This window comes from Cryptomeria japonica, chromosome 3 (genome assembly GCF_030272615.1).
Source record: "Cryptomeria japonica chromosome 3, Sugi_1.0, whole genome shotgun sequence".
NCBI lineage: Eukaryota > Viridiplantae > Streptophyta > Pinopsida > Cupressales > Cupressaceae > Cryptomeria > Cryptomeria japonica.
Window position 1 is genome coordinate 375,665,099 of NC_081407.1, and position 72,089 is coordinate 375,737,187.

The window sequence follows — 72,089 nt, forward strand, 5'->3', positions numbered from 1 at the left end:
TAGAAAAAACGATGTTAAGAAAAATGGAGGGGAATCTCATCTTAGTTTTCCCATATATTGGCAATTCTCCCATACATTAGCAAGGTCTAAAGCAACAATAAGAAAATCTCATCCATCATTACTATTATCCTTTTGAGTTTCTTCAATAATCACACGAGTAAGAGAAATTTAGCAACTATAAACCAAGAAAACTTGTTGATTTAAATGTGGAAGATTATACGTTTACCATCTCAACAATATGATTGACAAGAAATTTGAGGCACGAAGTGAAAGTTATCCACTCGTTTACCCTATTTAGATTATCTTAGTGTGATATTAGTTTGAATAGCTTATGGGGGGAGACCCATATAATATCACTATAAATGGCTAGTTTTGGCAATATGACAACACTTGAGTTACATAATTATTCAATTTTCATATCTATATTAAAAACTAGTATTATTTATCTTTTTAAAATTATTATTTCTGATTAATAAAAACTGGGATAGGACCAAACCTTTCAATAACCGCTAAAAAGAACCACCTAGGCCTCATAACGAATGCACACCTAGCCAAAGACAAAAAGCACCAAAAACAATGAGGAACCACCCAACAACCAGACCAAGACCAATGACAAAACCCAAAAGCTAATCAGCCACCTACGAAAGATGCAAATGGATGGTCTACTAGGCAGAGGTGTTACCCTCTTGCCAATCTTTACATAGATCTATGTCTTTATTAGAGAAATAAATTTTCTTGTTAGCGTCCTTAAAAAAGGTGAAACTAACAGAATCTAGAGTTTCTTTGACCACATAGTTAGGGGGCTCCATTGTAGAAAAGGGAGACATACCATGCCTCTTACACTCTTCTTTTCTGCAATGAATTTCCTCTTGAATAGCCTTCAAGGAAGTTGGATTCTTCAAGGCCATCTCTTCGATCAGCTTAGATATATCCTTAATTTCTACCTTTACGATCTCCTAGCTTTCCTTTAGCTCCATCACTATCTTACTCTCATTTCTATGAGACACCTTTTTGATAAGGTCATTCAACATCCCCTCTGCTTTATACTATTTCTCCAATTTTTCAGCCATATTACTTGTTCGTTGTTTTCCTCCATCAGCCCTAGATCCAACCTCTGCTATTGTCTCCATCATGTTATAGAAACATAACAACTATGAGAAGAGCCATTTAATAACCAAATCCTAATGCCTAATACTTTCTTCCAACCTCGACACCTTAACATCCAAAGTAGGAAGGCTAGGATTGGGGTTGGATGCATCTTAGTCTTGAGGAAAGGGTTGGATGAATCTTTCGTAATGATTTACATCCGAACATTACAGTTAAAGGTATACACCCTTTCTAGGGAATTTATAGTCAAAAGTTTCTTCCATATAGTACTTCAAATAGTATTATTTAAACCATAGTTATATATTAAATTCAAAAGTTCTTGAAATAGATTTAATATTGATCACAAACTATGATCCAAAATGCTTATGTAAAAAGTAACACAATCTAGTCCATAAATGGTTCTAAAAATGGATGTTACCAGGGCATATGATAGCGTTAATTGAATATTTTTTTATATGTCTGCAATGAATCATTTTGGTTCTCACTTTGATTGACTAACATGAATTTTGTATTGTATCTCAAATATTTGCCATTTGATTTTAGTTAATAGAAGCTCATGCGGCTTCATTGAGCCTTTGCATACAACTTCACGAGGGAGATCCACTGTCACAATTTTTTTTTTTATCACATGGAAGAGTCTAGGCAGGGAATCAAATATTGAAATATAGAATAGGGCATGAGCCATGAAGTGCCAAATTCATATGGAAATTATTCAAGGATGCATATGACAAATTGTGTCAATTGTTGAGGACAAAATACATAGATGAGAATTTGTATCAACCCAAATTGTACATGATTCAATTTATCTCAAATTCCAACATATGGACTATCATGCAAAGCTATAGAGGCCTCATAATAGAGCATCTAATCTAGGTGGTCAATAATGGAGGTAGTGCCTAGTTTTGGATGGACTTTGTGATGCTTTTCCAACATTGGCTAATATTACCATCATTTCTTCTATCTAAAAAATGATCTCAAGGACAAAAATACATAAATGTTATGGATTAATTATCTCCTTATGATAAGAGATAGAATTGGAATAAAATTTAAGACCATTCAATCACTCTTAATGCTTGTAAAAAATTAGTAGAATTACTTTTTAAAAGGAAGATACTCATAAATTAGAAGGATGGTAAAATTATATGGACATAATACAAATTAAAATTCTACACAGTCAAAATGGGATATAAATTACAAAACGCCTTGGAGGAATGAATTGAATGGCTCATGGAGTTGTGTTTTAGAAATGATATGGGTGATCTCGCAAGGATCACCTATAGAAGGCCTTGTGTAAATGAGAGAACTTAATGGAAATTGATATAAAAAGAAATTCACATGTGTGCATTAATTCTATTAAAAGTAGAAAGGTTTCAAACTCGAAGTTGAAGTACATCATAAATTTAATTTGTCAATGATGGAAGGTATGAGTACATCAATTGATCATATCTACATTGAAAAAATTGAATGAAAGATTATAGAGAAAATTTTACTTGTGATCAATTTTAAGATTATATTAATTGTAATGATTTTTCCAAGTGGAATAAAAATAAATAGTTATTGCTATCTCAAACTTGCCATGAGTTTGGATTGTTAGAACCATTATCATAGGCTAATCCTATTATGTATTTGTCATTTTATGTGGTTTAAATTCTTCATCTAACTCAAAATTTTGATTCTATCTCTTTTATTCATATTCCTTGTGAGTAGAATGTTGTTTCTTATTATTTGGTAAATGGGATTTTGATGTTGATCATAGCCAAAATGTTATGGATTGGGGATCTATTTCTTCATCTCATAGATCACAACTTCTTTCATTCATTTGTCATGATTCAAGACTGTAGTTTTCTCCCTTTTTCTAGCTATCATTTTGTTTCCTTATTCTCCTTTCAGGATTCCTAGGGTGGTTCTATATCAAACCTTCATGGATTTTTATTTTGTGGGATTTAATGATAGCTATTTCTATTTGGAAAATGGAAATACATATACAAATATTTAAGTTTTCAATTTAGTATAGTATGAAATTTGAGATAGCAATAGAGTGAGTTGAGGTTGATGGGAAAAGCTAGTGAGAGAAGGTGATCACTAATTTGTTACCCACAATGATTGTACATACTTATTTATATTATGTAGTATTTAGTAATTTTATGAAACACGATAAAATATCATGCTAGGCAATGTGATGATAATTGTAATAAGACTTGGTGGTGGTTTGGCACATCCTCAAGAGGTGCAATAGATTTGTGTTTTCTCATACTAGATACATCTCTTTTTTTCGTTTCGCCATATTTTTATACCACAAACATTGCTAATTGTTAATTATGCAATAATTTTATTTCATTTGAACAATGCTTCAATAAATATATCTAAAATGTTAATGTGAAATTCTCAAAAGTACTCTTAACGTTGCTAATTTCTTATTGTAGGTCCAAATTTCAAGATAGATCTTTATTTACTAGTGCAAAAGAGTCACCCTTGAGTTTTACTAAAGAAGAATCATTGTAGCCTAGCAAACTTATCAAAGGTCCTTTTGTCATTGCTAGTTTGTTATTGGAGGTCTAAATTTAAGGTGAATCTTTGTTTTATAATGCAAAAAAGTCACAATTAATAAGTTTAGATTTACAAATGAGATTGAAATTTATCCACCATATTCATTCACAACCACCTAAAACAATTATTTAACCATAGAAATTACCCAAAAAATCAAAGTTAATTTTTATTTATTCAAATATCTAATAACCCAATTAATCCTATGTTTTCTAATAATATTAAGCAAACAATAACATTGACACTATAATTTAATCTTAAATCTTATACTATATACCATTATTTTATTTTAAACTTTGAAACATATATTAACACATTTATAATTCCTCTTTCGAACTCCGAATAATTTTTTTTTATAAGTTTTTATTCTATATTCCATCTATACATTATCTCAAAAAATTTCCCCAGTCGTATAAATTATCAAGGGTAGATATATGAATACAAAAGTGGCCTCTAAACTTTGAAAATTTAACTTAAAATTAATTATTTGTTGAACTCCACTTTTTAGTCATTATGAACCTACCGAAGTGTGAATATTATTTACTTATGTGGTAAGATGTTTTGATTAGATAAAACCAAGATAGGCCTAAACCTTTCCATAACATTCTTTAAGCTAAGAGCAAGGGTCTCGCAAGGAGTGAGAGAACCCAACAACTAGACAAGTTGACAAAAAAGAACTAGACCCAGCTGACAAGTAGAACCAAAAAAGAAATACTAAATCAAAAAATAAACTATACTAAAACCTAAAGGACACCAAGAACCTATAATTGCCCAGGAAAGACATGAACAAATGGTCTACCAAGTGGGCTTTTTTTCAGCTTGCCAGTTCGAACAAAGCATTTTCATATTCTAAAAAAAACAATATTTTATTTGATCCTTTACATAATGAGATAGCACTGTAGTATGGAGTATCCTTCACCATGAAAGAAATAGGTTTTGAAGCATTAGCAAGATCATATCCAGGCAACGCTTCCTCTTTGCATGTCTCCTATTAATCTCTTCCTATATTTCTTACAAAGAGGCTAGATTTTTCCTCACTTTTTCATTGTTGAGAGTCACCATCCCATCTAGTTTCCTCTTGAAGGTCTCCTAGTTTTCCTAAAGGTCCATGATAACCATGTTTGTCTCCTTTCTGTCCTCTCTCTAGTCCACTTTTTCATTCACAACCTTAATTTCTTCCTCCAGATTTTCCCATTTCTCAAGCATATGTGATAGATCATTAGCCACCATCCAAATCCTTTCATTCTTGTCTTCCATTTCCCAATTGGAAGCTCTAGCATCAGCCTCTACCAACGCTTTTGTCATGTTGTTTTTCTTCTTATTAGTATTAATTTGGTTGAGAAGTTGGTGAATGATGGTATTCTATTTGTTGTAGGCACCACAAAGCTCATTAACCTTCTCTATAATATCTCATAAATCCCATTTCTAGGGGGAATTGATAGGAGAGGGAGGAGGGGAAACCAAATAAGGAAAAGAAGGGGTAAAAAATTCATATTGGGGTTCCCCAGGGTCTATTTAGAGTCTGTAGACCAAGAAGAAGATGACTCATCAGAAGCAGATTCCTCCTCATCTTTCTCTTTGATAGTAACTTCCTAAGAAGGAGAGGTAGGGGCGTTCTTCTTTTTGTCAAAATAGTTGGGATTGACATGGGTAGGTATCCCTTTGAACTTAAGTGTAGACATCATGTTAAGGCTACTCTGGAAAACATGGACTCCAGATAGTTGCATGACCAAGGTGGGGTTAGGGAGTGGACCTAAGGGGTTAATGGAGGGCCAACTAGTAGGGGTCAAAGTTAGAAGGAAATCATAAATCCTTAGGATTGACCCCTAATGCAAGGGGAGAAATTTCTCAGATTTAGCCACAACTATGGACTGGGAAATATAAGAGAAAATCTAGTAGGGGAAATATAATTGGTAGATAGAGCAGATAGGCCACACATAATTTTGATGTACAATTTGAAGAGTAGATTTATCACAATTCTCTCTCTGACTTCCCCTTTATAATATTTTTGATTTCCCCTTTGTTTGACAGTTTAGTTTAATGCATATATTGCATACAATTTTGCAATTTGAACACCAGTAAAATTTGTATTCACAAAATTCGAAAAAACAAATATTTAAGAAGTTAGAATAGGAGAGAAATTAGAGGAAATTTTAAGCCCTCATGGACTAGAGAGAACTAGGGGCTAAAAGACCAAATGACCAAGGGCTAAAGTTCAAAAGTATGAACCGATTTTCAAAATTTAAAAATCGACGACGCACTCGCCTGTGTCAAGGTCGAGGCGTGGGGGCGACTGGGGTCATGCTTCTTGTGGGCGTGTGGGCCACTGCTTCTCCCCGTGCTGGGCATGGCATGTGGGAGGCCCTTGCTGCTCTGCCTGCGCACTGTCGTGCACCACCTCCTTTGCGTTGCCTCTGTTGTGTTGAACACTACTGTAAAGGTTGATGTGGGCTGTTAAAGATCATAATTGTAGGAGTTAGCTCCTTTATTAATTCATACTTAATATTCTTATATTTCCCTAAGGTAGGGGTTCTATGGAGGTTTCATGGAGGGGGCTTTATATTTTTAATGAAGAGGTGGTCTCATGAAGAAATTATTTTTCTGCTATCAGATTATTTAGAATCTTTTCCCAAATAATAGGAGCCCCTACTTTTAGGCATGCAATTTTAAGCAAGTGAAATACCAGCTTAAGAATACTTTATGCCACTTGTCAATCATCTAAATTTTAGAGAGAAAACTAAATATATTTACAACCAGTTTGCTTAATTTTAAGAGTTTAAACTTAAGATGACACTGACAACATCCTTAAATTTAGCAGATAAAAAGAAACTTTTAATACTAATGTGATCATTCTCTTTTAAAATAGAAAAGTAAGGTAGAAAGATTTCATTTATTTTGTTGGTTGAATAAATAAATAAACTAGTATATTTCTAATTTAACTTTAATAATTTTGATATTCAATATAAAATTTGAAAGAAAAAAAGTAGATGTGTTATTTTAGCATCTATTACAAATTGGAACAAATGCAAACACCAACAATCTTTGTGATGGTGTCTAACTCAATAGCTATGAGATTCATAGTCATGAAGTTGAAATATGAACTATAGATGAATTCAATAACTATAAGATTCATAGCCATGAAGTTAAAATATGAACTATAAATATGAACTATAGAGGAATTCAATAACTATGAGATTCATAACCATGAAGTTAAAATATGAACTATAGATGAATTCATTGTCTAGCCAAATAGGTTTCATCATTTGTTCCAATAATCTGAATGAACTTTTATTATCTATGTTCTAACTCTTTGAAGTGTATCAAGGACAGTTTTGTCAACTGAATTGATGCTAGCAGAAACAATATAAAAATAATAATAATTAAAAAGTAAATAAGAGAGCAAAGACTATAGAGCATAAATCTAGCTCTGCACATACTCAAGGGTACGACAAGCCTATTGTATTTGAATGCCACATGTTTAGCTAAACACAAATTCCATATGGCCAGAGCCGTGACGAAATCTAGCGCTATGTTGTGCATCTTAAAAGCCAGAGAAAGGTTTCGTCTGCTATGGCTCGCGTCAAAAAATGCTTCTGTTGAGCGTTGAGAATGCTTTCCTGCAGGAATTTGAGAAACACTTTTGTTCCGTTGACCAAGTTTCTGTCACATGCATTGTTTAAGCTCAAAAGTTAAGTTGGTGGATTCTTGGTTATGCTTTACGAAATTTTGATTTGTAGAAATGTTTGTTGCTAGCAAGACATGAAATGGCTCTAGTTGAATTATTTGTAAGCTAAAATTGAATTACAAGATATGTTTGATAATTTAAAATCGAATTGAATCTTAATCACAATTTAATGGTGGTTAATCTAGACATACTATACTTGTTCTATAGTGATAATTTGAATCTAATTCAAATGTTCTTAAGCTAAGATTGAAATATTGAGTTTTACCTCAACCAAAGCAAGGGAAGTTGTCATAGTAAATGTAGTCATGTGCACGTCCATATTTCAAAACTTATCATTTTTCTATTATTGTGTAAATTTTATTAAAAAAAATTAAACACACAACATATATTTTTATGTAGTTTCATATATATAAAATCACATCATTTTTTATTTATTGTAGAAATTTAATAAAAATTAAATAAATAAAATATGTTTCTATGTACTCTTTGTTTTATATGAATTTTATTTGACTCTTTTTCTTAATATCTCAAATCACATTACATTAGTTTGTTTTATTGTAAATATTTTTATTACATTATATATGTATACAATCAGACCACATTCTTGTAACCTATTAAATAGCTTAGAAATTGAAAGAGGCAGTTTTTCAACATGTGCTATACTGGACCGTGATCTCTCCACCTTCTCAACTCCCATCGATGCTGGGATAGCTCAGTTGGGAGAGCGTCAGACTGAAGATCTGAAGGTCGCGTGTTCGATCCACGCTCACCGCATTAAAGCCGCTACCGCTGAAATATGCCCTTACTTTCAACTTTATGCCCAAAAGTATGCCCTTCTAAAAATAAAAAGGGATGTTTTTACTCTGGTAGGTGATGAAAAATGGTATTAGAAACTAAGTATATGTACCACTTTCTTTTCATGCAGTTGGATTGTTAGAGCATGAATATTAATGGATGCCACAGGAAGGAACTAAAACATTTTATCTCCAACTATACTGGTGATATCTATGTCGCCCGAGCTTCCTCCATTTCCATTATTAAAGGTGTTGCTGTAAATCGCCAAAAAAACAGCTTTGAATGGTAAATATGGAGTTTTGAAAAAAAAAATCATGAAAACCGTGAGCACAATTTGACAGTGAGAATCGAGAGCTTCTTTGCCATCTTATATTCTTTCCTCAGAAGCATCCTTGGCACCAGGCCTGAAATTTGACAGTGAGAATTGAGAGCTTCTTTGCCATCTTATATTCTTTCCTGAGAAGCATCCTTGGCACCGGGCCTGAAATTTGGTGGTCAAAATGGTCTTATCTATTTCTAATACAGCATACATTCATATTCTCTATTTCATCCACTCATTATCTCAATTCATTTCTATAGTAAAAAATTGACCAAATTTAGATTTATGTGTGGAAAGGGAACCTGTATGACACTAAACTTTAAAAATCCTAATTTAAAATTTATGTTTCGTTGAATTTGTCCTATTAGTTTAATGAACTGACCACAATCTCATTTATCAGTTCCTGCCGATAGGCAGGATACTAATGCATCGGTTAGATGCATTTCCTATTTTTAACTGACCAATCATTTTTGAGTATTTTTAAAATTTATATTCACTTTTATAGTTTGTATATTTATATATATTTAAATAATTGAAACTAAATTATTTATTCCTTCTCCTATTGTCTAGTACGAGTAACAGTCATTGCAAAAAATAATTTTCTTCCCTTTTTTGAACTTTAGACATAGTGAATCGTTTTAATTTGAAGTACTTCATTTATTAGGGGTAGATGGCGTAAATGAAATCTGTTGAACCAGAAGTACAAGACCCCAATCCGATGCCAGCATCTGTTTTACCAACATCTACAAAAATCTTTAGCCATTGAATGCGTAGTGAATAGTTTTGGTTGGTAGATATCAGGACAAAGACTTCCTTCAGCGGATACCTGTTTAACACTATTAGAGATCTAAATTTATTTCCAGATTGAAAAATTTGCCATTTGGGGCTCGTGAGGTTTCAGGGATTGGTAAGAGCATATATTGTGAGGAAGCAAACCAGCGCTACATCACGGTGCATGCAACCTCTTGTAAGAGTTCAGGACACAACATTGGGAGAGGCGACAATAGGAAGCCATTGAAAGAAATGGGATTCAGAGAGTGCAAGAAGTTTCTTTTTTCTGAAGCAGACATTCTTTTCTTTTCTATTGTACACTCCATGGATTTTTGGGGTCATTTCAAATTGTTTATTTCATTTGAATGTTTACATTTGCTGGAATGCAGTCTCATTACAGATATCATACACAAGAAGATTGGGATGACCGTGTCCATACTGTGGATGAAACTAGAGAAAAGACACACAAGAAGTAGTAAGCTACTGCTAAGTGTGAGAGAGCCTTGGCATATGCATTTTCTCATCAAGTATGCCATTACCTGCGAAGATTGCAGAATGGTGAATAGTTTTGGTTGCTTTCATTTTTTACCTCGATCTCCTAATTCCAGATCCACTGAATGTATGTTTATTCTCTATCATTCTCCTCCTTGACAGAGAACACTAGGATTTCCTCAAGTCTTTCATGAACACTAGGATTCATGAAAGTCTTTCTCGAATACTAGAGCATTAGTGGCGAAGACTGATCATGACAACATTTTGAGCTCGGTTAGCTAATCATTTTTTGTCTAAAGTAAAAAAAACCATGGTTAGTTTAAGCAAAGATCAATGGTTAGTTTAAGCAAATATCAAATTTTTTGGTCTTGTTTTGGTCAAGGTTCTAACCCTAGGTTGCATGGTCATTGCCAATATTCAAAATAATATTTTCTACATAAAGTTTTTCGCATCTATTTGGATCATTTGATGATAGTAGCAGCCTCTACAAAAGAAAAAAAGAAAACAAATAAAAAATATCCACAATTTAACCACCTGACAATTTTGATGATATACTATAATGTTGTTTTTCTTTGGTGAGAAGAAGATTAAAATATATAAATTTGGTAAAATATTCAGGAAAACATTTATTTTAAAACATACGAATTCTTTGGGATAAAGAATTTCTGCGTTTCTAATTGTGTTTTCTAGAAGAGATTTGGACAAATATATTAATTTTTCAGAGGCAAAAATTTAGAATTTTGATTCGTGAAATCTAGTTCAAACATGTTCAAGTCCAACAAAAAATGTGTAAATCGGATTAAAACAAGACGAAAATATCGTAGTGCAAAGTGTAGAGGCATAAACTGACCAGTTGTAAGAGTAACAAACATATTTATAGTTTAAAACCTACAGTTAACTAGCTTGTGTATTCAGATAAAATGTTGGTAAAGTATGTGGCTAGTTTGAAATGCAGATTCAATTGTTGTTTTCCACTTTCAGTACAAGTTGTCTTGGATATTGATTGTTTACAATGCAACTAACTTGCTATAATTTGATCTCATTAATCCTGTTACTCTATTACCTTTGCGTTTGAAACTGCAAACAAATTACATGAGACAAACTTCATATTCAATATATGAATTAAGGATCCAACTTCACATATTATAGTTGCTCAAAAATCAAATTCACGTTTACATGATTGATTTCTATTTATAATAAGTAGAACCTAGCGGTTCAATGGAGTTTATTTCTTTGGCATGTGTGTGATTGTGGTACTTCTAGTTCACTTTAGTATAATCGAATCTGCAACAACAAGGAAGATGTCAAAGTGTGAACCATTAACTCAAGATGATCAAATTTCTTGCCATCCTTGATATTTAGCTGTTGATGAACAAATCTCTCAAATGATAGAAGCCTATGAATTCACGTACAGTTTAGGAAAAGAATTACTATAGTTACTATCTGAATATTGAAAAATTATTTTATTGAGAGGGCTCAGAAGAAAGAAAAATTATTTTATTGAGAGGGCTTAGAAGCAAGAAAAATTCAAAGACGAGTTAGATATGAAGAAAAAGCTCCCAAAAAGCAATCAGAATTTAGCTAGCATTTGTTACTCTATCCTAAAGCAAGATGTTTCTAAAAGGAAGTAAAGTGGGCTAGAACATAACTCCGATTAAGCTATCAAGATAGCTTGGCAATATTAATGTCTAATGCTCTGTACTCTATTTTCATAGTCTCAGATTAGCATAGTGCAAGGATTGCTATAAGCCCTCGAATCATGTAAGTTGTTGTGAGTCTTTCTCTCTTTATTGGGCATGTCATTTGTAGAATAGAAAAATTTGAAGGAGATTAGAATTCATTAATTTCAAAACAAGTAAAAGCACAGGGTGAATTCACAAAGTTGGTTCCCACTTTTTCCAATGAAGGAATTTGATGAAAGTGGGAATTTCGATTTTCTAGGTGTTTGAGCAAAATAGTGGTATTCGCTTGAATTACCCCTGGGAGTTCGAGCGAACAACGTTGCAAACCTGGGTTCGCTCGAACTGCGGGTGACTTTGTACGGGCCGAAATCAAGCCTATTGGTTCGAGCGAATGGGGGTTCGCTCAAACCATAATGGATTCGAGCGAACCCCATTTGCTCGAACCAATAGGCTTGATTTCGGCCCGTACAAAGTCACCCGCGGTTCGAGCGAACCCCCCCATTTGCTCGAAGTACTATTCATTTGAACCCTCTAATTTGAGGTTTCTCCCAAAAAATTTCAGAATTCTGAAGAATTAATGACTTCGGAGCTCTGGTTCAAAGCACGAATGAAATAATCTTGATAACTCAAAAATATTAGATTGTAGTACTTAGAGCAAGCTTTCCAACGAGTATAATTTTGTTATATTTTGAATTTATTATGTTCTTGTTTTTTTAATTTTATGGAAAATTGGTTTTTCATCGAACATGAACTTCTCTGTTCAACGCATTGGGAAAAATAAGAAACTAATTCAAAAAAATTCTGAAAAATATCTATGCCCCTGGTATTGATGTCTTCTTTCTAACAAAAAAAATAAAATTGAATTTTGATTTATATAGAACAAGTTATGTGTTCAAACGTAAACCTATGTCTAAATTATAACTAGTCGGACTTCAAAACTTTATAAAATGAAAAATATTGAGCATATCACTATAAAACCAAATGAAAGCCCTAGATATTGATGTTACAAACCAAAATTCAAAAGAATTGAGTTTTTATCATTTATAGAAAAAAAGTTATACATTTCGGGAGGCACCTCACTCTTTAAAAATGTAGTTTGTTGTAAAAATCTACTTTTTGAGGGAGATGGAAAATTTTTAAAAAAATCCATCAAAAAAATTTGAAAAAAATGTATATAGAATCTACAAACAAAATGCTAGAAATCACTAATTTACATCATCTTCAAATTTTTAATAGTTTAAAAGTTATAGTTCTCAAAAATTGAAGATTATTTTAAAAATGTACATTTCAGTGTCAAAAGTGGCAAAAAAGTGGGAACCATTATTGTGAGTTCACCCCACATATACATTACAAAACATAGTCTCCTCTATTTTAAGGCAAAAATCCATAAATGCTACCTTACAACCATAAATTAGGAAACAAACATTTATGTGGCAAATAGGAAATTAAACTTACAAAGAAAAGTTTCCTCAAAAGTTCATCAACAGATCAACACCAACGTCCCCATAGTTGCTACTTAATGTTTTGTTCACAATAAACAAAAAAGCAAAAAAATATTAGAGTTTTCTAGCAACTAGATTCGTGAGCTGTTAAGCATGTATGCAAAATGTGCTACCAGATATAAGGCACGTGAATCACTTTGCACGATGCCTACCATGAGCAAGGAAACGTCTAGTGTGAACAAACTAAATTTTTTGCTTCCCTGCATTTTCGATTTTTTGCGTTACAGAACATAGAATAAAATAGTTGCACATAGTACGAGAAATAGATTAATTGCTAAAAGCATGGTGAAAACATTAGTCTCCGCCTAGATGGGCGGGGACTAAAAATGACAAGCAAAGACGTGAGAAACACTCCATCTAACACCTAAAAGAATAGTTAAATCAATAGATATTTGTCGATATTAAAATTAAATGCTATGATAGGTTTTGTTTGATTATTTTATTGATAGCTAATTACATTTTATTGCAGGATCATAGAAGATTAAGAAAGGGTTAAAGCGATATTTGCATATCTAACCATACTGTAAATTAAGAATATCAAGGTACTTTCAGACAACTAGGACAGAGTTGAGTTTTACCATTTCTGGTGAAGTATTGCACATATGATATGCTTCTCAAATATTCTCTGCTTTGTATGATTAGAATGGCTGGAAAAAGATGATAGTTGTGAAATAAATTATAGAGTTGAATTTGTACTTTGAATCTGAGTGATGGGATTACAGTCGCTAGAATTGCTCTATTAATTTTTTATAAAATTGCTTTTATTTGAATTAATGAGTCAAAGGTAATTAGAATTAATATTTGTGTTATTTAATTCATCATTTTAATTAATATTTTATTTATTTAATGAAAGTCATAAATTTTTATTATCGATTTTATAGATTAATGTTTAGATTCATAGTTTTTAGATTATAGTGATGTATTTGTATTATTGAGGTTATTTAGGCTATGAATTTAGGTTGACAATTATTTGTTTTTTAATTTTATTTTAATATATTTATTAATAAGTTTTGTTTATTTTCTCTTGTTTATGTAATTCTAGTCAATTGGTGCAGTAGATTGCATCTATAGCATTTCTATATAGAAAGTGTATTATTTTACTCCACTCCCTTTGTTTTCAAGAAAGGAAAGAAATTATATCAATGTCAAGGATACTGGATACAAAAATAAAATGATGAAGTATTTAATTACAATTAGCTTTGATTTGATTTCTGTCAGTTCTCTTTCATAGTTGTGGATGTCTTTTGGCACTTAAAAAAACTAATATACTTTATTTTCTCAAGAGTTTTGCTTGACGTTCTCTAGGCTTATAGGTTTGGATGATTGTATCACATAATCAAGTACATTCTCAGCATAAATATCTCAATCTGGTTGTTTAATCATGAATGTTGTATTAAAATTTTTAGTGACATCTTGCATGTGTTATTGTTATGACCCATTAAACGGATAAAACTGGGGACCATATACTTAAGATTAATTCTTAAATGTAGCACACAATCATCATACTATTATAAAGAATAGATTTAAAATCTAAGTATTGAGTTATGTTTGCATATACCATAGGACTAGTATACTATATTGTCACTACATGTCAGATAGAGCTATAGATTGCCTTTTTAGTTCCAAGCATTCAAATTCTAAATATGGGTGACATTTTAATGTAATGCATAACTTTTACTTACCATTATCTTAACTACATGTATGCTAGAGTAATTATTGTAGTGAAGGGTTCTTGAAGAACAATATGATACAATAATACTAACCTTTCAAGCATTCAGATGTTCATTTGGGTTCTTGAAGAACAATATGATACAATAATACTAACCTTTCAAGCATTTTGATGTTCATTTCTTAAACAATCTAGTTTTATGGGTGCCTTTATTTTGTCAATCTCAATTAACTTATTTAACCCATGCTTTTATACGTTTGTTCAAAAATTCAATTGTTACAAATGCCCAACTTGTCCAACACTTAGAATGTAGCTCATTTATGATATCTATATTTCATTTTTTTTTCCTCTGTTTATGCATTTACCAATATGTGAAAGCTTTGGATAATAGCCCTTACAAATATTGAAAAGGAAATATAAATACATCTTGGCATTTATAACAATCAACTTTAAAGAATTTTTCTTGAATGCTTGTTGAACTACTCACTATGCAAGTTACATCTTTCAGCCATGTATATACTACTTAATTATTTTTAATTATTGAATGATGTTGAATTGGTATCACAATGTGTTCATTTTTTAATTCTCTTTCTTATAGAACTTTGAGAATTCTTGACATGGTTTATTACGAAACGTGTTTCCCTACTGATCTACAGTGTTTCTTGACAACATTAATGTTAATTTTATTATTTATTTATAATTAAACAACTAACATGTATACATGATACTATGATATTGTTTTGTGCATTTATCTATCACCCCTGTGAATCAACATTGTTATTATAAATATTTATTTTACAAATCAAACATTTTATAAAATCTCTTAAACTTCTTCATAAAAATTTAATTTCGTAAAGTACATCAATAGCTTGGAAAGTTAAAGGTTGATTCTGCAAATTATAAAGCAATATTAGTTCATACAAAATAGTAAATTTTATATCAAATTCAAAGTTTTGCTCCAATAATAGTCTTAGCACAAAAGATTACCAATTGTGTATTCCTCTAGAACATCTCGACAGGAACTTGACGCTTTGCATCTCTTATTTATTTATGTGGTAGGATGCTATATTAATGACCAAATTCTCATTTTTATTTACTTGTACTATCAACCAGTATTGGGAGTTGGAAGTTACAATTATAAATTAAACAAAAGAAAACACATATTTTTGTTTGGAAATTATGTAGTTTATATTATGTGAAAATGCATCATGAATTATTATAAATATATCTCATAAATTTATTTCCAACACCATTTTTGAAAATTACTATAGTTTACTCTTAGTATAACTACAGTTGATTCTTGATTAGTTGTTTATTTTGTCATAAACTCAATTTTTTTAATCATCTCTTGGTCATGTGTGTGTTTAGGGGATTCATCCATCTTTACAAAGGTATTTTTATGACCTTTCATATTAGTATTACAACTTGTATAAAAAATTAAAGCATTTTTTGATATTTATTGCATAAAATCGCATAGTAAAAATCATTCATATTTTTTTTTATTAAATGTATCCTATTTCCACAAGGGCTTCACTAGCTAGGGAATATTATATCATGTGCAATCATTTTGGGGGGTTTAATATCCCAAAACAATAGAATAATATATTTCTTATTTGGTGAAAATAGGGGGTTTTAAATTAGGGCTATGAAAAAACACAAAATCTAGTGAAAATAGTGAGGTTTTCAATTCAAGTTGGGTATTGGGATGGGGTGATGAAAAATGAGTTTAGGGAAAAAAAAAAAATTTAAATAGGGGGATTCCTTAATATGCCATGAATGTGAGTGATATAACCTAGGTTCATTAAGTGAGGCCTTTGTGCCTACTTCTTATGCATTTTCAAACAATCACATTGATAATTAATTTTTTTTTAACAATAATGATACTATATTTGTAAATTATAATGGTTTTGATTACCCATTTCATTATTGCTATAAAAAGTGCCTTCATCTTGTAAAGGTCTTGATTATCTATTTCATTGTTGCCATAAAATTTTACTTTGTTATTGTAATCCTTTCTTTGTCTATTTCTATTTTCTCTACTTTGATAGTCTCTTCCTGTAAATTTTCATATTCATAATAAGACGACTCATCGAATCTTTATCCCTTAAAATTATAATATTAAGCTTTGATTAAAAATCTTGCTTGGTAAAATTTTTAATCGATCAAGTCATCCTTTTCTCATGATTTTGAAGAGATCCCATAAAAAAAATGTAAATACAAAAGTTATCTTTCCAATAGCTATTAACATAAAGGAAAACATCTATAAAAAATTTCAATATTTTTTTTGTCTATTATGTTTTTTATTATATAATCAGGGTTTTGCAAGTTCCCTGAAACCTTTTATAGTGAAATATAAGTTGTTGAACATGCGGAATACTGAGAGGGGAGGGTTGAATTAGTATTCCCTTGAATTTATTAAAACTTTTCAACAACCATCCACATAACATAACTAGAAGATTTTCTAGTGTGCTAGAGCTGGTACTAGCTTCCACCTTTTCAATGGTGTTAGCGGATGAGGCACATTCTTTAGATGAAGTCTTTTCTTTTGTTTTCTTTTCTTCCATTTTATCCTCTTTCTCCTTTGAAATATCTGAGGGGACATCAACAACATTAGGTGCATTTTTTAGAGGGATTTCTTCCATTTCAGTGACATCAAGAGTAGTATTATCAAATACAATATCTTCAGAAATATTATTTCATTGACAATGCTATCAACAATAGCTTCAGTAGACACAGTTTTTGAGCCTTCAATAACTGGTAAAAGCCCAAGTTTCCCTATTATGCCCTCAACATATTCTACAGTTTCTACTTTCATTGCATCTATATCTTGCAATCCTTCCATAAGGGTATCTAACCTTTTCTTGGTCCTGAGATATATTTTGCACTTGTATAAGCATAACCTTATCTTTCTTGGAAAGGGTATTTCCAACAACTTCTAGAGAATATTGTTGGATTTCTTTATCTTCTTCTATAGTCTTACTTCTAATTTCATTTAGAATTTTCCAAAGGTCTTAGAGGATATCTTTCTTAAACTCTTTAACAATAGTATTTAGTCTAATATAGTATTTTATGAAAGATTTTACTATTGTTTCCTTATCCTCTTAATCAGCTTCAACATGCATGCCACCTACTTGTTTTAGATCTCCTTCTATAGTTATCATATTAAGCATAGATTCTAGTTCAAGGGGATCCATCACTATATGTTTACCTTTGCCCTTTTCGGACTTGAATCTATATTTATTATTATTTAGATCCTTCAGATCCTCATGCTCAGATTTGACATCAATGATTTTCCTCTTGACCTCACTTGGAGTTCCTCGCTTAGACAAAGAAGATGTGGGGATCTCCTTCTTCCTCTTAGCTGGTTTATGCTTTAGTTCAATCAGAGATGCCTAAATTCCTTAACAGGGGTGCCAAAAGAGGCAACGATCTTGTTGGATATTTTTGTTAGGCCCAATATGGAAAGCTAATGTACTAAGAGGGGAGGGGTGAATCGGTACTTCAAAAAATTTCTTCAACAATAACTTTACTATTATGCATAAACCGAATAGTGCAGTAACATAATATAAAGCTAAAACAAATAGATAACAATCATACATGATTCACTCCATAACACATATATTTTGGTTACGCAGAAACTCTTGGTTAGAGAGAAAAACTGTGGTGGGGATGGCACCCACAACTTCACTACTGCAATAATAAAGGTTGCTCGATTAGAGCTACATGTTTACCTATTTCTGATAGCTTATCCTGTTAGGAGTATCAAGCTCTGTTAGATCTACCTTGCTAAAGGATTTTACAACACTAAAACTAAATGTTGCACCTGGTTAGAGGCTTTACAATTTATAGACTTAATCAAAGCCTTTTACCCTGTTAAAGGTTTCTCTTACAACTTCAAAATATTACAATAAAATCATTACAAATATCTGCAACTTTACATCTAGAATGATATAGAAGATTCCATGTGCTCAGAATAAGATTACCTTGCTTATAGCATATCTCGGTAACCCATATAGTAACTCGGTAAACCCTTTTGTTTACTCTGTTCTTTGACCGTTCTCTGAAATCCTTCTCGGTGACCTCTGTGTCTCTGTAACAGTCATAAAACTTAGTTCTTTTACATGTCTTGCTTCATATATTTCTATACCTTCATTTCTGTCATGCTTCATGTATATCTATGCCTTCCTTTCTGTAATGCTTCATATATATTTATGATCTTAATCCATGTTGTATAAATAGATCTCTTATGTCGGTGATCCATTCATTTCTTCGAACTTACAAACATGTTTTATCAAATGAATAACCATGCAAAATATTTCATTGGTTAGATGACCTCAAAATCATACACAAATTTCAAGTGCAATTTCCAATGTGATAACATTTAGATGTTCCTTGATCTTGTAACACGTTTCCATATGTATGTCCAGGTTCGATGAATCTGGTAACACATTTCACTCGGTGTGTCATCTTTGTTGCTTGGTAGACATGGGATGATACTCGGTAGACAGTTAGGTGCATGCTGAGCTCTTGACTACTTTCTTCAATAACCGACTGGACTGTGCATATCGACTGAATATTTCGGTAGAGATAACCGACTAGAGTATATAGAATAAATTTGAACATAAAACTAATGGCAACTTGATAAGTAGTAACAATCTCCCCTTTTGACATTAGTTGAGATGTTTGACCAAAAAAAAAAACTACTTTCAAAGTTATAATTCAATAATCTATATACTTGAAAAATTTGACTATACTGACAGTATATAAAATAGTCAATAAAATAATATATCCAGATATACTCCCCTTATAAATATACTATACAAAACTCTAATTTTGTATGCTTGATGATTAATGTTCTATGTGCTACACTTGTTTTGTTCACTGCACTTGGATACTCTGCTCACTCTGCTTGGTATACTCCCCCTGTATACTACACTCCTTTTGTTTGATATTATACTTTGATGCTTTGAATACTATATCACTCCCCCTTTTTGACAAACATCAAGACTTAGTTACCATTTGGTGGAGGCAACTAGTCAAAAATGGATTTATATTTTGTCCTTGCTTCGGTGAGAGTGACAGATAGGGCATCCTTTACACTATCAATTAAAGAATTTTGTGCTTGAATATTAGCTACTAGTGGTATTAAGCCATCTAGAGTGCTTCCCTCTTGTGTAGTAGACAAGTATGTGGCTCAGTTGATCTATTCTTGGACAGATGAAAGATGAGGAAGGAATAATGTCTGAAGTGTCATTATGTCCATCCTGATCTTGTGTTCTTCATTTCTTAGGTCCAATTGTTGAGCCATGAGTTGTTGTAACTTTGTATAAAAATTTTGAACTGAATTGGGCTTTGTGGTCAACTTATTTGAGAGATCGGTGATCTCTTTCTCAATTGCTTCTATTTTATTTTTGATGTCTTTGATGAATAAAGAAAATGTACAGAGTTTCTGAAATAAATAAAGAATATGCTTGAGTTGAGTGGTCAACTCAACAATAAATTTGACAAGTTTGACTTTGCCAATAGCTATAGCTTTTTGTACCTCTTCTATCATTTTTGCAGTGAGCTCCTTGTCTTTTAGCTTGCTCAAATATTTGGATGCATCTACTCCAGATGTCTCTATTTTGGTTAGGAGTTCATCCATTTGAATGTGGATGGCTGCATCTTTGGTTATTGTAGCTTCAGGTGGCATATCTGTTAAGAGTGCTTTTACCTTCTGAAGTACTTTATTTTTCTTGTGAATGGTCATTTGCTTCTCTTCTTTGGCCTTTGCTTTGCATAGTTCACCGAAATCAATGAGTGCTTGCCCCTTTAATCTGGATATATCAACATTGGGCAACACTATTGGTTTTGACAAATCTACTTTGAAACTATGCTTTTTCATCTTCTTTTCTTTTCCTTTCACCAATTGAACTAAGACAAGGGCTTGTGAGGCTTGATGACCCTCAATAGGTTCCTCGGTAGAGGCAAGAATTTGGTCGGTTTCTTTAGCCTCTGTAGAGTCCTTTGGTGTCTTGGTACTCAATGTCTTAGTTGCAACATTTTTAGTGCTAGAAGGATCCTGAGACGTCTGTTCATGAGTAGTTTCTTTTCCTGCTGTAGACTTGTGACCTTTGGTGCTTGTATCCGTATCCTGAGGGGTTTTGGTTGAGATAGGTTGATTGACCGGTGGATAAGGTTGAACTTGTTCCAAGACTGATTCACTGGATACAAGTTTTGCATATGCATTGCCTTCTATTATTTCCTGTCCCGATGCATCTGTATCCATGATATCTTCATCTATTTGAATGGTGTCAGCAGGATCTTGCTCGATGACATCAACTATTTCAACTTCAACTTGCTCACTGACATCCTTGTTTCTAAAGATTTCCTGCCATTTCTCTTTTGTCTCATTTTCCACTTCAATATACAACCCATTCATTAGTTTCAAGGATTTTTGTTTGATCAGGAATTTTGTGTGGTAGGTTGCCAGATGTTCTTTTATTTCAGCTACTGACATGTCAGGAAAGAGATGTACCAAATATCTCTCTCTGATCTGTTTCTCCGAGTCTAGGGCATATTGCCACCTATTATCAATATGTGCATATAATTCTTTTGGGAGAGAATTAGAGACTTCTAATGGGACTAATCGAAACTTCAAAAGTGTGTAGATGACAGCTTCTTCAATTTGTCTCTTTTCATCTTCATTTCTAGATTCATACTTAACATATCTAAATCCACCAAATCCACCATATTCTTTTAGATTAGCACAGAAATTTTCAACACTATGTACATTTACCTTCTTGCTCTTGACAATCTGAAATTTGCTTGCATCCTCAGATTCAGTGTCACTAGACTCTTTTGCCAAAATGAGTCTCTGAGTAGATTTCTTGTAAGTTTTTGTTACCTTAGGAATAGTAACACTCTTTATTTTCTTACTTGGTGAAGCTGCAGATGCTTTAGTGTTAGGTCGCTTTGCTGGAGGAGTTGGTGAGGCCTTTGATGAATCCTATTTCTTTCTTTTCAACACTTTTCCCTTAGGTAATTCAGTGCTTAGTGTTATAGCTACCTCTTGGGCTTCAGATTCCTCTTCGATAATGGCTATAGTGCCTTTGACGGGAGTAGAGGAAGAATCTTGTCCGAATTTCTCTGATAATGCCTTTATTATCTTTGTTTCCTTTCTTGTAGCTTTGGGTACTACAATGCTCATTTTTACCTTTTCCTTCACTTCTTCATAGCTTCCATACCTCAGTTCAGTAGCATGCCTTGGTAATGTGAGAAATGCATCAATTTTCTATTGTGTGATGTCAAAATCAATCTTGTAACCCATAGGTGACAAAGATTGAGTTCTCGGTTCCATAGCATTCACATAACAGTAATCAGTGTCTACTTCAAAACATATGTCATCTTTGTATTTCTCCACTAGCTTGGGTGGAATCCGGTACCTATTATGCATTTTCTCTTGAAATTTACTGAAGTAATCGTCCATAATATCATTGAAATTATCTCCTAGCTTCTTAATGAAGTCATTGATCTGATGGGTGATTTGTCGGTGTAGTTCCCAAACAACTTTATCGACTGATGGAAAGAATTTTTTAAAATAGAAAAACATGCATACAAGTAGTGATCCAAATTTTAGTGTATTAGACAAGTTGTTCTTCTTTGGCTTTCTGACGGTGTTCAGATTCTCAAACAGGTTTTTCAGAAACACCTCACATAGATCAATTTTCATTCCCTTTTTCACAATTTTGTATGCTAGGTCTACTACTACACAGGGTACACTATTTTCCCTTGGCGATTAGAAGAAACAGTAACCTATTACTCTAATGGCAAATTTTAGTTTTGCATCTGTAACATTATTCAGTTTCAATCCTCTGCAATCTGATTCCACTCCGATTAAACTGATCAGTTCCTTCTGTGATATCATCTTTTGAGCTCAGGCATGATCATAAATAGGGTAACCAGTAATCAGATGAATGATTTCCATGGTAATCTTAAATGGTTGCTCTTCTAGCCACATGAAATCATCGTGAACTCTGCTAAGAACAAACTTGACCCACTGGGGTTTGAACACATGGGGATAGGTTAGGGCTTCAGTTAATCCCTTGATTTTAATGTGCTCATACTTTCTATTCAATCTACCATCGGTGCACATTTCATCATAGGTGTCTTTGATTTCAACATGACCGATTTCTTCAACATGACATTTGGTGAAGAATCTCACATCCTCGACTAATAACACTCTATCCGGGATGAGTGAAAATGTTGTTTTGTCATCCAATTCAAATGCAACTTTGGGAGTTAAAGAGTATTTTAGTGAGGGATTTTCTACATTCTTAACAACAATGGGATCTTGGATCTTAGGTGCCATTTGAAGATTTCAGATAAAAAACTAACAAAAGATCCTTAGGGTTTGAGGATTTTCAAATGGCAGACGCTTCACAATTAGCAGATAATAATAACTTGATAAGATCGGTAAACCAGCTTAACAATGCATTGAGATTGATGTAAATACCTTGAATTTTTCTTTGTAGGAGGTTTGATCGCCTTAGATTCGCTATGCTCTGCTCTCTCAAAAATTTGGTAAGTGAAAATGACCGTGTAAATGCTTTAAGTACACAATATACCTTATCGGGCTCCATGCGGGTTAGGTCAAAAACATTAAATGCACTCGATTCCACTAAACTTTCTTTCCTTTTTGCACTTTAACCGAGTAACCAAACTTCCTTTATTTACTGACTTGACAGGTTTCCTGTATTCACTGACTTGACAGGTTTCCTGTATAGTGCTCCAAAAGACTTGATATAATTTCAAACTTACTACTACATCTTAACTATGCAGATTTTGAATTAAGTACATAATAGAATAGGAACTATTAAGATTTAACCTTGAGAGAATGCAGTCCCTTCATACCTTTACCGATTAATTTGGAATAGGTGCACCTAACTCGGTAAGTAAGGTGCTTTCTTCATTTGACACAATTTCTTTCTTTCTCCAAATCATCTTTATTTTTTCTTTTATTTCCTCAGTGTCTTTTCTAGGTTGATCTCTACAATCTCTAGCTAAGTGTCCAACTTTGTGACAATGAAAACATGCCATACTAGGATTTCTCCATGATCTTCGGTTGTTCATTCCAAACCTTATAAAATAGTTGGCACTTATATGTCCATATCTTCCACAACATTCACACCATATCCTTGTATTGTAATCCCATGGTACTACAAAATACTGTCAGTAAGGATCTGTGTGAGCTCGGTGACCTCTAGCATTTGCTCGGTGTGCAGACCACATATAGTTCTTTTGCTTAAGCCAACACTTCTCGGTACTGTGTCCATATCTATTGCAGTTTTTACAAAACCCTTTGAATTTTGCCTTCTGATAATTGTTAACTGACTTTGTCCTACATTGATTAGATGTGTGACCATATTTATTGCAATTGTAACAATAACCTTTGGACTTAGTGACATTCAGTCACTTACCTTTTGTGATTTGGCACATGTTGGCAGTGCGACCTTGATTTCCATAGTAGTTGCAAATAGGCTTCTTTCTTTTGATGTTCTTCTTGATTCCAACTTGCTTTGATGATTCTCCTCTCTCGGTAGTATGGATTCCCTTCTCGGTATAGTCTTTTCCTTTGTAACCGAGTCCTGCATCTTTATTGGGTCTTCTTGCATTTAGTTGCTCATCCAACATCTTTGATCCTTCATAACTCTTCTTTAGTGTTTCTTTGGATTTCATCTTGGTTTCAAGTTCATTGGTCAACCTTGATACTTCAAGTCTCAATGCTCGATTCTCACCATCTTTCAGATTTGCTTCATGATGTGCATAACCTAGTTGTTTTGACAGGTTTTGTTGAATTCCAGTCATCCTTATGATTTCATCATTCTTATTAGATACTAAGACTTCAAGTTGTTGTTTCTCTCTTTCTAGATCTCTTACTTTATCCTCGGCTGTCCTCAATGCATCAAGATTTTCAGTCATCTGTGTGCTGAAATTTTCATGTTCTCTTTTCATTACTTTTAGTTGATCAGCCAGTGCTTTGTTCTTTTCTTTCAATACTCCAATCATTTCTTCAGTCTCTTCAGATATACTGTTCTCAGATGATGTCTCAATTTGTTCCACTAACTCTTGAGAGTCTTGCAAATCATTAGATAATCTTCTTCTCACTTTCAGAGATTTTTGCATTTGCCTTTGCATGTCTGCAATCACTTGATTAGCATGATCCAACTCTTCTTGCAGATACACAATCCTCTAAGATTGTTTATAGCCTTCCATTGATAAGATCTTTCTCTACAGGCAGTTAAACCCTTTTCCAAGATTGAAGCTCTGATACCAATTGTTAGGCCCAATATGGAAAGCTAATGTACTGAGAGGGGAGGGGCGAATCAGTACTTCAAAACTTTTCTTCAATAATAACTTTACTGTTATGCATAAACCGAATATTGCAATAACTAATATAAAGATAAAACAAATAGATAACAATCATACATGATTCACTCCATAACACATATATTTTGGTTATGCAGAAACTCTTGGTTAGAGAGAAAACTGCAGTGGGGATGGCACCCACAACTTCACTACTGCAATAATAAAGGTTGCTTGGTTAGAGCTAAATGTTTAGCTATTTCTGATAGCTTACCATGTTAGGAGTATCAAGATCCGTTATATCTACCTTGCTAAAGGATTTTACAACACTTAAACTAAATACTACACCTGGTTAGAGGCTTTACAATTTATAGATGTGATTACAGTCTTTTACCCTGTTAAAGGTTTCTCTTACAACTTCAAAATATTACAATAAAATCATTACAAATATTTGGAACTTTACATCTGAAATGTTATAGCAGATTCTATGTGCTCAGAATAAGATTGCCTTGCTTATAACATACCTCAGTAACCCATATAGTAACTCGGTAAACCCTTATGTTTACTCTGTTCTTTGACTGTTCTCTGAAATTCTTCTCGGTGACCTCTGTGTCTCTGTAACAGTCATAACACTTAGTGCTTTCACATGTCTTGCTTCATATATTTCTATACCTTCCTTTCTATCATGCTTCATGTATATCTATACCTTCCTTTCTATCATGCTTCATGTATATTTCTGATCTTAATCCATGTTGTATAAATAGATCTCTTATGCCGGTGATCCATTCATTGCTTTGGTCTTACAGACATGTTTTATTGAATGAATAACCATGCAAAATATTTCATTGGTTAGATGACCTCAAAATCATACATAATTTTTAAGTGCAATTTCCAATGTAATAATGGTTAGATATTCCTTGATCTTGTAACACGTTTCCATATGTATGTCCAGGTTCAATGAATTAGGTAACACGTTTCACTTAGTGTATATCAACTCGGTGTGTCATCTTTGCTGCTTGGTAGACATGGGATGATACTTGGTAGACAGCTCGGTGCATACTGAGCTCTTGACTACTTTCTTCTATAACTAACTGGACTGCGCATACCGACTGAATATTTCGGTAGAGATAACCGACTAGAGTATATAGAATAACTTTGAACATAAAACTAATGGCAACTTGATAAGTAGTAACAATTTTGACCTATTCAATTTCTTCTTCTGTAATTATGCCAGACTGCTTCATAGATTCTTTAACAAATTTTTGCACATTTCTCTTTCTTTCCTTCTAGGTTTGCTCCACATGGATTTTCATCGATTTCTCCTAAGTTGTCTTGTACCTTTCTTATGGCTCATTAATAGGGCTCTCGAATAAGACTTTTGCAAGTCCTTCTAGCATTTCCCCAAAGAACTCTTCGGGCAAAGACGAAAACCACTTTGTTCTTAGAACAATGGCTTCCATAATGTATTTATCAGTTGAAATTATGAATATGATGTCATCCTTGTATTTCTTTACAATGGATTTAGGAATTCTTTGCATGTTGTGCATCATTAATTGCAAAAAGAGAAATATACAATAAATGTCTCGTCCTGTGTAGTATATTTAGAAAACCTCTTCAAACGTTTTGCAATCTAATGTGCTACTAGAATGACTTGTAGCCAAAATACTTTCCTAATTTTAGGAACTCCTATAGAAAATGGAAAAGAATGCACAGTGCTAGGGTTCCATATTTAAATTTCTTCTTCTCCTTGCATTGTTTTAGATTATCAAGAACCCGTTGTCTCAAAATCTCGCACAAATCATAATTAACATTCTTTTCCACCATTTCATAGGCCATATTGACCACAATGGGTAAAATAGAATTTTCTTGGTTTGTGTAGTAGACCTTGTTCTTGATCATCATTGATGCATATCGCATGGTAGGGTTTGTTATGCTACTAACCTTCAGACAATGAAGGGTCAACTTTACAATCTCTTTGTTCCTCGTTGACTTTGGTACCGAAATACCTACTGAGTCACACATTCTAGTTACCACCTTCATTACATTCTTGGAGATTTGAAAACATTTTTTGAGCCATATGAATTCATCATGGAAATGACTCATCAACATGCTAACCCATTTTTCATCTAGACAGAAATTGGGGAAATGATTCCATGCATTTAACTTTTTGTGAACAAGGGTTTGATATTTTGGTTTGATTTCAAAAGTGTCCCCAATCAGATTATTAGACCACAATTATTGCAACTTTCCATGGTCTTGTTCTTCCAATTTCACATGGATATATGTCATAATATCCTCAGTTAACTAAACTCCAAAAGGAATGCTTGAAGGCACACTTGTTAGATCATTTTTAAGTGACTTGTTTAGGTATTTCTTAAAGCTTGGATGTTCTTGGGTATTAACATAAAAAATGATGGGAGTAGCCATGGATGAAAACTACTAAAAATAACAAATTTGTAGTGAAAATACCTTTTGCCGATTCATCGAGAAACCCTAACCCTTGATTCCCTCTATTTTTGCTTGAATTCTCTTTAGCTTTGAGTGATAAATTACTAAGTAATTTATCCTTTTATCCTTTTTTGATCCACTTGCATGCAATAAATGCAATAAGAAGTAAAGTGTAGCTTTAATGAATATTCATTTTGTTTGAGTCTATTGAGACCTTCTAGACTTTCGTATTTTGTCATAGTGAAATGTTCTTCATCGGATTTTTCATCAACACACATCTCTCAACATGTCGTTACTATAGCCTTGTTCTCTTTGGCAAGGGAAAGATATTTCTTGACTTCCTCCCCCTTGGCCAAAGCCTCTAACTCTCAATTGCTGAAGCACATGTCTGTGTTGGAGCTAGGTGTAACTTCAACTTCTTTCTTTCTCCAAGTCTTCTTCACCTCTACCTTCACATCTTCCTTATTGATGTTTTTTACTAGTCTATTTGACTTAGCTTCTCATCTTCTGCAATGCCTCACAATATGTCTAGGTTTGTTGCAATTGTAACATTTGTCATATCCTTGACCTTGTCTTGATTTGCACTTGTTAGCCTTATGTCCAAACATGTTGCATGTACAACATCAACCTATAAATTGACTATTTCTATTTTGTTCTATTATACCATGATTTTTGCATTGACTAGCTTTATGACAATAATTGTTAGAAGTATAATGCCTACCAGAGAATGATCTAACATTCTAATTTATCCTATTTTTATAAACAAACATTTTGTGACCTAATTTATTTTAATTAAAACAATAACCATTAAGAGAACTATTTCTTTTACTTACCTATTGCTCGACTGATGATTTACCTTTGTCATATTTCACTAAATTATCGGATTCAATTTCCTTTGCTAAAGATGATCCTTCTTTTCTTTCTAACTTTCTTTGTGATCTTTCACTTAAGTCTCAAATCCTAGACCACTTTTGTTTTTGTAGAGACCTTTACACAACTAACATCTAATCAAGCTTACCTGAACTTACCTTAGGTTTGTCTTGTCATTTCTTTGACTTTTTTAGATCCAATTTCAATGTTGTGACTTCTTGTTCAAGCTTATTCCATTCTTCTATTTTGCATTCACCATTTTATTCAAGTACTACTTAGTTATTTCATCTTCTTCACTCTTGGATTTTAGATCTATAATTGTGATATTTGCATGCTTGAGTTCTTCATTAACTTCCTTGTGCCTTTCAATAAATTTTCTAATTTTCTCTCTTAGCTTTTTGATACACTCATTCCAGCTAATTGAACATTTTCTCTCAGATCTCTTCTTTTATTCTCAATATTCTTATGATCTTCAAGAGAAGTCATAAGTTCTCCATCTGCATCTAGATATCTATCCCGATCTAGAGTACACTTAGGTGACATGTGTTCAACTTTGTAGATCTCCTTTGAGTTATTAGACTCTTCTAAAGGACCTTATTTTGATACCAATTGTTGAACATCCAAAATATTGAGAGGGGAGGGGTGAATCAGTATTCCCTTGAATTTATTAAAACTTTTATACAACCATCCACATAACATAACTAGATCACATAAATGAAAAGAATAATAACCAAAAACATAATACACCACTTGACACTAGTATTTTCTACGTGGAAAATGGGAAAAACCACGAAGAGGGTTCTAGCTCTCAATATTATGTAACCAATTACAAAGTACAATAGGTGGCTCACCATTAGATGGAATTATTGTCCAATTTTTTAATTTAGAAACATAAAATTCTTTTTGATCTTTCCAAATTGAAAATTAAGATTCTTTCATTCTTTTTTTTTTTTTAAATATTGATTCTATTTTCAGCATTAATCTTTCTATAGCAAAATTCATCTACAATAATATTTTATTAATTAATAACATGTTGGAGAAGAAAATAACCAACTCCATGTAGGAAATTAAGCAACTTATGATAATATTGCTTAAGCTTTTTTTACTTTGCTATTGAGGTATAACAACCCATAATATTTCATTAAAAATCTAACCAATAGAGAAACATGAGAGAAATGTGTTTTCACAGCATATTATACACACAAAAAATAAATTGTATGATTAAGTACATTACAGTTAAATAATAATTATTCATGTTAGTTTTAGTTGATTGAATTTTAGAACAATTATGTTTTTAATATTCAATTAATTTATTAGTTGAAGTGAGTCAAGTGTAAGGGATAAAATAGGATAATCATTAGAATAACTTGAAACAAAATAATTTTGATTTTAATAAAAGAATATATTAAATTTGTAACACTTTTTGTTTAAGTAGTAAATAATTCTATGCTTCATAACAACCAAGTCTTAAATTAAAAATAGCAGTTACGTAAATTTAACAAATATGTGAAATGTATTTATTAACATACAAATTCTTGCTCCTCCTAAATGCATGCAAACCTTTGTTGTCCTAATTTATGCAGCCTCATATATTGAACAGAAAATCCAAAACTTGTTCTCTATACTTATATATGTTGTAGTAACCTACTTGTAAATTCATCAATATAAATATTATTTTTCTTTAGACAATTCACATAAATACCACAACATATGATATTTGATACGTTTTAAGAGGTTCCAAGCATTTTTTCCACACATTTTTATAAATTAAATCTTAAAAATACATTACATAATTGACACAACATAGAAAAACCACCGCTACTTGACCATAACCAGATCTATAATTTATGAAACATCTTATGCATATTAACACGTTTTTCCATGAATGAAATGGTTAAATCTCTCGTGCGATTTCCATATCAAAGATTCCAATAACAAATTTTATTAAACCTAATCTTTATAACCCTCGTTGAGGACAAGATATTTGCCTGCGATACTTTACTGGCTAGAAACCATGAGACGTGTACAATAGTTAAGAAGGTATTGCACGTGGAAAGCAAGCAATCCCACATCCGTCAATCATAGTAAAAATTAGTTTGCTTTTGAGTCTTAGCTTTGATCATGGGAATATTCTAAATCCATCAGTTCAAAATACTTAACTGAACATAGAGAAGACCAAATTTAAGATCACACATAAATAGAAACTCTCTATCTTGGATTAAATCTAGAAATCCTTTTTTCCAGTAACTAATTTGGATTAAAATAGATAAAACACAGACATCCATTAATAAATTTGTAGAGACCAGAATAAGTTTTATATTGCAATCAAATAGCCAATACATTCTATCTAATAAATTCCCAAATTTTACATCGCTTTCCATTAGACTGCTACAAATATCTCAACAAATTTCAAACACATACGAGAGCAGATTCTTCCATTGCGCAGGGGAGAACATAATAAACAAAGCCAATTTAGTGATGCGCTCATACAACAAAGCTATTTAAATGAATGATCTCATTAAATGCTTCTTCCCAGCCAACTTCTCATACCATCCATGATTCATAAAAAAATGAATTTACTTCCCAAAACAATTTAAAAAGAAAATTTCATAGAAGCAACAACACATACCTAGATGAGTAGCTTGAAAGATACTATCTAAAGATTCACAACTATCAAAAGCAGTCACCTATATTTACATGTAGAGCAAGAAGTAAATGCTTAATATGAAGCTTAAGTCGAAGCTTATGGTTAACAAAAAAACAATGAAATTTATGGAAGTGAGTTTGATGTCATGTATCGCTGGCAAACATTTCCTGTTATTTTAAAGAAGCCAATGGGTTGAACAAATCCCAACTAAAGCTAGAAGGCTGGGGAGGAGGCGAAACTATCTTCTGAGATGAGGAAGGGCAAGGAGTAGCAATTGTCTATTCGAAACTGAGGGACAGATCAAACGAACCTCTTTCCCCAGATGTGGCCTCTCCTCAATTGTCATCGGCTGCTTCCAAAAACCCGTTCCTCTCTGAAATTATTGCATATTCTGAAATTATTGCAGTCCATGAGATGACATCTCTTTGTGGCATTCTGTCAAACAGTTCACCTGACACTTTGCATTTTCTTGAAATTTTCTAAGTACGAGGTTTCACGTCCCTTAAAATAGGAAGCATCCCTTTCTCGTCGACATTCAAGACAAACACCTACTATAGTAGAGTTTTGGGCGAGCAAGTGCCAGTAAATCTTAGTCGCCCTTTCAAATAGTAGGGGTTTGCCTATTCAACCGATAGCTGTAGGAAGAAGAAAGGAAAGTAGCTCCAGCCCTCTAACCCGGCCCTGACCAATTGAATTCTCACCATATTATAGCCGAATGAGATAGTCCTCCTAGCCGCCGCTTGTCCATAATGTCATGGCTATCATTGCAAGCTATAATCTTAGGCATAGAAAATGAATCCAAGATTTGAAAAGGCCTTGGAAAATTGAACTATTCTTCTTTCCACTGTGTGGTGTGGCCTGCTAAATGTAATTCACATGCCTCTAGTATGCTTCCACACTTTGTATACGAGTTCATGTGGCTTGTCTATGTTTGCACAGTTTTTATTTATTTTTTAATCGCATTCAAATGTTCAAGTGCAGTTCCAAAAGAAATCAATGTTGAGAAATATATTGAGTTTTTTAAAAACTGGATTGTTTTCTAACTGTTTTTAATGTCAAATGTGAATCTTAATGTTATAAATTTACTACAAATGCCTGCCAAAGCATAATTTACAATTAATTAAAAATAAATAATACTGATAAATAAACTTTCAGATAATTTTTAACATTTTAACTGTAATCGATATGAATGTCAATTGTAAGAGTTCGAAAAACCAAAAGAAAAAAATGTTTATTTATAATTATATTAATTGAACTAAGGTAGTGCTTTTCACAGCGAACGTTAGTGCTAATTTACGAAAGAGGAATTCATATATGATCTACATTCACCTTGCTTTACTCAAGCAAACGAATGTGAAACTAATAAATAACTTACAAACTGAAAAGGGCATTCTTCAACAAGTGCTTTAACTGACGCTGATTTTTGAACCTCCTCAAATTCTATCCATGCGGGGATAGCTCAGTTGGGAGAGCGTCAGACTGAAGATCTGAAGGTCGCTTGTTCGATCCACGCTCACCGCATCAAAGCTGTCGTCTTTAAATTTATTACCTTACTTTCAACTTTATACCCTTTGTAGAGGTTTTCAAAAATAAAATGGCATGTTTTTACGTCCTTTGTAGAGTTTTTTAAAAATAAAATGGCATGTTTTTACGCCCTTTGTAGAGGTTTTTAAAAATAAAATGGCATGTTTTTATGCTCGACTGATTATCGTTACAACATTATGAGATTAACAGTAAACTGCAGAAACTATTACTCCAGGTGATGAATAATGTTATTGGAAACTATTATTAACACAAAACTGTGACTATGATGTTGATGATAATAGTACTTTATAAGCAGCTAAGTGCATCTGTTTATTTTGTATGAATGACAACCTTTGTGAATTATGTAACTTTCATGTATTTCTTTTGATGCTGCCAGATCTGACAACAACGCCAACAACTTTCATGCGCATGGTTAGAGCATGAAGATTAACGGATGCCACAAGAAGTAACAAACACATTAATTGTATATTTAGATTTTCTTAGTGTGATATTAGTTTCAATAGTCTATGGGAGGAGAGTTAGAGACCCATATAATATCATTCTAAATTTCTGGCAACACTTTAATTGTATAATTATTCAATTTACACATCTATATTAAAAACAAGTAAGTATTTATCTTATTAAATTATTAGTTATAATTGATGCACGAGCTTGCTCAAATTCCTTCATTTCTTTTTCCCAAATTCTTTCATTTATTTTTCCCAAATTCATTTTTTATAGCTTTCTTAAGGAAGTCAATTAATAAATCACCTATGAATATCAAATCATCAACATACAAACATACAATTAGAATATGACCTTGTTCATTCATCTATGTACATAATGTAGATTCACTGCTACACCTGTTGAAGCCATTCTATAAGAGATAAGAATCAATTCTATTATACCATGCTCTACGAGCTTGCCCGAGTCCATAGAGTGCCCTTTTTATTTTATAGACCTTATTTTCATTACCTAAAGCCTCATATCCTAGTAGCTCCTCCACATATACTTCTAAAAAACCATTCAAAAATGCAAATTTTGACATCCATTTGATATACTGACCACTTTTTTTGAGCTGCAATTGCCAAGATTGTTTGCACTGTGTCTAGACAAGCTACTAGAGAAAATGTTTTATTGTATTCAACTCCAAGTTGTTGTTAATAATCTTTTTATCACAAGACTTGCCTTATGCTTCTACACATCTCCTTTTGCATTTATCTTAGTCATATAAGTTCCCACTTTACTCTTATTACATCTTTCTTTGTGGAAGATTCACTAAGTCTTATGTATCATTATTTTCTATAGCTTCAATTTCTTCATCCCTAGTATATTTCCATTTTTCATCATTATTGTATCTTCAAACTAAATTAGATCATCTAGACTTGTGAAAATAATGCAAAAAGAGAAATTAGATCAGCATTGTTCTCACCATCATTTTGATCATATATGTCCCTTAAACTTCTTTTTATTAGTCTCCTTAAGCTTCTTGGTGTTTCACTTGAAGTAGATCTTGAACAATGTGGATGCGATGTTCCTTCACCAAGAAGTCCTATTGCATATGGTGTTCATTATTCATTTGAGGGAATAATAGTATGAATTCATGAAGCTGTTCTTTTACTTGGTGATGTCACTTATGGACTAATTTGTTGATCTTGAGTGGGTATGGAAGGAGTTAACATAGGAGGACTCATTGGAATGAATGCTTCACTATCCTCTTGTGAAAAAATCCCTATAATATTTACTTTTTTCTCAAAGCTTCCATCTCATGATTCTTCTTCTAGGAACTATACATCACTACTAATTATCACCTTTTTAGTAATTGGATTATGCAACTTTTAGGCTTTTGTGTCCTCACTATAACCCACAAATATGCATTTTTCACCCTTGCTATCCAACTTATTTCACAATTCATATCCAGGACATGTGCATACGCCACATGTCCAAATACTCTCATATGAGTGATACTAAACTTGCTTCCACTCCATGATTCCTCTGAAATTATATTCCTAACACTTTTTGTTGGACATCTATCATTATGTAAACTATGCATGCTATAACTTCCACCCAATACTCATTTGAAAAATTCTTGGCCTTCAACATGTCTTGGCCAAACCCATAATAATTCCATTCTTTCTTTTTGCCACACCATTCTGTTGCAGAGTGTATTTGGTAGTAAATCACTTGTGTATTGCATGATCCCTACAAAATTTCAAAAATGCATTTGAGATGTATTCACCACCTTTGTCAGTTCTTAAAAATTTGATATAATGTCCACTTTGTTTCTTAATTAAATATTTGTATTGACAAAATATCTCCAAAACCACAAATCTATGCTTCAAGAAATATACCCATCTTTTTGGAGTAGTCATCACTAAATATTAAAAAATAAACATTTCCACCAATTGAAGGTGTTTGTAATATCACAGAATAATCAATCGGATCCAAATAAGACCACCAAATCAGCATACCAGCGAATGCAAAGCCACCAAACAATTAAAAAATGATGAAGAACACCTTCAGCATGTTACAAACCATTTCCATAAGCAAGACCAAAATCTCTTAACCAAATCATCAAGTATCGCCAATCGGTAAAGATAACTGGTGCCAAGAAATATCAATCGAGAACATAAGCGATAGCTTTCAGAGCACCAAATCATGAATCAATAGAATATGACAAGCATATAACCATCCTAAATAACCATCCAAAATTGAATCCAAGGATCTGATCATACCTGATTAGAATCACAGCCAAAACCAAGACAAACACCAAGTCTAACTAGGATAGGTCCATCCGGGATAGCAGAACCATATCCAACTATGATACAGTGTTTACCTCAATGACAACACTTAACCAAATCCAACATATTGCCAACAATCTCCCCCTTTGGCATTGATGGCAACACTGAATGCGAAAATCATCTGAGTGCCAAGGAATGCCAACAATCTCCCAAAGACTGATCTGAAATATATGTCCCCCTTTGATTAACTGATTTTAACATGAACACCATCTCCCCCTTTGACATCAATGACAAATGATGGGTACCACCAAACAAAAATACTGAACTGAATGGTTGACTACTCCCCTTAAGCAGCAACATCATCTCATCAACCCGGATAAGAAAATATGTTTGATAGGCTTACCGGAGTGATGCATCCTTGCATCTCTAAGTCTCTTCCGATGGGGTGGTGATCCCTAGCTGATCTCTGAGATATTCAAAAGTATCTTTAGGAAATGGTTTTGTTAGAATATCTGCAATCTGTTCCTTAGTAGGTACATAAACCAATCTGACTTCCTTTGCTTCAACCTTTTCTTTCAAGAAATTATACCTTATAGAAATGTGTTTTGATTTGGAATGAGATATCACATTCTTTGACATATGAATAACATCAATATTATCATAGTAAATAACAATAGGCTCATCATAACTTACCCTTATATCCTTCAACATTTGTTTCATCCATAAAATCTGAGTACAGTTAGTTGCAGCAACGACATATTCAGCTTCAACAATAGACAATGAAGTGCATGATTGTTTCTTGCTAACCCATGAAACTAATTTCTTCCCAAGAAATAATACACCACCTGTAGTGCTCTTCCGGTCATCCACATCTCCTACCCAATCAGAATCTATATAGGCACATAGTCTGAAATCATCATCCTTTGGATACCATAACCCATAATCTGTTGTAGCTGCCAAATATCTGAATATCCTTTTAAGAACAATATCATGAGTTCCTCTAGGATCTAACTGAAATATAGAAGCAATACAAACAACATTCATTATATCAAGTCTAGTCTGAGTTAAGTATAGTAATCCACAAATCATTGATTTGTATCTACTTGGATTTATTCTAGGAGATTCATCATCCTTTGATAATTTACAACTGGTTATCATAGGAGTATCGATAGGTTTAGAATTTTTAAGTTCGAATTTATTAAGCAATTCCTTCACATACTTAGTTTGACAAATGAAAATTCCTTTATCTATCTGAGTAATCTATAAACCTAAGAAAAAATTCATCTCTCTAATCATAGACATTTCAAATTCATTTTTCATATCATCAACAAATTTCATGCATAGATTTTCTTCTCCTCCAAAAATGATATCATCAACAAAGACTTCAATGATCAGTATGTCATCATGTTCAATCTTATAATATAAGTTACTATCAGCATTACCTTTGTTAAAACTGAGCTTATAAAGATATTTATCTAATCTAGCATACCATGCTCAAGGGGCTTGTTTCAATCCATATAAAGCTTTTTTCAATCTAGAAACTATGTCTTTGTCTTTTGATAAATAAAATCCATCAAGCTACTCAATGTAGACTTCTTCTTCAAGATCTCCATTCAAAAATGCACATTTGACATCCATCTAATATACCTTGTAGTTCTTGGGTGCAACATAGGCAAGAAATAGTCTTACTGCTTCAATTCTTGCAACCGAAGCATAAGTCTCATCATAATCAACTCCTTCTTCTTGTGAGTAACCTTTGCAAACCAGTCTAGCTTTATTTCTCACAACTTAATCTTTCTCATTTAATTTATTCCTGAAAACCCATTTAGTTCCAATAACATTCTTATCTTTAGGCCTAGGAACCAATTCCCAAGTCTTATTCTTTTCTAGCTGATCTAGTTCCCCTTCCATTGCTTTCATCCAATTCTCATCTTTACTTTCTTCAATAAAAGATTCCAGTTTAATTTGAGAAATTAAACATACCTCTTCAGCATCTAACCTTCTTCTTGTCATCACACCTTTCCTTTAATCTCCAATGATCAAATCTTCAAAATGATTCAACTTCACATACCTAGGGGGCTTAGGATTGTCTTGACTTTCTGATTCTTTCTTCTCTTCAACAGTCACTGTGTAATTTTTTGATGTTACCAGAGTAACTAGATCAAAGTTCTAAACTGATTCTTGCACTAGTTCTGATCTAACAAATTCATCTTCTAGTCCATAGTCATACAATCTAATCTGATTATTAGCTTGCTCATCCATCTTGACATTTATGCTTTCCATAATCCTATTCAATCTTTTGTTATAACATTTGTATGCTTTGATCTTAGTAGAATAACCCAAAAATATTCCTTCATCATTTCTAGGATCAAATTTTCCTAATGCATCATCTCTTCTAATATAGCATTTACTTGCGAAAATTCTGAAATATTTGATAGTAGGAGTATGACTAAACCATAATTTACAAGGAGTCTTACCGGTATCACTATTTATGTGTATTCTATTGAAATTTTATACCGTAGTATTGACAACTTTTCTCCAATAGATATTAGGTAACTTGGCTTCAATCATCATTTTCCCTGTAACATCCAAGATAGTTATGTTTTTTCTTTCCACTATTCCATTCTGCTGTGGGGTTCTAGGTGTAGAAAATTGTCTTTTGATCCCATTCTTTTCACAACAGTTGTTGAACTCACCAGATGTAAACTCATTGCCTTGATTTGATCTTAAACATTTTATCTTCAATCATGTTTTTGTTTCAACCATAGCTTTGAATTTTTTTGAATTTCTCAAGAGATTATGATTTTTCTCTACAAAATGCAACCCATATCATTCTAGAATAGTCATCAATAAGAAACATAAAGTATCTATCACCTTGAAAAATTTTAGTCCTTTCCAATCCACACATATCAGTATGAATAAGATCAATAATTTCATTAAATCTATCATGTATGCTTCTAAAAGAAGTTCTAACTTGCTTACCCATTTGACATTCTCTACATACCAAATTATGAGGTTTAACAATCTTGGGCAAATCTCTAACAACTTGTGTAGAACTGATCTTCACTATGCAATCAAAATTTACATGACACATCCTCTTATGCCATAACCAGCTCTCATCAATATGAGCAATCAAGCAAGCCTTCTCAGCAAAGTTCAAATGAAACATATTTCCTTTGGTCTAAGTTCCAGATGCAACCTCCAATCCAAATCTATTGATAATCTTGCATTTTCCTTCTTTAAATTGCAAATGAGATCCTCTATCCACCATCTGACCTACACTTAAAATATTATGCTTCAATCCATCAACATAATAAATGTTATTAGTATTAGTCTTACCATCCAAGGATATTGTTCATTTTCCTTTGATCCTGATTGCCTTGTTGTCTCCAAATCTGACTAGTCCACCATCAAATTCTTTCACAATTAACAATTTCTTCTTGTCACCAGTCATATGTGAGCAACCATTGACTATAACCCATTCATCCTTCTTTTTAATTTAAGTAGCTAAATCCTTCTCCTCAGTATGAGTTGTATCAATGACAAGTTCCAGAGAATCATCCTTGATAGCAATAAAGACCTAATCTTTACCAAAGCTTCCATTACCAGATCCACTTACATGTTCATCATCATCATCATCATAACTAATACCAAAATAATAATCACCAACATAGTAACATGATTCATCCTTATTCCTTCTAAATCTAGGTTTTCTCTGATATTCTGGATTAGGCTTATAATTCCTCATAAATATTTTATGATTCCTAGCAGCTCTTTCAGGACATCTAGAAGCAAAATGACCAATCCTATTACATGAAAAACATTTAAAAGGTACTTTTCCTTCATACTTACTTCCAATCGGTCTTTTAGGTATTCTTCTAGCAATTAGGGATTTCAACTCTTCAAGTTATTTGTCTTCTTTGTCAATGTCTTCCAAATATTTGGCATATAAATCTTTCCAATCTATCTTCTTCTTATAGGAGGCAGATGCTTTAAATGCAGTTTCTGTCTTAGTAGCACTCTGATCTCCACATTCCTCAAGCTCAAAAGAAGTCAATTTCCCAAGTAGTGTATCTCTGGTAACAGGGTTACTTAAAATTTTCCAAATTTCATTAATTGTAGCAGCCTTCATCTTGTAAGCTGGAGGCAAAACTCTTAGAATCTTTGACACAACCTCATCCTCATTAAGTGATCCATTGTAGCATTTGATTCCCATGACAATAGAATTCAATCTATCCATGAAAGAACTTATCTTCTCATATTTTTCCATCTGCAAAGTTTCATATCTCACTTAGAAACCTTCAAGTTTTTCAATCTTTACTACTTGGTCACCTTCATAAAGAGTTTCAAGCTTAAGCTAGATCTGCTTTGCATTCTCCAACTTTATGACATTCAATAGCCTCTCATCAGATAGGGCACTTAACAATGCTTCTTTTTCTCTGACATCATTTCAGCTCTCTTTTGTTCATCAGCAGGTGCCAGTGTTCCAGAATTAGGATCATGAGGTATATACCCTTTCTCCACTATCTCCCAAACTTCACCTCTAAGACATCTCAGATGAATTTTCATTCGCTCCTTCCATATTTTTTAATTTGTACCATCAAATGTGGGACTCTGCTTCCAACAAGGATTAAATGTAGAGCTTGATGTTGATGCCATAGGATCTCCTCAAGCGGTTAAGCTTCTAGAGAGAGGTCCAAGATTTGATACCAATTGTTAGACAGTTTTGATACCGGGAGAAAACCAAGAGGGGGGGGTGAATTATTTTTCTCACAAGTATAATAGTTAATGTAGATTATAAACTTTATACCAGAGCAAAAAGAAACCAACACAATAAAAGATAAAGCATGAAAGCACAGTACACACAACATTATTATTTTGACATGGAAAACCTAGTAAGGGGAAAACCCATGGTGGGAAACCTTACCCACAATCAGATAATACTTCTGCTGCAGTATGCAAAATAATTACAATGGGTATTGCACTTGCAATCAGACCAACCGCCTAGAGCGCACTTCTCATCACAAAAGGAAGTCTCACTGATTTACAAACACATCTGACTACAATCTAGAAAGAATGAACCGTGGAAGAAGCATCTCTTAATGATTGATATAGTTCTCATTAAACATAGATGTTTGCCCTGTAACACCAAATCTTTCACAACCTTCCGCTGAATGATATATCATTGTTTGCACATAAACCTTTCTCTGATAATGTAGACATAACCATCGACACTGAGATTACATGAATAAGTCACCTATAAATACATATCATCAACCTTAATGATAAGTTTGGATAAACCCTAAACCCATAAACCCATAATTATAAAAATTACATCACATGATATCACTGGACCAATATTATGATTTATATTACATAGCATGGACCTAATTCAAATTCCCAAACAATTACATTCATCAAAAATCACACAAAGACCAATCTCCAACACGTTTCACTAACTAGTAGAAACCCTTAGTGCAATATCATAGAATAATCAATCGGATCCAAATAAGACTACCAAATGAGCACACTAGCCAATACAAAGCCACAAAACAATTAGAACATGATCAATAACACCTTCAGCATGTTAGAAACCATTTCTATAAACCGGACCAAAATCTCTTAACCAAATCATCAAGTATCACTAATCGATAAAGCTAACCAGTACAAAGAAATATCAACCGAGAACATAAGTGATAGCTTCCAGAGCACCAAATCATGAATCAATGGAATATGAAAAATATATAATAATCCTAAATAACCATCCAGAACCAAATCCAAGGATCTGATCATACCGGACCAGAATCACAACCAAAACCAAGACAAACACCAAGTCTAACCAGGATAGGTCCAACCGGGATAGCAAGACCATATCCAACTGGGATAGAATATTGACATCAATGACAACACTTAACCAAATCTAGCATATTGCCAATAATCTCCCGATCGCACAAGATGTGACCTACTTTAGATATAGTTTTTGGAAGCAAAATTGTTGATTGGACTAAGATATTTTATTTTAAGGCTGTGAATAGTTGGAGGAGTGTTTTGATGATAGATAATTCATCAAAATCAATGAGTTTCAATGTTGTTCAATCATCATCAACCACCTCCCACCAGTTGAGTTTGTGTAGTTTAAGTGCTTTATTCAAGCTTAATAAGCTATTTTTCTTCTAAATGTCCATTCACTTGGTAAAATTGTAATGCCCAAATTTTACATACTTAATGGACATTACACAACCTATTATTCCCACTCAATCTTTTTTTTTTTCAATAATTTTTTTTAAATCATAACCAAATGCATTTGTAAAACTAAAAGTTTTAGTATCAATCAACATGTAACCTTTCCAACCAAAACTAAATGTTAAAACAATAACATAATGTTTCTTTTACTTTACATCACAACGTACCTCTTTCTTATCCAATTTTTGCTCACATTCCATCATGATGTAACTGCAACCTCCCTCATACATGCATCGGCTAGATGTGTACATGTCTAGAAGCTCAACACAAACTCAAAGGATATTTAGATACGTGATCATCATTGATATATTGTAACCTTACCTTATCTAGATATATCATACAGTAATAACATACTAAATCTACATAGATGACCAAGGTATCCATAAGATTCAAGAAGGAGAGGCACATTTAATCAAAAAATCAAGAGGAAAAGACCTAAGGACCAAACCTAGTGTCTCGGGGGCTCATCATAGATGGCCTTGCCTACGTGAAATTATAGAGACTTCTTAGTTCATAAAATAATTTATAACCATCTCTTGTGAAGTTACAAAAGTTATGCAACCCTTTCTAGGGCTCAATTCCCCAGACAGTTTTCTCTTTAGCTGCCACCCACTTAGGTGAAACAGGGATGAAGACTATATTTAGGATATACTATACAATTCAACTCTTACTATATTCCTTCTATTCTTAAAAGATAAATAAATATTCCACATAAATTATAACATGTTAACAAGGTCTATCATATTCATTAAAAAATAAGAACCTATAACTTTTGAAATGATGAATGAAATCTCATAGCTACACACAATAATAAGCATAGTAATCACATGAAAAGTGATCAATTTAACTCGTAATTGAATCTTTAATACAATAATTTTAAGGAATTGAACATAAAATTATATAACTTAGCATTCTACTTAAAAAAAATCCACATATATTCAATAGTATCTAGCATCATGTTTATATTCATGAATCCTTCATATTTGTTCCCTTTATAACTCATTATGTAGTTAAGAGAAGTCTATAAAATTCTATATACAACTAGCTTGATATCAAGGGAAGATTTTTTTTTAAGATAAATCTTATCGCTAATCTCAACTAATTGTACTAGATATAGATTCTAAATTTGATGCATTTGGCAATTAATGTCATGTAGTAAATCTTAAATTAAACATCTCGCAAATGCAAGGAAAACGAGTAAGTGATATTATAATTTATTGGTTACCCTGATACCTCATAGGACATCATGAGTTACAAGTGTCCTCAATTCAATATTTTTCTATGTGTGTAAAGGTGAGAGGATAATGCATACATATAATCTCTTAAAATTTTAAGAAGCCCCTTCAACCTAATGGTTATAGAATTGATATAATGATGAGATGCTCCAAAATATTTGCAATCAAATAAAATAATGATATAGGTTCACTTGGTTAGAACACATTATATGATGAGAGAATAAGAAAGGTTATTTTCTTAAATTTCAATCCACCTTGTGAGTTATGGATGAGCATACTTAAAATGTGGTCCTTGATTAAGTTTACATTGGCTCTTTTATTTATACAAGTTGTTTCGCTTCCTTGTGTTTTTTTTTTCAATATCTAATTTTTAATATTCTCACACTCAAGAGTTACCAATTATAGGTTTATTCCACTATAATGATAATCTTCAATTCTTTCATCCTTTGTGAAGATTAAATTCATATTGAATTTAATCAAATGTTAAGACCCACTCCAATTTTCAAGACATATCATCTTATATAGTAACAATACATAGGCATTAAAAGTGCCAATTACATATATTGAAAAGGATAATATTTATACTTTTGAAAGGAAAGTTCAATTTTATTGGCAAAAGACATTAATTATACTAATTACATTATTATTATTTTATCACAAGAAGATTAACTTTCTATTTTTTATACACACCCTATGGACACCCTATGACCCCTATGAACCCTAACGACCCCTATGGTGTCGTTAGGGATCATATGGTGTCCATAGGCGTCATATGGTGTCTTCGGGCACCATAGGACCCCTCATCACACAATATGACCCCTTTTCCCTACAATATGACCCAAAGCGACCCAATATGGTGTCATTATGGGTGATTGGTGTCCTAAGAAGTCATAAGGGTTCATGGGACACCATATGACCCCCAACGAAAAAATAGGACCCCTTAAGACACCAAATCATGTCGTTAGGGGTCATATTGTGTCCTACGACCCTGTAAGACACAATATGACCCCTAACGACATGATTTGGTGTCTTAAGGGGTCCTATGGTGTCGTTAAGGGTCTTATGGTGTCCATAAGGGTCATATGGTGTCCCATGAACCCTTATGAACTCTTAGGACACCATATGACCCCTAATGACACCATATTGGGTCGCTTTGGGTCATGTTGTAGGGAAAATGGGTCATATTGTGTCATAGGGGGTCCTATGGTGTCCCAAGACAACATATGACCCCTATGGACACCGTATGACCCCTAACGACACCATAGGACCCCTTAAGACACCAAATCATGTCGTTAGGAGTCATATTGTGTCCTACGAGGTTGTAAGACACAATATGACTCCTAACGACATGAGTTGGTGTCTTAAGGGGTCCTATGGTGTCGTTAGGGATCATACGGTGTCCATAGGGGTCGTATGGTGTCTTGGGACACCATAGGACCCCTTATGTCACAATATGACCCATTTCCCCTACAATATGACGCAAAGTGGCCCAATATGGTGTCATTAGGGGTCATATGATGTCCTAAGAGGTCATAAGGGTTCATGGGACACCATATGACCCCTATGGACATCATACGACCCCTAACGACACCATAGGACCCCTTAAGACACTGAATCATGTTGCTAGGGGTAATATTGTGTCTTCCAGGGTCGTAGGACACAATATGACACCTAACGAAATGATTTGGTGTCTTAAGGGGTCCTATGGTGTCGTTAGGGGTCATACATTGCCCATAGGGGTCATATGTTGTCTTGGGACACCAAAGGACCCCGTGTGACACAATATGACCCATTTTCCCTACAAAATGAACCAAAGCGACCCAATATGGTGTCATTAGGGGTCATATGGTGTCCTAACAGGTCATAAGGGTTCATGGGACACTATATGACCCCTATGGACACCGTATGAATCCTAACGACACCATAGGACCCCTAAAGACACTAAATCATGTTGTTAGGGGTCGTATGGTGTCCATAAGGGTCATATGGTATCCCATGAACCCTTATGACCCCTATCGACACCATACAACCCCTAACGACCCCATAGGAACCCTTAAGACTCTAAATCATGTCGTTAGAGGTCATAGGACACAATATGATGTCTAACGACAAAATTTAATGTCTTAAGGGGTCCTATGGTGTTATTAGGGGTCCTATGGTGTTCATAGGAGTCATATGGTGTCCCATGAAACCTTATGACCTCTCATGACACCATATGACCCCTAATGACACCATATTGGGTTGCTTTGGGTCATATTATAGGGAAAAGGGGTCATATTGTGCCATAAGGGGTCCTATGGTGTCCCAAGACACCATATGACCCCTAGGGACACCGTATGACCCCTAATGACACCATAGGACCCCTTAAGACACCAAATCATGTCGTTAGGGGTCATATTGTGTTTTACGGGGTCGTAGGAGACAATTTGACCCCTAACAACATGATTTGGTGTCTTAAGGGGTCCAATGGTGTAGTTAGGCGTTGTATGGTGTCCATAGGGGTCATAAGGGTTCATGGGACACCATATGACCCCTATGGACACCATACGACCCCTAACGACATGATTTGGTGTCTTAACGGGTCCTATGGTATCACTAGAGGTCATATAGTGTCCCATGAACCCTTATGACCTCTTAGGACACCATATGAACCCTAATGACACCATATTGGGTCCGTTTGGGTCATATTGTAGGGAAAAGTGGTCATATTGTGTCATAAGGGGTCCTATGGTATCCCAAGACACCATATGACCCCTATGGACACCGTATGACCCCTAACAACACCATATGACCCCTTATGACAACAAATCATGTCGTTAGGCATCATATTGTGTCCTACAACCCTGTAAGACACAATATGACCCCTAACGACATGATTTGGTGTCTTAAGGGGTCCTATGGTGTCGTTAGGGGTCATATGATGTCCATAGGGGTCATATGGTGTCCCATGAACCCTTATGACCTCTTACGACACCATATGACCCCTAATGACACCATATTGGGTTGCTTTGGGTCATATTGTAGGGAAAATGGGTCATATTGTGTCATAAGGGGTCCTATGTTGTCCCAAGACACCATATGACCCATATGGACACTATATGACCCCTAACGACACCATAGAACCCCTTAAGACACTAAATCATGTCGTTAGGTGTCATGCTCTGTCCTACGACCCCATAAGACACAATATGACCCCTAACATCATGATTCGGTGTCTTAAGGGGTCCTATGGTGTTGTCAGGGGTCGTATGATGTCCATAGGGTTCATATGGTGTCCCATGAACCCTTATGACCTCTTAGGACATCATATGACCCCTAATGACACCATATTGGGTCACTTTGGGTCATATTGTAGGGAAAATGGGTCATCTTGTGACATAACGGGTCCTATGGTGTACCAAGACAACATACGACCCCTATGGACACCGTATGATCCCTAACGACACCATAGGACCCCTTAAGACACCAAATCATGTTGTTAGGAGTCATATTGTGTCTTACAAGGTTGTAGGACACAATATGACCCCTAACGACATGATTTGTTGTCTTAAGCAGTCCAACGGTGTTGTTAGGGGTTGTATGGTGTCCATAGGGGTCATAAAGGTTCATGAGACACCATATGACCCCTATGGACAACATACGACCCCTATGGACATGATTTGGCATCTTAAGGGGTCCTATGGTGTCATTAGGGGTTGTATGGTGTCCATAGGGGTCATATGGTGTCCCATGAACCCTTATGACCTCTTAGGACACCATATGACCCCTAATGACACCATATTAGGTTGCTTGGGGTCATATTGTAGGGAAAAGAGGTCATATTGTGTCATAAGGGGTCCTATAGTGTCCCAAGACACCATATGACCCCTATGGACACTGTATGACCCCTAACGACACCATAGGACCCCTTAAGACACCAAACCATGTCGTTAGGGGTCATATTGTGTCCTACGAGGTCCTAGGATACAATATGACCCCTAACTACATGATTTGGTGTCTTAAGGGGTCCTATGGTGTCGTTAGGGGTCGCATGGTGTCCATAGAGGTCATATTCTATCCCATGAACCCTTATGACCTCTTAGGACACCATATGACCCCTAATGACACCATATTGGGTCGCTTTGTGTCATATTGTAGGGAAAAGGGGTCATATTGTGTCATAAGGGGTCCTATGGTGTCCCAAGACACCATATGACCCCTATGGACACCGTATGAACCCTAACGACACCATAAGACCCCTTAAGACACCAAATCATGTTGTTAGGGGTCATACTATGTCCTACAACCCTGTAAGACACAATATGACCCCTAACGACATGATTTGGTGTCTTAAGGGGTCCTATGGTGTTGTTAGGGGTCATACGGTGTCCATAGGGGTCATATGTTGTCTTGGGACACCATAGGAGCCCTTATGACACAATATGACCCCTTTCCCCTATAACATGACCCAAGGCGACCCAATATGGTGTCATTAGGGGTCATATGGTGTCCTAACAGGTCATAAGGGTTCATGGGACACCATATGACCCCTATGGACACCATATGACCCCTAACAACACCATAGGACCCCTTAAGACACCAAATCATGTTGTTAGGGGTCGTATGGTGTCCATAAGGGTCATATGGTGTCCCATGAACCCTTATGACCCCTATGGACACCATACGACTGCTAACAACACCATAGGACCCCTTAAGACAACAAATCATGTTGTTAGGGGTCATATTGTGTCCTATGGGGTCGTATGGTGTCGATAGGGGTCATATGGTGTCCCATGAACCCTTATGATGTCTTAGGAAACCATATGACCCCTAATGACACCATATTGGGTTGCTTTTGGTCATATTGTGCCATAAAGAGTCCTATGGTGTCCCAAGACACGATATGACCACTATGGACACCGTATGACCCCTAATGACACCATAGGACCCCTTAAGACACCAAATCATGTCGTTAGGGGTTATATTGTGTCTTACAAGGTCGTAGGATACAATTTGACCCCTAATGACATGATTTCGTGTCTTAAGGGGTCCAATGGTGTCGTTAGGGGTTGTATGGTGTCCACAGGGGTCATAAGAGTTCATGGGACACCATATGACCCCTATGGACACCATACGACCCCTAACGACATGTTTTGGTGTCTTAACGGGTCCTACGGTATCGTTAGGGGTCATATGGTGTCGCATGAACCCTTATAAGCTCTTAGGACACCATGTGAACCTTAATGACACCATGTTGGATCACTTAGGGTCATATTGTAGGGAAAAGGGGTCATATTGTGTCATAAGGGGTCCTATGGTATCCCAAGACACCATATGACCCCTATGGACACCGTATGACCCCTAACGACACCATAGGACCCCTTAAGACACCAAACCATGTCGTTAGGAGTCATATTGTGTCCTACGACCCGTAGGACACAATATGACTCCTAACGACATGGTTTGGTGTCTTAAGGGGTCCTATGGTGTCGTTAGGGGTTGTATAGTATCCATAGGGGTCATATTGTGTCCCATGAACCCTTATGACCTCTTAGGACAGCATATGACCCCTAATGACACCATATTGGGTCACTCTGGGTCATATTGTAGGGAAAAGGGGTCATATTGTGTCATAAGAGGTCCTATACTGTCCCAAGACACCATATGACCCCTATGGACACCGTATGACCCCTAACGACACCATATGACCCCTTAAGACACCAAATCACATCGTTAGGTGTCATATTGTTTCCTACGACCCCGTAAGGCACAATATGACCCCTAACGACATGATTTGGTGTCTTAAGGGGTCCTATGGTGTCGTTAGGGGTCATATGATGTCCATAGGGGTCATATGATGTCCATAGGGGTCATATGGTGTCCCATGAACCCTTATGACCTCTTTGGACACCATATGACCGCTAGTGACACCATATTGGGTTCCTTTTTGTCATATTGTAGGGAAAATGGGTTATATTGTGTCATGAGGGGTCCTATGGTGTCCCAAGACACCATATGACCCATACAGACACCATATGACCCCTATCGACACCATAGGACCCCTTAAGACACCAAATCATGTCATTAGGTGTCATATTGTGTCATACGACCCCGTAAGACACAATATGACCCCTAACAACATGATTTGGTGTCTTAAGTGGTCCTATGGTGTCGTTAGGGGTCGTATGATGTCCATAGGGGTCATATGGTGTCCCTTGAACCCTTATGACCTATTTGGACACCATATGACCCCTAATGACACCATATTGGGTCGCTTTGGGTCATATTGTAGGGAAAAAGGGTCATATTGTGTCATATGTGGTCCTATGGTGTCCCAAGACACCATATGACCCGTATGGATACCGTATGACCCCTAACGACACCATAGGACCCCTTAAGACACCAAATCATGTCGTTAGGAGTCATATTGTTTCTTACGAGGTCATAGGATGCAAAATGACCCATAGCGACATGATTTGGTGTCTTAAGGGGTCCTATGGTGTCGTTAGGGTTCGTATGGTGTCCATAGGGGTCATAAGGGTTCATGCGACACCATATGACCCCTATGGACAGCGTACGACCCCTATCAACATGATTTGGTGTCTTAAGGGGTCCTATGGTGTCGTTAGGGGTCGTATGGTGTCCTTTGGGGTCATATGGTGTCCCATGAACCCTTATAACCTCTTATGACACCATATGACCCCTAATGACACCATATGACCCCTAATGACACCATATTAGGTCACTTTGGGTCATATTGTAGGGAAAAGGGGTTATATTGTGTCATAAGGGGTCCTATAGTGTTCCAAGACACCATATGACCCCTATGGACACCATATGACCCCTAACGACACCATAGGACCCCTTAAGACACCAAATCATGTTGTTAGGATTCATATTGTGTCTTACGGGGTCGTAGGACACAATATGACCCCTAACGACATGATTTGGTGTCTTAAGGGGTCCTATGGTGTTGTTATGGATCGTATGGTGTCCATAGGGGTCATATGGTGTCCCATGAACCCTTATGACCTCTTAGGACACCATATGACCCCTAATGACACCATATTGTGTCGCTTTGGTTCATATTGTAGGGAAAAGGGGTCATATTGTGTCATAAGGGGTCCCATGGTATCCCAAGACACCATATGACCCCTATGGACACCATATGACCCCTATTGTAACCATAGGACCCCTTAAGACACCAAATCATGTCGTTAGGGGTCATATTCTATCTTAAGGGGTCGTAGGACACAATATGACCCCTAACAACATGATTTGGTGTCTTAAGGGGTCCTATGGTGTCGTTAGGGTTCATATGGTGTTCATAGGGGTCATGTGGTGTCCCATTAACCCTTATGACCTCTTAGAACACCATATGACCCCTAATGACACCATATTGGGTTTCTTTGGGTCATATTGTTGGGAAAAGGGGTCATATTGTGTCATAAGGGCATCCTATGGTATCCCAAGACACCATATGACCCCTATGGACATCGTATGACCCCTAACAACACCATAGGACCCCTTAAGACACCAAATCATGTCGGTAGGGGTCATATTGTTTCTTACGGGGTCGTAGGACACAATATGACCCCTAACGACAAGATTTAGTGTCTTAAGGGGTCCTATGGTGTCATTAGGCATCGTATGGTGTCCATAGGGGTCATAAGGGTTCATGGGACACCATATGACCCCTATGGACACCATACGACCGCTAACGACACCATAAGACCCCTTAAGACACCAAATTGTGTCATTAGGGGTCATATTCTCTCTCTCTCTCTCTCTTGCTCTCTCTCTCCCTCTCTCCCTCCCTCTCTCTCTCTCTCTCTCTCTCTCTCCCTCCCTCCCTCCCTCTCTCTCTCTCTCTCTCTCTCTCTCTCTAAAATATGACTAATAAAATCCGATATCTGATTTAATTAGATATCAGATTTATGCCATGTGGTAGTTTACCAAATAAATGGCGGCAATGAGAAATTGTTTGGGGACCACAAATTTTTTTACTAAAATTGGATATCAGATTTTATCCGATATCTGATTATTGTAGTCAAATTTTGAAATTTCAAATTTCTACTCGGGATTGCTTTGGTATTTGGCTTGGAAGTGACAAGCCTAGAAAGTCAACTAAAAAAATGTGTTTTTCAGTATTCCTTGATTTTCTAGACTTTACACTGGTGGTTGACGACTTTTTTTGTAACCAAAATCGATAAAATGAAAAGGGTTTTTTAAGGACGTTCCCAACTTTCCAACAATATAAGGCTTGTCTTATTTCAACTTTAATAAATAATTATTATTTAATTTCTAATTGAATTATGACAATAGTCCTGATTGATATAGTGATTTAAAAACACTCATAACTTTCAAACATTATAACATTTTTTGAATCTGAAACATACGTCACATCCTATGCTTCGTCTACTATAAGGAAAAATAATAAAAAATTAAATTTCATAAGGTTTTGACCAAGTTAAGGTGGTTAGATGTAGGAGTTTCTGAATTTCTGAAAAGTTGTAGTAAAAAATTCATAAATAATTATTTAATTTATAAAAAAATTTAAAAAAATATGTGTCACATCTAGACATGAGTCTAATACTTATATTATAAATATTATAAAAAAATATTAAGATTTGATTGTGATTAGGGTGGTCAGACATACGTCTACTTCTTATTTGTTTCCTGAAATTTTAGTACCACTACATTGAAATTTGAAATTTTCATCAAATAGGATTTTTTTTTTTCCAAAAAACAACTAGTAGCTTAGAAACTACATTCAATTTTCTATATATTCTCTTCTTACATATTTTAAAAATAATGTTCACAACTTATTCAAATTTTCATGTCAAGTTGCATAACTCTGATTTTCTGAAATTTCATTGCCACTTAAGGGCTTGTTTTGGCACACCATGATCCTGCACATACCTTGTTCATGTTAGTCATCTTAGTGTCATTCTAGATAGAGATTAGTTAGTTTTATGAATTTAATTTTTTTATACGGTAGTTGTACTTACTCCTACCTACTCTTTCATCTCATTAGCCACATGGCATTGCTTATGCTCTTAATTTTCTTGCCTCTTGCCTATATAAGAAATCTCTTTTGTACATTGTAACATATCAATTCATAAAAAATCATTGTAGGTTAATCTCAGGCTTTGCTTCTCGATCTCATTTGGAGTTCATTACTTAATTGCATCAGTCTCTTTTGAGCAATTGGTTATTGCTTGGTTGTGAAGCTTGACCAACTTCATTATGTGCATCTAATTTTTTCAACAAATAGAACTTTATTACAAATTCTGAAAGTAACATATGATTTGATTGACTTATCCAAAATAAATAAAAAACATTTCTAAATTCCTTATCATATGATTACTATAGTCTAAATCTAGAAACCAAACATCTTTTGGAGTCTCTTGAGAAAGATTACATTATTGGAATATACTACTTTGATTCTAATTTTCTTTAGAAAAAATTGCACTTTGTTTGTTGAAATCAAATTGGCTTTTTCTGCATTCATTTGCTTAATGACCATATCTCTTACAATATTGGCACTAGAAACTTGAGATTTTTCATACCTTTGAGTTTGAAATTAATTTTACCTTGGAATCTGATCAGTACCTCTTTCACTTGAATTGCTTGGGCTATTTCATCAACCTCTATAAGAATTTCTTCCTTTAAATATGAAGTTAGATCTTCCTTTGCTTTTATGATAATGAACTAAAACTTGTGAAAAAGAAAGCTCCAAGGAAGAGTTAGAAGAATTACTAATCCCATGCTCATGGGAAATAAGAGAGCCATTACGCTCATCTAAAGAAAACTAAGAAGATTTTTGGTTTCTTCTATAGTCACAATAATTGATTCAAGCTTTGTAAGAAGGCTCCTTATAATATTTTCAAGCATTCTGCTATCTTCAATAATCCCACCATGAGACCTAATTTGATTAACAAATCCAATAACTTGAGTAAAAATGAATCTATGGATTGAAATTGCATCATACATATGGTTTCAAAATCTCTTCTTAAAATGTGTAATTTTGTAGTTTTCACTTTATCCATACCTTTGTATGCATTTTGAAGGATGCTCCCCACTTGCTTTGATTTTCTTTGTTTTGCAACTCTTGGAAAGATGCTTTCAAATACTACATGAAGAATGTAGAAAAAATCCTTTGAATCCCATTTTCTATTATCCTTTATCAAATCATTATGTGCTTGAGGTAGTGCTTCATATGTTGTTGCATATTTAGGTTCAATACATTCATTCTCTACAAGCTTCCATATATCTTCATAACAAAATAAAGCCCTCATTGAAATTGACCAATATCCATATTTTTTTCCATTAAACTAAAGAATCCGAGGATTTGTAAGACTTGTGCTAGATTATGTCATTAACTTGGGTCTCATACTAGATGAAGGTAAAACATAAATGAGATAGCAAATACCAACAATTAACTGATAAACAAACTCATTTGATCAATGTAGAGCTTCTGCTCTTTCTATGACGCAATAAGAAAAATAACACTCAAAAGTGTTACATAAAAGACTCAACTTTTATAATAGATTTAACAAAAACTTTTCAATTTCTTAGTAGAAAAACAAAGCCACCACCTACAAAACATAGAATCTTATACTCTTACAGAAAAACCATACTTAAAGAAGATAACCCATTTCCTTTACAAAGAAGATAGAGTATGTTTCAACAAAATCTTATATTGAAAATAAACAACTGTTGTTGCTCAACCTTAGAGAGCAATAAATTGTTGTTTGTTTCTACTATCTGTTTTTTTCATTGCCTAAACACATATATACAATTTGGTGCATAAATGAAAGTCACTATTCCAATGCATTATTGGTCATGGGTTGCACATGAGCTTCTCTTAATAACAAGTGTGATTCATGAATAAGTGACTGCAACATATTAATAACTAGATAAGATTAACTTTGAAAAAGTAAAAAAAATGAAATTGGTATGGGAGTACTGATTACTGCAACTCCATCAGTGATTGGGTATTGAAAAAAAATGATATGTTTCCCTTATTTTAAGAAAGTATGTTCGTGTTTAAAACAAAAGTATAGAATGTAACTACTGTTAATATCTTTCTTTTATGTTCAAGAGAATAGTTGTACTTTCTGCTTGCCATAAGTATAAACACTAACTCATTTGGGTGCATTTTTCGATGAACATTTCCGATGAACTATGGGATTTCTTTCATTTTGTCGTATCTTAGGAGGCAATTTGTGTCAAATTTTTTTTTTTAAATCTTGCTCGACGTTCATTGGAATTCCGATGAAACCAACTATTGTTGGAATCTTGCTCGATATTTGTCAGATCTTAGGAGGCAATTTCTATCAATTTTTTTTTTTTTTTTTAAATCTTGCCCGACCTTCATCAGAATTCTGATGAAGCCAACTGTCATCGGAATCTTGCCCGATGTTCATCGTAATTCCCATGAAAATACAGAAAAGTGAAAAAGTAAAAAAAAAACCCTTAGGGTTAGTCAAGTAAATAATATAAAAAATTGTGTAAACAGTGTTTTCCGTACTTGTGACATCATTTTGGTTGGTTTGTGAAGGTTATAGACCGAATTTTCCATAGCACAATTTTTCTGCCTGTGAAGAAAAATCATGTTAGATAATATTAGCAAAGAACAAAATAAGGAGACAATTTCTAGATTGTGGTTTAGCTTGAAAAGAAAAGGTGATGGGAAATGTTATTGTCCCTACAAAAATTGTAAGGGCTTAAAGAATAGAAGAATTTAATCACATCAGCTGAGAAACATTGTAGGCAACATGGTCACATTGAAGGGGGTATGAATATCGTCCATTGGTAAGTTGTTCATTATATGTGTTTATATTGATTGCATTTGTCAATGTTTATATCGTTTTAACAATTTATATACATAAAAAATTACTTGTTAATGAGATCATGATCATGGTTTATTTATGTTGATCATTTTTATATAGGTGGGGCACCCTAGGGCACATGATATGGACTACCATGACCTAGAGAATGTGGTTTTACAAGTGGAAGAACATGTCAGTGTGAATATTGAAGCTGAAGATAATGATCCTATGGAAGATGATGATCATGAGCCAGAAAACACAGTTGAAGATGATAGTACAAATACATTGATCCATGACACATTTAGTACTGGCACAACTGATCATGATGATCAAGATGACTTTGATGTTGTTCATGATTTACTTGTACTTGAGAAGGCATATGAGCCCCTTTACGAAGGCTCCCAAACAACTCTTCTCTTTTCTATATTGTTGTTGGTGAACTTGAAGGTTATGAATGGTTTATCAAACATAACAGTCTCATGTATGTTAAGGTATGTCATATATGTCATCTTTTTTCATCTATTTTTGTTGTTATTTCGTCACTAGTAAATAAAAGGTGAAATATGTACTATTAATATTCTTTATATTAACAAATTATTTTTTTCGTTCTAGGTTGATAGGTGATTTTTTGTTACCACCATCAAATATTCTACCTCACTCATTTTGAGAGTTATCTGCCATTATGAAAGATATTGGAATGGAGTATCAGGCAATAGATGTGTGTCCCAATAATCATATTATATATCATAAACAACATGAATTTGCAACAGAATGTCGTGAATGTCATATTAGTAGATATCGAACAAATCAACTAACAAAAAAGGTCTCTCAAGGTTCTTCATTATATTCCCATTATTCCACATTTACAATAATTATTTAGGTGTGAAAGCTTGATGCAATTTATGGCTCACCATGCACACAATAGAAGTTGAGATGAAATTCTTCGAATGCCTGCAGATGGTTCTACATTTACGAACATAGAGGAAAAATGACCACACTTTAAAGAAGAACCTTGTAATCTCAGGCTTTCATTGGCAACAAATGGTGTCAATCCATTTGGAGAGCTGAGATCTATTTACTCGGTGTAGCCTATTTTTGTTATCAACAATAATATTCCTCCTTGGATGTCAATAAAGAGGGAGCACATAATGTTTGCAATGATTGTTCTAGGTATTTTTTCATTTAATAGTCATGTACATTAAATTATATATATATATATTGCAGTAAAATGGTTATAATAATTATGTAATGTTTTTGTTCATTCAAGTAGTTAAGTACCAAGTTAAAGATATGAATGTATATATCGAGCCTCTTATGGACGAGTTGTTGGAGTTATGGAATGGTTTCACTATGTATGACATCTCTAGACCAATAGGACAAAGACAATTTCAATTCCATGCAATGCTTGTATGGACAATTCATGATGCCCCAGGGCTAACACATTTTTGTGGTATGTTATAATGTTCAACTTGCACACTTTAATAATTTTTCATTTTTTAAAGTATAAATCATGCATTTAAAAAAAATCCCATTCAATATATATAATTATAAAAATTAACATAATTAATCCAATTATACATGATCTTGCAGGTCTTCAAACAAAGGGAAAATTTGCATGTCCAATTTGTGGTCCAAAGATGAAATATCATCATTCAACAAGTTTAGGAAAGTAGGTGTTTGATGAATATAGGCACTTCCTCCACAAAAATCATAATTATCGAGCTACTAAATAACATATTTTCAATGGGAAAGAAGAGACTACATTAAAACCACGAAGAATGACACCTTGCCTATGTAAGTTGGAATATAATAGTATTAATCGTCAAGGTAATGCCATTCAATCTAATTGTTTATCTATCATATATGATATGTTTGGAATTTATATTTTTATATTGTGTTTTGTTTACTCATGCTGTAATTGACGATGATTGTCATTGTTAACGTTTTAAAATTATATGCTTCATGAAGGTCGTCAAGGCATTAATTACCACTTTCCAAAGGGACTAAAAAGTTATCCTAGACAATTTAGTGGGTTGACATACTATGAGTAGCTACAAATTGTGCATTTGTATGTTACTATGCATATTGGAAAGAATATAACAAAGACGTTATGGACAATATTGGATGGAAGGCATGACAAAGAAAAAATTGTCAAAATTTTAAGTGACATTCAAATATCCAATCATGTAATAAAAAATGTCATTCAATTAAATAGAGATGGAGACCAAATTAATATAAGTGCCCTTCCTTGGTTATTAATGAAGCAAAAAAGGAATGCTATAAAAGAGGTCATACAAAAAATTCGATTTCCCACAGGATTTGTTGCGAACATAAACAATCTCATAACAAAGAAAATTGAATTTGGGACAGGGATGAAAATGCATGATTGGCATACCTTCATTAAGGTAACTCATGTTATTGTATATTTTCTATATATTTGTATACTACATGTACTTTTCATTGTATTATGTTTAGTACTAGTTTTGGAAAAACAATGAAAAGATAATTTTATAATTGTTGCAGTATGTTCTACATCTATCTCTCGCAGACCACTTCAACAATAATGTCAAGAAAGTTATATATGATCTTGGAAAATACATGAGGTAAGTAGGTTATCTGTTCAATTTGTTGTATAGATATTATATTTTCCATTTGTTTTACTTGTTATGTAATATATTGTATATTATTTTCTTAATTCTCGTTAATATATTTGCATCTTGAATCACTTGTAGATGGTTGTCATCTAAATAAATCCATAAAGAAGGTATAAAATATTGGAAGACAAAAACTCCTTGTCTAATGTGTGAAATGAAAAGTGTCTACCTTCGACATTTTTCAATGCACAAGAACACTACCTCATACACCAAATTGAGGAGATTGAATTGTGTGGACCTATACACACAAGGTCAATGTGGATGGTTGAGAGTCACTTGAAATTTTTGAAGGCTTTGGTTCAACAAAGAGCACATCCTGAGGGTTCTATGATGGAGGGATATATGGTATACCATACTATGGTGTACATTACTAAATATCTTCCTAAGTTTGTGGCAAAGATCCATGTAGATCGCATTTGGGATCCCAACTCCATTAATAAATTCAAAGGGGAGTATCTAAGTAGAAACGTAGATTGAGGAAAATGAGAGGTAACTATTGGATGCTCATGCATATTAATCTGAATACATTTTACATTTGGTTTTTATATATATTGTAGTTAATTAATTCTTAATCTTCAATATACATCAGTTATAAATTTCTAGTTATTTTTTCTATAGTTGCTCGAGGGTTGGATGCACTACATTTGTATGTCGCAAACAATCTTGATTAGATGACAGTATGGATTGAATGATGTCAAGAATTTTGTCATGCATTAACATGGGAAGGTGTGGCTTTATTAGTTAAAGAAGCTCGTTGTAATGGAGATTCCAATGTTACACCAAGGGGAATTGATTTACCATATGGTTTAAGAGATAAACAGGTACTTATAAATATATTAATCACTCATATTATTATTATTTTTTTCAATTGTAATGGTGTATATATATGTTGGTTTTTTTATACATTTGACCAAGAATAAATATGTTTATCAACTGGCGATGCAATAATTTTTACATTTTTGACATATTGCAAGTGAAACACCACAATGCTATGTGGTGTAATGGTCATAAATTTCGCATCAAAAAGTTGGATGACATGAAGAAAACTTGTGATTCTGGGATAACTGCAGTATTTTAGGTGACTAATGTTTCATCTAGAAGCAACATACATCCTAAAGTTTTAGAAAATTGATACTATGGTATTTTGGATGATATACTTGAGTGTGGCTTTGGGTCCTTCAAATTAGTTCTTTTCATCATCTAATGGTACAGGCTATGATTGAATGAAAAACTGATCGAAACATAACTATTCTTGAACATGATAATGGATTTACAATGGTCATTACAAGGTCATTTGAGCGAGTTGGAAGTAAGCCCCATGTTCTTCCAAGCTAATGTGAGTAGGTATTTTACTCAGAGGTTCCACATAAACCAAGTTGTTCATTTATTGTTAGACATGATCTTAGAGGAAGGCTGGTAAAGTATAATGTCATGGAAGAAGAAGATATAGAAGAACTAGAAGAAGATGCACATGATGAATAGGATCAATAGTTATTTGATGATGTGCCCGATGAAGATGTCGAAGAAGAGGAACAAGATCATGTGATGATGTAGGATTTAATGTTCATGAAGATGATGATGATAATGATATCAATGATGATGATGATGATGATGATGATGATGATATGACCAATCCTTACAATCTCGATTTTGGATCAGAAGATACAGATAAAGAGTTGGATGAAGAAGAAGATCAATGACATGATTTAAATGTATGAGGTATGCGATTAGTATATTATCTATTTGATATTTTTTGGTGAAATATAAATATTGTGATTATATGGGAGGAATTGTTTGTAATTATGTTGGAGGACTTGTACTTTTTGATTATCTTTACATGTATCTTTACGTGTCAAGTCATTTATACTTTTACATTACAAATATTTGCATTATGTTGTGTTCCCTGCTGAGATATTTATGGAAAATTTAATGGATGAATCCTTTTAATTGTTTGTTATGCAATAACACAATGATTCCTATTATGATCATTTTAAGCCTTACTACAAATGGGGGAACATTATGCTCTAATAAATATCTCAATGTGTAGATATTGATATTTTAGATATTGAAGTAAAGGATACCCCTTATGTCTAGCAAAGCCTAAAGTGCAAAGGAGAACAAGGCAATGTCTCATTTTCATTGACAACTAGTATGAGAGTCTAAAATATCTAGTAATAATACCTAATACCCCTAGCCTATCAGTCATCACCAAGCTTTTGTATTTGGCATAAGTGAAAGGTTGAAGCTACAAAAGTTTTCTTTAACTCAATACAAGACTTCACATACTATAACTAAAATCATATAAGAATAATCCCTAATAGACATAAGAAAGATCAGCAAAATAACCCTCATTAAGTAACATTCTATGTATATATCAGGATAGCTAACTCAATCTAATAAATCAATATTGAACATGACTATCAACATAGTTATACCGAATGCAAATGATGAGATGCCTATCAGAATAGTCACTAAAGGTGGAATGGTAATATTTTGTAATCCCGATAGAGTATAGCTATCCAAACACAAATATAGAGGTAGGTTGTAACGATGCAGACCCTATCAGAATAACATATAAGATCATGATAGGTGCGAAAGTCTATCTAGACAGTGTAAACTTATAGCGAATTCAAGGTAAAACCTCTATCGATATAACTTGTCAAGACAGGATAACACCTTTTTTCTTTGCCAATGATGAAAGTAATGCCAATAAGTATTATCTAGGAGTTCGGGATAACTTACAAAGTCGGGATAACACATCAACAGTGTTCTGATCGATGAAATATCCTAATGATTTACAAATGGATTACTATTGGGAGACCTATCTTGATTTAACAATTATAAACTAAGAAACCAATAGCGATAAAAGGATAACAAATGAGGAGACACCCTTATCAGAATGAGTTATGAAGTCAGAAAAACAATCTTTGGATATGCCGATAGTAAAATTAATACCGATGGATGTCATAACGATTTCTTATCAGTATAACTTAGGCTGAAATAACATGAAAAGGAAACAGTTACTGATATCTCCATATTTATCCACAATAATTAATTTGTCAGAAAGGTGCCAAACTTAGAGGTAGTGAAAGGGAGAGTTAAGCCGATGACATATGTCGTTAGATAATTCAAATTTTGAAAATATGGCTATTTGATTTATACATTGAAACATTTATTATTGCATGACCAAAATTCTCTGAGAAACACATCCAGGAGATTTTTGCACTAGAATTGCAGACGCATTAAGATTTCTCTATGATTGTTTCAAGTAATACATTCAAGTGCTTCTAAAATGGAAAGACCTAGTGGTTCTGTAAAAAGGGAAAGAGGGGAGACAAGTAAGGGTAAGGGGAAGAAACAAAAAATGGAGGAAACAAGTCCAAAAAAGTAGGGCAAAAGAAGGGAAATTGGGTCAGGATCTGCTAGAACAACTGTCAGGTTCCACCCCCAAACCTAAGAGGTCTACAGAGTGGAAATTAGAAGATAACTATGTTGATGTGGGAGATGTGTACACAACTATTAGAGGCTATGAGTTATTCCTATATGATTACCACATGCGTGAGAATCTTGAGCCAATATGCAATTCATGGAAGTTGAGCGTGGGAAAATTTTTTATTCCCAATGTCTATGTCAATGTGGATCTTCTAAATCTACTAGCACATAATTTTTTATCCAAAAAAGAGGGCAATATGTGACCGGGATGGAAATCCTTGTTTCTTTGTATCACAGGAGGTAATTTTGGAAGTTTTTGATTTGCCCGGGGTTTATGATAATCCCATTATCCTTGGGCATTTTCTTGAAGAGTATCATTGTTTAGATACCACTTACACTAGATGAAGATTGCCCTTTCACTTTCTTAATCCTGAGGCACCATTAGAGATAGGGGAGGGCTTGGCATTTCATATAAATTTGTTTAAAGACTATTTTAAGTATACATACTACTGAGTTGGTTAGGTTCTAGGGTTGAACACTCTAGATTTTATGAGAATAGAATCCATGATCATTGCAGCAAACATTCAATCCCTAAAGGCCAAAGAATTTGATTTTGCTACATTTGTAGCTGAGTAACTTGGGGCAAGACTTTTTGCTATCCAAAGGGACTCTTCCAAAATTCATTTTGTACATTATTCTTTACTTATGCATATGGTGTCATTTTACAGATAAGGATTGGAGGTCTGGCCTTAGGAAATGAGGGTAAGAAAATATGGTGGTGATAATTAGCCTCTGCCAATTCAACTATGGACCTCAATTTGGAAGTGCATATTTGTTAGGTCTAGTTATATTCATTTTGAGGAATTCTTTGTTAAAACTCTATACAGATTTTTTGGTCACCCTTGTAACTTTGCACTCTTAGAAGATGTGAAGAGACTTAAGGCCTACATATTTTGGAGGGCATGATACTATCAGAAACAATTGGGGAGATTGGTATTGTTTCTACAATGTAACCATCATTAGGATTTATGGATTTGAAGGGGCCCCATTATTATTGCCAAAACCGGTTCTTGACAGGATAGCATATTTGGAGATCATAAGGCAGATGGGGGAAGCAAATCACGTGCATCTAGCTTCCCCATGACAAACAATCCTTTTTACCTGGGATCTTGGGTATGTGCATGATCATGAGGGGCCAAAAAGTGGCAATATTCTGACTAAAGTTCTGATTGATAGGCTGATTGAAAAATATCTATAAATTTCAAATGATATCACATTCTTTGAATCCAAAACATGTGTCACATTCTATTCTTTGTATACTATAGGATTAAAAAAAGAAAATTTGATTTTCATTAAGTTTTGACCAAGTTATGGTGCTCAGACATACAAAGTTTTTATATTTTAAAAAAGTTGTAGTAAAAAAATTATAATTAATTATTTATTTAAAAACAAATAAATAAAAAATGTGTCACATCTAGACCCGAGTCTTCTACTTATATCGAAAATCTTATAAAAAACTATTTTTATTTTATTGTGATTAGGGTGGTCAAAAAACACCCGCTTCTTATCTTTTTCCCGAAATTTTAGTACTACTCCATTGAAATTTTAAATTTTTGTCAAATATAATTTTTTTTTTGAAAACAACTAGTAGCTTATAAACTACATTCAATTTGTTACAAATTCTATTCTTACATATTTTTGAAATAATGTTGGTAACTTATTCAAATTTTAACATCAAGTTGCCTAACTCTGTTTTCTGATTTTCATTGCCACTTAAGGGCCTATTTGGCCCACCATGATCCTACACATACCCCCCTATGTGTTGGAGAATTCATTGTGAATGAAAGAGAAGGACAAGAGCTCACATGGAATAAATTGTTTCATTATAATATGAAGTTCGGTGCTCGAAGAAAGAACTTTGATCCCTAAGGATATATTCATTCAGTAAAAAAAAAGTAGAAACTTGGTGATTATGAGCACATCCCATATTTAAGGGATGATTTAATAAGGAATATGGATGAGAAGGAGGCTGAACTAGCCATTGACAATCATAATAGGGAGATTGAACAAAAAGCTTATTGAAAAGAAAACTATTGAAATATCGTCCTTAGATGAAGGAGTCATCATAAGAGATTTCGTTTGAACAATTCTCTATGATAGTAATTGAAGAGCAAGTGTCACTTGTTAGGGATCCTTATGAAGGAATCCTGGTGGAAGATGACTCGAGGCAATTGGCTTGCAATTATTTTGTATCTGATGATAATTTTGTAAGGAATCCTGAATTTATGTCTTTCTTGTATAGAGTGAAAGGTAAAGCAATCAGAGAGGGTGTTGGAGAGGTAAACACCTCAAATGAACAATAATTGTCAGCCACCCTAGAGAGTGAAGTAGCATAAGAAATGAGCCTAATCACTCCTGATAGAGGAAGGAAGCTACTTCAAGATGTAGGTGTGTTAATCTTTCTAGGATTGGATCTGAATTCAGCTCTAGTATTTGATATTTTTTTACATGACATTGATGCTAACCACACATTGTCTCCTGAGGGTGTGACCCAAGTATACATGGGATCATTATACAACCCTGACAAATATTCTATGTTAATATGGTCACTATACCCTCCAAATAATAATCCCATGGGCATTGATACACAAAAGGCCTTTGGATACATCATGACCCTAAATGTTAGCGAAACATACCCCATGATGATAGCTTATTTAAGGGTGAATATTGCTAAATTGAACAAAGCACAAATTCAGTTTTTGGTAAAATAAGGTCAATCTAGTAAACTTGAAATAGTCAAGTTAAATAAAGAAATTGTTCAATTGAAAAAAATGTTAAAACAAAAAGAGCCACAAAGATTACTGATACAGGGTGAAAGCTCACAACATCAGACCAAGCAATCAAATTTAAAGAAGAAAATTATTAGCTATAGGTGCAATTAAGAAAAACAAAGAGTGAAACCATGTCAGTGTAGATACAAAAGAGATTCACTAATCTAATGACATGGATGGATAAGTATTGGGACATATACAATAAGAATCAAACTGTCATTGAAGAATATGAGCGATTGGATAAACGACTATAGGAAAGGTCCCGGGAATTATAAAGTGGAGATGAAGCACATTCGGATGCGGTGCAGAACTGTGAAAAAATAATGAAGGCTCATGAAAGGTATCTAGAAGAGTTAAGAGAAGAGGGAGCAAATTTCCTTAGTGACAACACAAATAACATCCTGCCCCTGCTCAACAAAGATGGAGGACAAAAAGAAAGAATGGGTTGGATCTGTGAGTGCCAACACATACTCAAAAGTGCATTGAAAGTTGTTGAGGACCAAGACATTGACAAGGTAGTATATCTCATGGAGTGCATGGTGCTGATGGAAGTGGAAGCCAGATACACAATCCATGATTGTGACACAAGATATAATGAGAAGTATCCATCACATTTAACTAATGCACATTTATGCCTAACTAGATGATTAGTTATAGGTTTTAATCTATTTTTAAAAGACTTCAATCAAAGGGAATGACCCTTTGATATATTATAAAATATTCAATGTAATCATTTAAAAAAAAAGTTATGATAATTGGAAGATAGATAGTTATAGTTCAAAAGTTTTAAGCATTTTCTATGTTTCAAGACAAAGACATTATTTCAAGTTAATAAAAAGAAATCCAGTTCTCTTATTTACAATTGTGCCATGGATTTTCATTTTCAAAATAGTTCTCTGCTATTATTATCTATGATTTATAATTTTTGCTCTAAATTTATGTGTGAAGAATTTATGTGATGTTATATGGTTGAATTATCAAGATACATCTAAGAATCGTTTTTCCTGTTGTGCATTGTTTAATTGGTGTTTCAAAGGAAATTTAAATTTAGTTAAACTAACTATGAAAAGTATCATTTATCTATATAACATTGGAGGTTGGGTAGCTGATAGATCTATCTAAAAGGGGATTTAAAAAACTATCTCTTAGAGTTATACGTAGGTTTTGTAAATGAATAACTCTATTTCCCAAAGGAAATAAGGCTCTGGTCTAGTTGTAGATAAAATACAATTCAAGATCAAACAAATCATTTTCGGATTTATGTGTATGTTAGTAGGAGATAGAAGTAGAGAACAGGAGCAAGAAGTAATCAAATTGAAACAAGATAAGATCCCTAATGCATATAATTAACTAAATGTATCTAAAATGAACTCATCTAAGCTAGAGAGAGAGAGATAGAGGAAAAGAGAGAGGGAGATAGGGAGAGACGGAAGGGGAGAGAGACTTGAGAGAGAAATAGAGTAATAGGAAAAGAGAGAGAGAGATGTGAGAGAGAAAGAGAAAGGGAGGACATGGAGAGAATGGAGAAAATGGGATGGAGACATTTAAGAGAGAGAGAGAGAGAGAGGGAGAGGGAGAGGGAGATTGATAATATTCATAATATCTACAAGTCATCGACAAGCTAGTTTATCAATCACAATGTCTAGTCAACTAGGTGCTAAAACCCACACGTTACTCCAAGAGTGGGGACATGAACTACATGTCACCCAACCCACACTATACCTGGTCCAATGAATATCCACACACTTTGTCTAGCTAGTGCATAACGCAATACTCTAGTGCATTTGTTTGGAACACCCTGGACCAAACTAAGAACTAGTCATAGTGAGCATAATATCAACGTTAACTTTCCTTCTTCATCACCCGCTATAAAATTTGAATAGATTTTTCTTTATGTTTAGCTTTACTTATTTTTCAAACTAAAAGCCTCAAAACAACATAGTGGTAGAACATGGTATAAAATATTGCATCAATGTACTAATAGGTTATGAGCAATAAACCTTTGAAAAATATCATAAGTAATTTTTAATATAGAAATCTTTAATATCCCATAAGCCAATTTTGATTTTTACATATAATTACATATAGAAATGTATAATATCCCATAGCTTGGCAATGTTTACTTATAATTTCATATTAAAATGTTTAGTATCCCATAGGTCAATTTTAATTGTTTAAATATAATTATAATATCCCATTTAATTATGTAATTGAAATATTGCATTTAAATACAATTATAAATGTAGACACCTAAAATTGTCATGTCTAATTAAATAAATATTTTATTTATTTAATTACTTTAGCCTAATTCTTCTATTAATTAAATAAATCTTGATTAATTTAATTAATTCATTTATCCTCTTCTAGCCTTATTTCTCATTTAAATAAATCTTTATTTATTTAAATTATCCTTTTCTTAAATTAAATAAATATCTTATTTATTTAAATTATCCCACTTCCTCTATTAATTAAATAAATATTTATTTATTTAATTAATTCATTAGCCTTTTCTACCCATGACACATGTCATTCATCTCTTAATTCATACACTACCTACCCCTTTCATTATTTTATTATTTTCTCTACCTACCCTCTAATCATAGCCAACCTCTTTTACACCTCTCATTCTTATCCCTCCATTTCTTATGGTGTCTTCTATATAAGGAGATGCTTCCTTCATTATCAAACCCTAACTGGCTAATCAATTTATGCACTTGACTACACTACGCTTTTCATAGGAGATCCTACTTGCAACCACATTTCCATTCTTTGTTGAGCTCTTGTGCACATATAAAATCTGAGAGCAAATATATCAAGCAAGATCAATGGAGATAGGAAGAAGGAGAATCGAACCCTATTGGACATGTGATGGTATAATCTTTGTGATTTCATTTTATTTGCATTGTCTTAGGTAATCTTCATTTGTTATGGTGGATCTTTTTGTTGTTAGGCTAGGGTTTTGTGGTTGAATTAATTTAGTCTTTCAATATTGTTGTATCCATTTTCACCATATACATTTTGGCATGCCCAGTGGGACATGGATTTTTGTTAGATCTATGTTTTTTTGTAGATTTCTATAACCCTATATTGCTGTTTTGTAAAACAATTTGGAGAATAACCTTGTGCAGCTAGGGTTTTGGACACAAAATCAAGATCTTGGAGAGATTTGATCATATCTTACAAACGGCATAGAAATTTTCCACCAAATGTTTTTGGCAGGTTGAAGACAGTATCAAGAGATCGCAATCCAAAATTCAGAATTTTTGGAGCACATTTTCATTTTCTATGAATTTTTTTATGATTTTTCATAAAAAATTAATTTTGAGAGCAAATGAGAGAATTTTTTGGATTTTCTTACATTTTTGGAAATATCTCATAATTATACATAGGATATGTGCTTTGTGATTTTAATTTTGATGCAAAACATTTCCCTAAAAATCGGATCCTTAAAAATTAGGGTTTTTCTTATTTTGATTAGATCGCACAAATGGCTACAAATTTTGGCATAAAATTTTTTCTAAAGGTCAGGAAATGTATCAGAAGGATTCAGTAAAAAGGTCAGATTTTTTGGATCAAAGTTTCATTTTATATGAATTTTTTATGAGTTTTCATAAAAAATTAATTTTGAGAGAAAATTAGTGAATTGTTTAGATTTTCTTACATATTTGGAAATCTCTAAAAATTATAAATAGGATATATTCTTTATTATTTTAAATTTGATGAAAAATCATTCCTCAAAAACTGATCCTTGAAAATTAGGGTTTTGCATTATTTTACTCACATCTCACAAACTGCTTGGATTTGTTGCAGAAATTTTTTTATGCAAGTTTGGAAGACCATTAGGACTCTTCGGTAAAAATTTTAGATTTTTTGGATTGATTTTGCATTTTATATGATTTTTTTATGATTTTTCATAAAAAATTAATTTTTGGAGCAAATTAGCAAATTTTTTAGATTTTCTTACATTTCTGGAAATCTCTTAAAATTTTACATGTGGTATTTTTTTATGATGAATCAGATCTTTGAATTGGTCAATAAAATGCATTGTTGAAGGCTCCTATTTCACAAAGTCTTTTGGATCTAAAATTTACCTAACTTGTGTGCTTGCAGGAAGGGGTGATCATTTGAAACAATCCAAAATACTAACAAATATTTGTTGCAAGACCTTGGCAAGGGTTTTTGATATCTATTGTGTGTTTTTTTTTCATAGACTAGCAAATACTTCCATTGGTGCACTAAAATTGAACCATTGTCTTTTGTGTCTTGAGCAATAGGCTCTTTTTGTTTCATCTTTAGAGGGCATGTGTCCTTGTGTGGTCATTAGGACTACTAGTGAGGAGAGAATGACCCAATTGGTAGCAAAAGAAAAGCCATCTTCTTCCAAACCACTATAAATAACTGTATTCATGTTGAAAACTATGAATAACGTGTGTTGATTAGTTCATACCAACACTATGTCTCCCCATAAACCTGTTTGATCAAATTTATTTGATCATTTGTAGGGCGTAACCCCTACTAGCTAGGAGCCTTCTGTATTTATAGAGCTGAAAGTGCTGCATGTATGGCCACATGAGCGGATGCCCTTACTAGCACCTTTTTGTTTTAGAAGCCAAAATCCTTCTAGTTGTTGGGGCAGGAGGTCGGACCTCTGGTAGCGGCCCACACACATATGGTTCTTAGTAGAGATACAAATTTTTCCATGAGGAGTTTTCATGGGGACTGATGCTTGGCTACCCCGAGAAGTGAGTGTCAAGGGTGGAGCTAGTGGGGTCAAGCATCTAAGTATCTACTCTGAATAGCGTAGCCTCAGGGGAAACTCTATGTGGGATCAACAACTATTGTCCTGGCCAACCATAAGAATTGTGCTCGTCTTATTTTGAACTATCAAACATTCAAGACCAAACATTTAAAACTTTGTGTCTTTTGTGCCTTCAAGTGTATGCAAAACAATTTTACATCAAACAACACACTTTCTTTTGAGTCATTTTGAGTCTAAACACTTGCAAACATTGAGTCCTCATCAACATTGTGTCCTCTTGTCACGAAAAAAAGTCAAAATTTCAGATTGGGTCACAACAAAACAACTTCACAAATTGGAAAAATTTACAGTCCAACAAACAAGAGCAATCAGTTTCAGAATTCTTGAGCTTCCTAAGCTATCTCTTTAGGTTTTCATCTAGAATTAAACCTGTCTTTGCGTCTCACAAAGTCCATTATTGCTTTACACCTTACATTACATTCACATTTGTCTAAACCTGAGTCAAAAGGTCACTTGCTTGTCCTCATCATACTTTGTCAACACACTACATACAACAACATTTTGCTAAGTGGTCCCTCATCAAGGTCTATCACCTTTGGGTCTCATTTGGTCTTACCTAGAGTCAAGGTCAACTGATCTCATCAAGAGAAACTGTCATCTCTTTGGAAGTCACACCTACTCTACTACATACATACTTGGTCTTACACTTTGGGCATTACAAGTACACCTCAGATTCATTTACATTCCATCCAACTCTTGGTCTTCCATACTCTTTCCATTTTCATCTAGTCTCTCACATCTTGTTCAATACCTAGTTCATGGTTGAAACCCGTTCCTAGAAATCTAGGAGAGAAGTTAAAGAGGCTCAAGAGTCCACAAACATGACTGCCTATGAGTATGACAATGATGTCTTTCTCAATTCTGATCATACTACATTACCTGACATGGATGCCTATAGAAACATTCCAAATTTTGAGCACATGGACACTATAAACAACAATGATACACATAATGACAATATGGACAACTTCTCTGTACATTCAGTAGAAGTGGAAGACACCATTATGGATCCTCATTTCAATAGATTGATTGAGGAAATAATAAGGAGAGATAGACAATACTTTCTACAAGTGATGGCACAAAGTGGAACCAAGATCCCTCATGATTTTGACATGTCTCAAATAATGGAACATAGACCTTTGCAACAAACTCACTCCAACATGGATCAAAGGAGGCCTAATAGTGGAGGCAATAGAGGACCACATATGGTGCCTGAATCGCCATCATCTTTGTTTCAAAAACCAGAGGTCCCTTACAGACATGGTCAAGCATATGATACTCACCTTCACAGACCATTATGGAAGTCTTATGTAGAAAAATATGCTCGATCACATACCAATGCTAAGAATCAACCACCAAAGCAATTGGATATTCAAAGGCATGCTCAAAATTTGGACACAAGGAAACCCCGTGTTGAATTTGGGGGCAACACACTAGAACAAACTCATGACATGCCTATAGAGTATGGTATACATGGAAAAAGCAGATATTCCATTCCTCACCATGACTCTATACAAAGTGGTCCTTATACACATACACAACATCATTATAGACCTCCTCCATATGAACATGTGTATGATCAATACCATCCATATATGCAACATGCTCCTCCTCCACCCGGTGGTTTAGGCATGGGGTATGGTCCAAGAAGTCGATCTCCACCGAAGAACAATTTGGAGCAACAAATCAGGGACTTACAAAAGAAAATGGAGGACATAAATACACCGAAGCCAACATACACAATAAGAGACATATGTCCTTATCCATTTGACAAGAGCATTCCAATGCCTCCTTTTCCAACACATTTCATCACACCTAAGTTTGATAAGTATAGAGGAAAAGGGGATCCTAAGGCACACATAAGATAGTTTTTCATAGCTTGCATTGAGGTAGCAGCAGAAGGGACATATTTGATGAGATTATTCCCACAAAGCTTAGATGATCAAGCTATGGAATGGTTTTCCCAAATTCCAACTGGAATTAAGTCATGGGGTGACTTAGTAGAGGCATTTATCTAGCATTTCTCCTACAACATAGAGATAGACATATCAGTCACTACTTTGTGCAACACCAAGCAAAAAGATGGAGAGTCTTTTTCATAATTTTTACAAAGATGGAGGAATCTAGCTAGCAGATGCTCTTGTGAAATTCCACAAAAACAAATGGTAGAAATGTTCACGTAGAATGTTAACAAAGACATTGGTTATGACCTAAGAAAAGCTTGTTTGTCCACCTTCAAGGATGTCATTGAAAAAGGCTTAGCAACAGAGAAGGTCCTAATTGAAAAAGGCATCGTCAAAATATTCAAAGAAAATAAAGATGACTTTAAAGGAAAAGACAAGCCAAGATTTTGGAACAAAAACAAGAACACAGTCAATGATGGTGTTGTGGATGCCAATATGGTGCGACCCAAAATCATTTTTTCTGGATCAAGCTCTACAAACAATCAAGTGAATACTCAAACTACTTCAAATTCACGAAGGAAGTACACCCCATTGGGAGAACCACTTGAGTCAGTTTTCAAAAAGTTAGTGGCAAACAAAGTAATCACAGTTCCAGATTTTCCTCCATATGAACCAAAGGTTAAACCAAATTCGTGGAATGATGACGAGTATCATGAGTTTCATAAGAGCAAAGGTCATAAAATAGGAAATTGCCATCGACTGAAGAACATCATACAAGATCTCATTGATAGAGGTGCCATTGAGATTGAAGGAAACTCATCTAATCAAGAACATGAGATGTTTAAGAAACTATTCCCAAAACATGAAAAAGGAAAAGCTAAAGCCACAGATGACCTGACCAACTATACCAGAGAATCCTATAACTATGATTCAACTATCAATCACATTTCGATGGACAGTTATGTCCCTACCATTATCATCAAGGACAAAACGCCTGAGAATTCTACCCAAAGACCCAAAATTATCCTAAAAGGAATTGGATCTTCTTCCGAACCTACCTTTGAATGTAATGTCACAACCCGTCGAGGTAAATTCACTTTGCAAGGTGCTCCAACCAAAAATACAGGTTCCTCATCAACCAAACCTGAGTATGACCTTGTAGAACAGTTGGGGAAGACACCTGCACTTATCTCTGTCCTTGAGCTCATATGCATATCCCCTGCACATAAAGCCATTCTTGATAAAACTTTGAGAGACACTTCCATCCCTGCTGATCTAAACGTGGACAAGTTTCAAGCCATGGTGGGATACCTTTCCATTCCACACTCCCTTACATTCCCAGAAGTCGATGACACCTCCGTGAGCCAACCACATAATGCACCTTTACACATTGAAGCCTTCATACACAAACATCAAATAAAATGAGTCCTGATAGATGGAGGAGCAGGTCTAAACATTTGTACATTGAGCACTATTAAACAATTGGGATATTCTGATAAAGCTGTGAATTCTACAAACAAAATTACCATCAAGGCATATGATGATGAAGAGCGTTCATCCAAAGGTACAGTCACCTTACCTCTCAGAGTTGGGCTAGTTACAAAAGATGTGGTTTGTCAAGTCCTAGACTTGGATCTCACATACAACATATTGCTAGGACGTCCATGGATTCATGAGATGAGCATAGTCCAATCTACATACCATCAATGCATTAAGTTTCCACACAACAGAGTTGAAGTGACCATCAAAGCTGACCTGAATCCATTCATCTATTACAACAATCTCCAACCTAGATCAGAAATAACAATACCAGTCAATCGAGAAGCTATTCCTTCATCAGCCTATGTGGATCCAGAATCATTGAAAACTTCTAAATCCAAACAAGTAGAGCTAAAAGAAAAGTTCAAGATTAAAGACCTAGGATGTGGTGAGTATATATTTCATGTTGACCAACTCCCATTATCTCCTAAGGTATTTAGTCAATAGGAACAACCTACAAACAATTTGCAATGCCA

At 34.1% G+C, this 72,089-nt stretch overlaps 2 non-coding genes across 2 annotated transcripts; both read left to right on the forward strand.

The window, feature by feature from the left end:
- Nucleotides 1–8,037: 8,037 nt before the first annotated feature.
- Nucleotides 8,038–8,110, forward strand: TRNAF-GAA (transfer RNA phenylalanine (anticodon GAA)). The gene has a single exon. It is a non-coding gene; the product is annotated as a tRNA-Phe (tRNA).
- Nucleotides 8,111–32,323: 24,213 nt separating this feature from the next.
- On the forward strand, nt 32,324–32,396 carry TRNAF-GAA (transfer RNA phenylalanine (anticodon GAA)). The gene has a single exon. It is a non-coding gene; the product is annotated as a tRNA-Phe (tRNA).
- The last annotated feature ends 39,693 nt before the right edge of the window (nt 32,397–72,089 follow it).